The 72,089-nt window shown below is 35.5% G+C and overlaps 1 pseudogene; it reads left to right on the top strand.

Moving 5' to 3' along the window:
• The first annotated feature begins 17,481 nt into the window (after positions 1-17,481).
• Positions 17,482-57,680, top strand: LOC120176737 (annotated as a pseudogene).
• Positions 57,681-72,089: the final 14,409 nt, after the last annotated feature.

The raw sequence follows: 72,089 nt of genomic DNA on the forward strand, positions 1-72,089 counted from the left end.
TCACTAAAAATCTATCCAACACTCTAGAACTAAACACATTGAAATTAGACATCATTTCATTAGAGATCATGTCACTAAGGGAGATGTAGTTCTAGAATTTGTAGATACTTTGCATCAAATAGCTAATATTTTTACAAAACCTTTAGACAAAGAGAGATCTTGGACACTTAGGAGCGAATTAGGTTTAACTAACCTACCTTGACTTAGTGTTTAAAATGATTTTAGCACTTTTAATTAGCAAATGAAAAATGCTTATAAAAATAATATTTTTGAATGCATTATATGCTAATAGTTAGGGGGAGTTTATGATCTTTAGTGAAAATTAATAATATGTTCAAATAAAATTTAAGGGTAAATCTGAGTGATTGAACATAGATAATTTTTGAAATATGAGTTTCCAATACCACTAGAGATGATTAATTTTGCATGTTGAGTGTTTAAATACATATTTTTGACATTTTTGTGCACCAGGTATCGATACCCCCATAAATGGGTATCAATACTCCCTTGCTAGGTATCGATACATCTTCAATGTGTATCAATACCCTCTTTGAATGTGTATCGATACCCCTAGATGGGTACCGATAGCCCCTGTCGGGTTTAGGCTTTAAATCCCAAATTTCTTCATTTTGTCAAAATCTCTAAACCTAAAACACCTCGCCATTCGCCCATTCTTTCACCCATACTCTCATTTTTGCTAAAATCAATGTATTTAAGTCAGAATTCACTCATTTTTTAACTTCTAAACCTGGTACAATCATCAATATTGTGCAAACAACTCAACATTCCACTCAATCTTCAAATTTTCAAGGTAATTTTTCTAAACCACTGTTTTATTGATTTTTTGAACATAAAACTAGTTTAAGTTAGTTCTAGTTCAAAATAGGTAGCATGCATTTGTTAGATTTTATTTTAGAACTAGAATCTACAACTAATTTCATCAAAAACACAATTTTCTACAATTTTTTTTTTAAAATTTTCGAAATAAAAAATGTTTTTTTTAAATTGATGTTTTTGATTTAATTATGTTTTGAAAACTATATAATGATTTTTAACTTAAATTTTCAAAAAGTTTTCAAAATTGCCCATTAGGTTATTTTTAGAGAACCTTAAAATATTGAGAACTTATATTGAGTTTTGGGATTGATATTGTTGCATACATGTGTTTTAAATTGCAAGTATCCTTATCCCATTCTGATTTAAAATCATGTCTAAACGCCCTAGGTCATCGTCTAGTCGATCAAACTAACCACCAAACTGACCTCCTATTCCACCTCCAAATCCTAACCCAAATGAACCCGAGATGACAATTAGAAATTCTTGTTTTAACGGACCTGGCCGTCGGGAAAATCTATACACTAGGTTTGTTAATCTCTTCGAGTCTTATAACATCCGGAAGGAACGTATCCCTTCACTTCAAGCTATGATCGATATGAAATTTAAATATCTTCTTACCCTTCAATCTTGGAAGTTTGATAAACTATTTCAACTTGCACCTTTCGTTATCACCAACTCGTCCGTATTTTCTATTCCAATTAGGTTTGTGTCCAAAACGAGTCTCAAACTGCCATTGTTTATGGTTGTCTTCTTAGTAATATGTTTATCAAAGCCAAGCTTAGGGTCCAGCTTGATGTAGCCATCCATCTTAAAAACCAAATAAATATAAAATCTTTGCGTAAATCGGGATGGAGTGGGGATAAAGATCAATAGGTTTGTTCAACCCCGAAAACACCGGGTACAAGCTCTTCACGTGCTGCTCCGGCTGCTGATGATCCAGAACTTGAAGAAATTCTACGGGATAACGACGATCCCGTTAACGTAGCCAAGGATGAGCTGTTCCAACAAGAAAGTCAGATGCCTCCATATTTTCGATCGTTCATGGAGACATTTGACCTAAGGTTTACATCCATAGAATCCCACTGAACCGCTATGGGGGCTCAACAATTGGAGAATCAATGGGAGATGCGAGCTAACAACGAAGCAATGAATCACTGACTCATTGCTATGGATAAAAGACTCAATGCACTCACACTCGATATGGCTGTTCTACGAGCACATTTTCCTCCTCCCGACCCACCGATGGATGACTAAACCGTTTTTTGCTTGTTTTCTTAGTTGAATGTTGAACTTAAACATTGTTAAAACATTTTGATGTGTTGGGATAATTAAACTTGAATATATATAATGGTTATTTGGATTTAATTGTTTGATTTTGGTTGAATGATATTTAGTTATTTTAACTTAAACTAAATTTTCATGTTAGTATATGCATCATTTATGTTTTATACAAATTATGACCAATTACCATTACACAATTATGAATATTGTTTATGGACTAATGGCTAATAATTCTCTTGATTGTGATCTTAGTAGCTAAATCACTATATCTATATAAATCAATTGGCTATTTCCTTAAAAGCTTGTTTAAACGGTTTTCATAGAGTCTTTTTGATTTAACAAAAAGGGGGAAAATAAAGTAAGTGAGAGTAATTTTTCAAAATTGATTTCAAAAATGATTTTCAAAAAGAAAATCTTTAAATTACTAAAATGTTTTGTTATATTAAAAAGGGAGAGATTGTTGAAAACATTTTGGTGTTTCTATATAACAAATAAAATATTAATAAATTTTAAGATTTTATACTCGATTCAAAATTATATAATCGAATCAATTATTCGAATATCAAAAATATTACTCCAAGTTTTCAAATGTCAATTTTAATCCTTACTTAAGTGTAAAATTGTGTTTTAATCTTAAAATATTTTTGAAACAATTTTTACAAAGTATTTCGAACCTTAATCGAGCCAAAAAAAGTTTTATATAAGGAGCCAAAAACAAGTTTTATATAAGGAGCCAAAAACAAGTTTCGAATGAAATAAGGGTACCGATACATAGCCGAATGAACCGATACACTCCATGTCAAAATTAGCTCCAAGAAATATCGAATGCCATAGGTGTACCGATACCTCTGGTAGGTACCGATACACTTGGTCAAATAACGGTAGAAGTATTTGAATTTTACACTGGGTGTACCGATATCCCTTGAAGGTGTACCGATACCCCTACGCTCCTAACAACTTTTTGAAGTATAATTCACACCATAACGGCTCTATTGACTTCACCAATGATCCCCAACGTTCATAATTGATCCAAGGTGTATTTAAACAAGTTCTGAAGCCTATGATCAACAAGAATTGAGAAAGAATCAAGCGAGAAAGCATCAAACATCAAGTTTGTGAAATTCAAGCCAATTTTCATTCAATATTCATTTTGCTTTCAAGAACACATTTTGTGCTCAATTGTATTTATCTTTGAGTGTTATTTCCTTGTTCTAGAATTGTGCAAACAATCTAACTTGTGAGGTTTTTCTGTAAAGTTTGCGAATTTGTAATTTTCTCTTTGGGAGAGAGTGTTCTCAAGAATTTGGGGTATAATTCTTGAGGGAGTTGTAAGGTTACTCTTTGTCCTCAAAAGAAAGAAAAATTAGTGAATTTATTGAAAATCCTTAGTGTGGATAGCAAAGGTAGTGGACGTAGACTTTGGTGTAGAAAGTCGAACCACTCTAAATCACTGTGCAAATATTCTCAATTTTCTGCAAAAGCTTCCATCGAAAATTTTAATTGCAAATTCACCCCATCTTGGCCGATTCATCCGATCGATTAACTCAACAGAAGTCACAAGGTTCAATGCACAACACACATTTATAATGACCTCATTGAAACAATACCATAAACATTTAGATTCGGATGTCATATGCTCTTATGTGAAGCTGTTGGTGGAAAAAAATCCAAGAGTGTCCGTTTCTGTGTTAGTGGCATCCATTCGAAATACATTTGGTTATATTTCGACTTATTACAAGGCATGTATGGCTAAACATAAAGCAATGACCTTGTTGTGTGGTGATTGGGATCGGTCATATAATGAGCTACCACGTCTACTGCAAGCAATGAAAATTTTCATCCCTGGAACTATTGTTAGGTACTATACTCATCCTGCAGTCACGTTTGAGGGAGACGTTATCCCCATGAAGAGAATTTTTGGTGGCTTGTTCTGGGTGTTTAAGTCAGCTATCGAAGGGTTTAAATTTTGTAAACAAATGATTCAAGTCGATGACACTTTTTTGTATGGGCTCTACAGACACGTCTTGATGATAGCCGTTGCACAAGATGGAGACAAATATTTTCCCCATTGCCTTCACCATTTTTAAAAATGAATCGAAAAAAACTTGTAATTTTTTCTCTCCAACTTGTGTTCACATGTTCTCACTCAAGATATGTTTGCATGATTTCAGATCAGTCGCCTTAAGCACAGTTTCTTGACTCAAAAATATATGGACTCCTCTATACGCATATCCTGTCTGTTGTATACGTCATATTGCGTCGAATGCAATGGAGATGTTTAAGCAGAAAAAGAACAAAAAAGATATTATCAACATAGGTAAGTATTATATAATTTCTCATTAATTATTTCTTCTTTATTTATGTTTTTTTATTTCTCAATAACATTTAATTTACTCTTTTTATGGTATGTTTTACTCCAACCGAACTTTCATGCACAACTTGAAAATTTGAGAAGATACGGAGATGATGTGTATGAATTCGCAACTAAAATCCCTAGGGAGAGATGGTTACAAACATATGATGTTGAGGGTCGATGTTACGACCATATGACTACCAACCTTGTTGAATGTATCAACTCAGTGCTGAAAGGGACTCGACATCTCCTGATAACAAGTATTGTTAGGGAGACTTACTTTTGGTTGTGTAAAGTATGGGCAGACAAAAGTGCATAAATTGATGCCATGATCAACGATGAGAGAAATTAGGCTCCAGATTTAGAGAAGGCAATACAAAAGAATCAAACACATTCGATATCAATATTTGTCCATACTTTTACCAGACTTGATTCTGATTTCATTGTCCAAGCACTTGTTCGAAGACATTAGGGAGGTAATTCTACAACATATACTGGTAATCTAAATAGAAGATGGTGTGACTGTGGTAGATTTCAAGCTTTTAGGTTCACATGTGCTAATGTTTTTGCTGCATGTATGCACATCAATGTTGACCCATACTTATATGCTGACGACTGATATAACTTGCACATTATGTGCAACATTTACAGTTGTGAGTTCAAGTACCTCCCAAATGAAGCATACTAGCCTACATGCACAATTTCTGAGGAATGATTACCCAAACGATAGTTGATCCCACGAACTTCCTTCCTACGCTGCTCGACTCTCTATCGATGGTTGATATGCACCATAACTTTCTTGCGATGAATAATAATTGGCGGAAGCATAAGATGCCGATGTTGATAAAGATGACGATTTTGATAAATATGATGATTTTTTTTGCATATTTTGCCTTCATTATTTCCCACTCGGACCGCTCCTCTGGCGTTGTCAAGTATGATTTCCCATTTGCTTCATAATTTTGGAGCTAGGGAGAAACATTGAAATCAAAATCTTCGAGTTGTACCTCGGAACGATTAGGCAATCGTAAATGTCTATTTTTCCATTGCTCTATAAATATAGCATGCTTCCTCGGCTAATCTTCTCTATGCTTTCCACACGCATATATTTTATGCAAATCATCCATGTTAAATATGAACATTTCTATCGGTTGGTGAAACCCAAATTGTCACAAAACTCTATTATCGGCATGGATCTCAACAATTGCGAAATGGATTAATGGTGTTACAATACACCATGTCTCCGCTCCTTCAAAGAATATTGGCAGTAGACACCATTAGATATCCGACTCATAATAAGACATCCAATTAAACTGTCAAAAGTATTATGTTAGTATAATTAAAAATTATTATTACAATTTCAAAGTTAATGCAAAAATATTAAAATATACTGCATGTCTACCGGCGATATTAATCTTCATCCGAATATCTACTTTGGTTGCACCTGACAACTTTGTATCGGTTATTCGGTGTAGCCATTCAAAAAAATTACATTATTTATTGTCATTTTCAAAATATTTAAATAAATATTATAAAATATCAAAACTTTAAATATAGGAATTTACCTTGCGACGAGAGGAAACTTCGTAGGAGTGGATGTAATAGGCGTAAAAAATGGGAGATGATACCACACCCATTATCAGAGAAAAACTAAACAACCCTCTACATCCGCTTTTTTCCTCTAATCACTATGGTCACCTTGCAAAGTTCACGATACAAAAAAGCCAAAATTGTAGAATCCCAACTATATTGGAGACATACAAGAAAATCGTTCAATACCGAAAGATATTGGGTGTGCACCAAATTGCCCGATTTATCTAGTAGCAAGATCCCTCCAATCAATGTCATAAGATATGCTCGAGCTGCATATATCACCTCTTGCTCCATTGATTGTTCATCTACTCTAAATTCTCTTTCCAACCACTTCATCCGTATTCGCAACCCATCAATGACATCGGTTGGAGCCTCTGTCGTAACCGTTTTTCGGTTGTGCCCCGAAATTGGGCTTTGACTTGAAAAATGTAGATTGGAGTTGCCACCGACCACTCTAAAATGAATTTAGGTGGTTCGGACACCGTCTTACCTGATCTGCGTTTTTACCAGAAATGTGTCAGGTTCGAGAGTCGGTTACGGTCAAGGAATGATTAGCACCCTTGAACCGCCCTTTCGGTACCAATTAATTTGCCGGTAGTCTTAGTTGTGAAAAGTTAAAAAATTTAAATTACTCGATTCGAATTATTTACCTCCAATTAGTTGGAATTACTACTAAAAATATGTTAGATAAAATAAAAGTAAATATGTAAAAAAGAAAAAAGTTAGTATAATAATAAAATTAAAGAAAATAGACAAAAATATAAATGAAATTTAGTAAAAAAATGAAAATATAAAAAAACAAAAATAAATTAATAAATAATTAAATTAATCAAGAAATATGGAGGACTAAATGATAATTAAACTAAATGTAAAATAGTGGCTAAAAAGAAAAAGGGATAAATCATAAGGTAAAATTTGAAAATAAACCCAAAATACCCAACACACAAAAATAGTGACTAAAACGAAACTATTACGGAATTAAGAGATCAAAATTAGAAAAAAAAATTGCATCAGTGACCATGATGGAAATGTACAAAGTTAAGAGGGCCTTGAGAAGATTTTACCCATAATACTTGAAGGACCAATGAGAGAGTTTACCCCAAAGTTTACTTTCACGTGGGATGAGTTAGTTTCCTGCAAAAGCAATAATAACAAAAACTTTTTAATTCATTTGCATTTCATAAGCTTTCCCTGTTCCCTTTCTTATACGTTCAGCTCTCCATTGTTGCCAGTCACGACCGTCGGTCGACCAGCTACCATCTTGATTGGTCGCCGATGGACACAAAATCCAACGGGTGACTCGTATCGGTCCTCTGGGTCCAAATCCAGGATTTTTTCCTTAAAAAAAAGATTTCGTTTCCAACGAAAAGTCGAAAACCGCTTGACTTCTCTTGCTCCGATCTGTCTCCTTCCACCTTTGGATCATCAAAATTTTCAGGTATGTCATTTTCTGGTCTCTCCTCTACCTTTTCATTCTGTTTTGCATGTTTCGTCGGTGGTTACTGCTTCCATCAGATTTTATTCGAGCTACTAAGATGTATGTAAAAAAGCATGAAACAAAAGGGAATCTTTTAACTAAAAGAAAATCTTTTATTGATTTTTATGATTGAGTTACAATGACTGTGGATTTCTCTCATCATCCCCCCCAATCGTAGGATTTACAAGCTTTATTTATAGCAAAAATAAAAGCCTATTTCGTGTGGTTTTAGAGTTCTAATGAGATTAAAACTCTTTGTTTTGTCTTCGATCTTCACGTGATCCTCAAACGCCGAGAAGATCAGAGGACATTGCCACCGGAATTGGGGCTCTCTAAGAGTCGTGCGGGGTTGAATTTGTCAAGGGCTTGCTCTGTTGGGCTCTATTATTTGGGTGGACTAAAAAGTAGGTCTACAGCTGCCCCTCTTTGCCAATAGTCGTGCAACAGGGATAGGGCAAAGATTTAAAGACACACTTTCCATCTATATCGAATGTCCTCTGTCATAGAGTTGAAATCCAATGCTAAAATTGGTTTGTTAAGTTGAACTAAAATATGAAATGACTCCCTCATCATGAGGTCGAGTTGAACTGGAAATTTTCGAGCACAATATCCTTCGTCATGAAGTTGAAATCGAACTCAAAATATTAGAAAATAACTCATGGATCATCTTCTAGCCCAAGATACTTCGTCGTGAAGGTGGAACTTGTCCTGAAGACTTCGGTGTTGTAGATGACTTCTTCGTCGTGAAGTTGGGTCCATATTGAAATGGAATTGAAGCCGCAGTTCAGAATCTGAATAAGAATGTGACTTCTTATTTCCAAACTGTAGTCCACTTCGGTCTTCTTCTTGATTTAAAGACCTTGGTTTAAGAATTTGACTGGAAAGTAGTTCTTTGACTCCAACATGTGATTGACAGGCCCTCGATCTAAATGACACGGTTCAGATGATGCTTCAAGAGAAATTGTCTCGAAAGAGACATAATTCGTTTCAAGGGAAACGATCTCAAAGATATTTGTTGTTTCATGAGAAACGGTCTCAAGGAGACAAATTCTTTAAGAGAAACTGTCTCAAGGGAGACGAAATTAGTTCCAAAGAAAACATATTCAAAGATTTTATTTCAAGGGAAACTATCTCAAGAGAGATAAAATTTGTTTCAAGAGAAATTGATTCAAACATTTTGTGTTTCAAGGGAAACGTTTTCAAAATTTTATGTTTCAAGAGAAATCGTCTCAAGGGAGACAAAATTTTTTCCAAAGGAAACTATCTCAAGAGAGACAAAATTTATTTCAAGGGAAATGTTTTCAATGTTTATGTTTCAAGAGAAACTGTCTCAAGGGAGACAAAATTTATTTCAAGGGAATTGTCTCAAGAGAGACAATGGTGAGCACGATTCCCTTCGTCGTGAAGTTGAAACCGTGGGTGGCCCCTTCACCGTGAAGTTGAGCTAGGAATTGGATATCCTTCGTCGTGAAGTTGAAATCCAAGTAAGTTGTATTGTTCCAAGTCTAATATCCTCCGCCGTGAAGTTGAAATTGGCTCTAGAACTGGGAATTTGTTTGTTGACAACCAGCCGTCCCTTCGTTGTGAAGTTGAACTTGTGTTGTCTCGAGTCCAATATCCTTCACTGTGAAGTTGAAATTGGCTCTGAAACTGGGGAAATTGTTTGTTGACAACCAGTCGTCCCTTCTCTGTGATGTTGAACTTGTATTGTCTTGAGTCCAATATTCTTCGATGTGAAGTTGAAATTGGCTCTGAAACTGGGAAAATTGTTTGTTGACAACCAGCCGTCCCTTCGATGTGAAGTTGAACTTGTGTTGTCTCGAGTCCAATATCCTTCGCTGTGAAGTTGAAATTGGCTCTGAAACTGGGGAAATTGTTTGTTGACAACCAACCGTCCCTTCGCTATGAAGTTGAACTTGTATTGTCTCGAGTCCAATATCATTCGCTGTGAAGTTAAAATTGGCTCTGAAACTGGGGAAATTGTTTGTTGACAACCAGCCGTCCCTTCGCTGTGAAGTTGAACTTGTGTTGTCTCAAGTCCAATATCCTTCGTTGTGAAGTTGAAATTGACTCTGAAACTGGGGAAATTGTTTGTTGACAACCAGCCATCCCTTCGCTGTGAAGTTGAACTTATGTTGTCTCGAGTCCAATATCCTTCGCTGTGAAGTTGAAATTTGCTCTGAAACTGGGGAAATTGTTTGTTGACAACCAACCGTCCCTTCACTGTGAAGTTGAACTTGTGTTGTCTCAAGTCCAATATCCTTCGCTGTGAAGTTGAAATTGGCTCTGAAACTGGGAAGCCCCTTCATCGTGAAGTTGAGCCTCAAAATGGCACGATATCCTCCGTTGTGGAGTTGAAATCGTGGATGTGTGGGTACGATATCCTCCGTCGTGGAGTTAAAATCGCGGATGGCCTTTCGTCGTGAAGTTGAGCCTTGATTTGGATATCCTTCGTCGTGAAGTTAAAATCCAAGTATTGTATGCTACGCGTAGACACGATTCCCTTCGCCATGAAGTTTTGGCTTCAAGCTAGATATCCTTTGTCGTGAAGTTGAGCCTACTCTTGAGCAAATTGTGTCGCTTTGAGTCCAATATCCTTCGCTGTGAAGTTGAAATTTGACTCTAAAGCTGCAAAAATTATGTATGTGAAAAAAATGATAAATATGATGCTTTAAAATATATGCATAAGATGAATGTAACATGAATTGGTTATATTTTATCTCCTGAAAAAGGTATAATTTGCATTAGGATGTTGAATCCCCAACGATGCCCCAATATTCGATGTTGAATCTAAAAAGATGCCCCAAAATTTGATGTTGAATCTTCAAAGATGCCATCATTGTTCCTCATTTCTTGCTTTAACATTGATTATAAGCATGAGCTTTGTGTTTGAGAGCCACTTGTCATTACCAAGATCCACTCTAGAGATTGTCTTGTTTGAAAAAAATGTTTTTCTTTCTCTTTTATTTTCAAAGTTCTGAAAATATCAATTAAAAGAGTTTCAAAAAATGTTTAATCCAAAGTTTTGAAAATATTGCCCCTTTCACGGTTTTATAATTGAGACAAATCATAAAACTAGAGTTCATTGGATATCAAAGAATTAATTACATTGTTAATCCTTCAATAAATTTAAACTATTTGACAAGTGCCAAGATCAAAGCTATTTTTGGGAAATGGTTAAATAAGGAAAGGATAAAAAAGTCTCTGGTTATGTGTTTGGTCAAAGATTTGACATTTTTGTTTATTTGATGCTCAAAGGTTTAATGGGGTAGCTTGTATGCTCCTCTATTGGAAGTGTTCTCCGACTCCCATCTTTCATGGTCACGCTCGGATTGTGCGATGCCTTATCAAGGAATTTGTGCGATCGCCTCAGCTGCCCAATTTTTGTATTCGAGCGCCTTTTCAGGTTTTCAACTCGAATCCTCCTTTGGTTTCAAGACATCATTCAAAAATTACGTCTTGAACCCCCCTTTGTTATTTTTCTCTATCATGCATTAATTACACTGTTTTTTTGCAAATAATGATTAGTCCTGATGCGCAGGATGAAATCTGAAGATAATCTCTTCTGTTTAGAAATCCATGTATGATTAGAAGGGACTTTTAAGGCACATAACGTAGGTCATGGTTCATGGTTATGAAAGAAAGGGATAAAAGGTCCAAACAAGTGTTTAAGGGTGATTGAACCAATGATCAATTCATTCTTATGTCTTCAATCATATCTTGCTCAAATTGAATCTGCTCGTATGTGTTTCTTTTTATTTTCTTTGGATGTTACATGATCTCCGAGTGAAGTGATTTTGGAATGATTGTGCTTGATCAATCTCATAATTTGAATCTCGACGCGTTATTTGAATCGAGTGAATCTTTCTATATGCGTATTGTCTTCTTTTTCTTCACTTTTTCCTTTATTTTTGTTTCTCTTTTTTTTTCTTTTCTCTTTGTTTTTTTCTCTTTTTGTTCTGATTGAATCTTCGCACTTGGCATTTGGTTCACCTTTCGGTATCTTATCTGAATCAATGTCTTCACTCATACGAGCATATTTTCTCCACCTTGCCCCCTAGTGTGGAGGGTGATCCTTGGTTAGGGTTGAATCAGAAGAAAAATACTACAGGCTCAAAAGGGGACATAAGGGATATATATTTTCTCCTGTTGTGAAGGGATGAAGAAAGAAAGTCATTCATCATTTCATACATGGAAGTCCTCACAGAAGAGGTATCCCCAGGGGGATAGATTTTCATGATGAATTTTATTCACATGAAAACAGTGTAATTAATGCATGATAGAATTATTTCGAGTGAATTCTTCTTTCTGCTTCTTGCCCCAACATGTCTCAATGTTCAAGCTCACTGCGAGATGCCCCAAGTTGTGTCTTAGAAGAACGCTCATGTTCAAATGAACAACTCAATGCCTTGGGTTTTAATGGTATAAAAATGTCAATTTTGAGTCTAAAAAGAAAATGGTGTGACTTTATTGACTCAAAGAAAAGTATGGGTGTGTCAAAAAAAAAAGGCTTTGTTAAAAATTTCAAAGGGAGGTAATGTCAAAATTTGGTCTTTTTGGAAATGACCATGAGTTATTTTGGGTAAAGAATCAAGGTATTTTATTTTGGGGTTTGAGACAGGATAAGAAAGGTCTAACCTTGTCATGTGTCAAAAATCCATAATTCTTGAAGAATTAAAAGAATCCTTAATTCATTTAATATTCGAAGAACTAAAGATTAAGATTTGTTCAATTGCTCCACCTTAGAAAGTAGCATAAATTCAATCATTTAAAAGATTAAGCGAACATGAAAGATCAAAGACGTGTTCAAACAAAACAATCCTCTAAGTGCAAATGATATATGCAATGCCCCCTTCTTCGGCTGTCCGTGCCCCTGAACCCATCATGTTTTGGATCTCGCGCTTCAGCGCCTTATAGTTCTCAAAGAAATGTTTGGAGCATCCAATGTGGCAACTACAAACAGCTTCAACATCGTAGCCCTTAGGATATGTGGAATATTTTCTCAGATCATCTCGGCAGGCTTAGTCATACAACCAGCTGATCGGGCTCATTCGTTGTGATTTCAGTTTTTTATGATGTTATAATCTTGCTTCCATGTGGTGTCATGTGGTTAAAACCACTTCATCGAATTCTCCATGAAGAAATTTCATGTTTATGAAAATGCTTAAAAAATGAAATGTAGATGCAAAATGCAAAATGCAAAATGCAAAATGCAAAATGCAAAAATGCATGAAATGTTCGAGGCGTTGATCCAAAAACATGTCTGTTATTGTAAATAACCTTTATTGGGACAAAAGTGTTTTATCTTTTAAGAGACAATAAACATATTTAAAGGTACATCCGGACTAAATCCTCTAGAGCCGGAACAGGTTGACTAGTCATTTGCCTTCGTCTTTCACCGGTTGAATAACCTGTCGAACCGCTCTGACCTCTCTTGATGAACTGTGAAAATGTTGAGTTGTTTTTTGTACTGGTTCCCAAAAAGTGTCGAATGACTGCATCTCTGGCTTTTATCCTTTGTTGAATCGGAAATTCCATTAAAATCCTCCATCAAAGGGATTATCCGAAGTTCATTTGCTATTTTCTTGAATTGGTCGACAATGACTTGCCATCTTGTTCTCGTTGTCTTTGAATGGACTCTCGATTGTGGGCACCATGTCTTCTTGATCGAATATGACACAAAGTTGTCTTGCAGATTATCCTCATTTTCTTTCTGAGTCTTATTATTTATTACAGACTATTCATGTTTTAACAAACACGTTTTTGGTGGATCACACCTCTTTTAAATGATCCAAATGATGAAAACAAAATAAAAGAGAACAAAAAATAAAAATAGTTAGTGAGGTAAAAATAATAAAAAACAATCATGAAAATAAAAGTTCTACCCCACATGATATCTACCCCACATGCTTTAATTCTACCCGGACATGATCTCTATCCCGCATGCTAATTCCACATAAATCCTAACCGCATATTTGTCTAGTTCGCATGCTTTGAACAGAAAGTAAAACATGAAACAAAACAGCCTAGGGTTTGGAATGAGGTTTTGGGGTGGGCTCTAATTCTCCATAGCCTCTCGGTTTAGGTTCTAAAAAATGGTACCCGAGTTCGCCTTGCCGGTGCCCCCTTGGGCTTACCAAACCCTTAGTCCTAAACCCATCACAAGCTTGTGTGAACTAAGTTAAACTCGAGATGACACATTCCCTTATGCCCGCACGGTGAATAAATTGACACGAAGACATAATGTATATGAATCTCGAAGGCTACTTGCTAGGCCAGCACGGTGAATAAATTCACACGAAGGCGTCGCTTTCACCCCCACTTAAATAGGGTTCAGAGTTCGGGTATAGAGCCTTAGACGGAAAAAAGTTGAAAATCTGAAATCATTAAAAAACGTCAGTACAACTATTTATTTGAAAAATAATCAAAGATAAATAATTAGAATCGAATAAATAAATTAAAATTTAAACTTGTAATTTTCGTTAAAAAAGACAACCAGAAATTAATTTCGGCCTGACTCACTTACCTGTCCCCAGTGGAGTCGCCAAGCTATCGTAACCGTCTTTCGATTATGCCCCTGAATTGGGCTTCGACTTGAAAAATGTGGATTGGAGTCGCCACCGACCACTTTAAAACGAATTTAGGTGGGTCAGACACCGTCTTAGCTGATCTGCGTTTTTACCATAAATGTGTCGGGTTCGAGAGTCTGTTACGGTCAAGGAATGATTAGCACCCTTGAACCGCCCTTTCGGTACCAATTAATTTGCCGGTTGTCTTAGTTGTGAAAAGTTAAAAATTTAAATTTAAATTTAAATTACCCGATTCGAATTATTTACCTCCAATTGGTTGGAATTACTCCTAAAAAATATGTTAGATAAAATAAAAGTAAATATGTAAAAAGAAAAAAGTTAGTATAATAATAAATTAAAGAAATAGACAAAAATATAAACGAAATTTAGTAAAAAAATGAAAATATAAAAAAACAAAAATAAATTAATAATTAATTAAATTAATCAAGAAATATGGAGGACTAAATGATAATTAAACTAAATGTAAAATAGTGACTAAAAAGAAAAAGGGATAAATCATAAGGTAAAATTCGAAAATCAACCCAAAATACCCAACACACAAAAATAGTGACTAAACCGAAACTATTACGGAATTAAGAGATCGAAATTAGAAAAAAATTGCATCAGTGACCATGATGGAAATGTACAAAGTTCAGAGAGCCTTGAGAAGATTTTACGGATAATACTTGAAGGACCAATGGGAGAGTTTACCCCAAAGTTTACTTTCACGTGGGATGAGTTAGTTTCCTGCAAAAGCAATAATAACAAAAACTTTTTAATTCATTTGCATTTCATAAGCTTTCCTTGTTCCCTTTCTTATACGTTCAGCTCTCCATTGTTGCCAGTCACGACCGTCGGTCGACCAGTTACCATCTTGATTGGTCGTCGATGGACACCAAATCCAACGGGTGTCTCGTATCGGTCCTCTGGGTCCAAATCCAGGATTTTTTCCTTCAAAAAAAAGATTTCGTTTCCAACGAAAAGTCGAAAACCGCTTGACTTCTCTTGCTCCGATCTGTCTCCTTCCACCTTTGGATCATCAAAATTTTCAGGTATATCATTTTCTGGTCTCTCCTCTACCTTCTCATTCTGTTTTGCATGTTTCGTCAATGGTTACTGCTTCCATCAGATTTTATTCGAGCTACCAAGATGTATGTAAAAAAGCATGAAACAAAAGGGAAGCTTTTAACTAAAAGAAAATCTTTATTGATTTTGATGATTGAGTTACAATGACTGTGGATTTCTCTCATCCTCCCCCCAATCGTAGGATTTAAAGCTTTATTTATAGCAAAAATAAAAGCCTATTTCGTGTGGTTTTAGAGTTCTAATGTGATTAAAACTCTTTGTTATGTCTTCGGTCTTCACGTGATCCTCAAACGCCGAGAAGATCGAAGGACGTTGCCACCGGAATTGGGGCTCTCCAAGAGTCGTGCGGGGTTGAATCTGTCAAGGGCTTGCTCTGCTGGGCCCTATTATTTGGGTAGACTAAAAAGTGGGTCTACAGCCTCATTTCCCAGTAAATTGGAAATAACAACATCTAGCGAATAAGTGTTGCGAAACACTAATGACATACCATTAATCGGAACGCCAAGTTGATACGTGACATCTTCCAATGTTATCGTCACTTTACCATAGGGAAAATGAAACGTATGCGTTTCAGACCTTTAATGCTCAATCAATGCCGACATCACCTTAAATCCACGAAGAAACGCCGCTCCATATAATCCGGATTGTGAAAGATATATCACCATCTGCTGATGTGGCTCTTGATTCGTCATTCATCGATGACGAATGCCTCGTTCTTCTCGCTATAATTTGAAAATAAATTATTTAATATAATTACATAAATAATTATTTTTAATACTATAATTTTGTCAAAACTATAATGAAATAAAACAAATTAAATTTATTGTAGTCAACTCGGTCGACGAAATATGAACATCATCAAGACGTAACATTTCTTCTATTGAGGACATTTCAATACAAAATCTTTAACACAAAATTTTTTACTCTCAATAGAATGTTTGATTCCAAGTTTCAACATTAAAATAATATATTTTTTTTCAATGCTTTTAAAAATTAAAAAATTATTTTTTTATTGAGACTCTCACGCCGACATGACGAGTCCCTTAGGATATATTAAATATATTCGTGCAGTGGGACCTACGTGGCACAACCCATTAAAAAATATATCCCATGGAACTCGGCACACCGACATGACGAGTTCCATAGACACTTTAACATTTGCCTTAGATCCCAAAATAAAACTCCAGGTGCCCTATTGGGCTAAATAATCCATCCGCTTGGATTACTGGGCTAAAAAAACCCTAATTGTCTATTTCATTAAAAAATGTCTTAAACTCCATTAATTCAGCCTTTTTGATTTTCTTAAAATTTCACTCTAAGAAAAATTTTATAATCGATATTTCTTTAAAATAAATATACTATAAAATCTAGATCTATATTGAAATTAAATATATAACCTTTTTTTATAATATTATTATTATTTATAATTCTTAAATTAGAATTATTTTTAAGTATTTATAATATGTTTGGGCTCAATGTTGACATCGACAAATCTATATTTATTTAAAATTTAATTTTTTATAATTATTATTTTATTAATTATATCCATATTAAAATTTTGTTCATATCTACCTACATAAAAATTTTACATTATTAATATTTGTATCTACTTTTAAAAACATTTTTAGAGCAGTAAGTGAATATTGAAAAGAATGGATTCTTCCTTACTTTTTTTTTTTTGAGAAAATCCTCCTTTACAATTTGCTTACTTACGGAACTTTAGATTGGGGACACTCCCAATTCACTTGTTTTCCTTTTGCTTAAATTTGCTGTGTAGGAATGGGAAGCTTTAACTCACGTATCGAGCTTTCTTTTTTAGAGTCTATAAAATAAGAATTATATATAAAGGGAAAAAATTATTAAATGAATTCGGTTTATCACATTATTTGTGATCATAACTATTAAGATTCATTAATATTATTATTTTTTAAGATGAATATTTATCCTTTTCTACATATAAAAAAGTGAATAATTATTTTAAGTTACTTTGAGATCAATAAACTTTATTAATTGAGACTACGAATGAATTAGTCAATCGAGTTGATCACATAATTTCACTAAGTAGAAGTAATACACGTAATTCCTAAAAACAGCTCGAAAACAAAAAATATACAATAATATCTTCTTTTGCACTCAATTTGTCAAATATAGTTCTCGAAGTTTTGAACTTGTAAACAGATCAAAGGAGAATAAAAAGGGGACGACGACATTATACCCACCCCTCGTATATTTTTCCATTGCCTTTTGTTTTGATTGTAAACGATTCTTGTACCACCGGCGACAGCATGAGCTTGGTAGGGAGACGGCCCGGAAAATCTAATTCGACGGCTCACCACAACGGCAGCACTCCGACAACTTTCTCGGCGCTTCGTTTAACAGAAATGTCTTCAGTCCTCCGATTTCCTTTCTTCTCAGGTCCTCAATCTTTCCATTTTCTCTCGCATTTACAATTAGCATTTCGTGTGATGGCGTAGTTCATTATTTTTTATTTTGCTGTTTGGATAGGAGTTCGAGTTTAGTAAAGGGAAACGGATGAACAACAAGTCGCCGGAGCGGGGGACACAGACTGTTTCTTCTAGGTCGTTGAGTTTAAGGATGACCGGTGATAAATACGCGCAGTACATTGAGCTCAGCCCCGGTTGACTGGATTTGTATTCATTTGAGACTGAGCTACTTTCCGAGGTTTTAGTATTTTCTTCGATTAGATTGCCAGCTTCACTGTCGGTTTTGTTAATCCGTCACTTCACTTATACTCGTTTTAGCAAAATATAATAAATTCTGTTCGTTGATGTTTGGTTTGATCTGCTGTTAATCAAGTGGTTGAATTAAGAGTCATTTAGCTGTGCATTTTCTTTTGCATAGCGTTATTTTGACCAGGCAAACACCATTAAAGATTGTTATTGTTTGAAAATTGCTTTCCTGGATGATAGATTTATTAGTTCATTTCTCGACTTGCAGGCTTCTAACATATATGAACCGTATGGATCAACAGACAAATTCTCGAACAGGCCACGAGGAATGACTGAGAATAACCTTAAAATCCTTTCGGTAGATAAAGAAAAAGCTAATAATGTTGCAAAGATTAAAGCCGTGGTACGTTTCTTGAATGCTTCCTTCTGTTTTCTTTTTTGCATAACAGATATTAATTTGCCTAATCAAATTGATTAATCAGTTGTGCCAATAAAGTTTGGATTTTTAAGAACCTGAATGCTTAGCTGAGTGATGATCTGATCTAAACAAATTTTTTTTTTGATAAATTCAAAGTGCTTCATTACTCAAAATTTCTGTACAAATTACAATATATGCAATGATCAACCTATACTTATAAATTATACCCAAACATTACATAATTGAATATCTACATAATTAGCCTCTTTATCTCTGAAAGTCAAAATCTAACTATTTCCTTAAGAGATTCAACTATAGCTGAAACTGGTTTGAGGACACCTGCTATCTGCTATTTCTCTCTCGCCATATCATATAAATGTGTGCATTCCACACAATCTTTGAAATAGTAGTAATTAGAGCCTTCCCTTTAAATTTGTCTACTGTCCAGAACAACACACCTCTTGAAGATCAATCCTTAAGGCACAACTTGCTAACAATGTACTTCTACCATACCCTCGAACCATCTCTGGAGCTAAGAGGTGTAGGTATTAAATTGGGCCTCAATGCAGTGTAACAACTCTATTATAACTTTTTTCAAGGTCACTACGACACCGTAAATCGAATCCGCAACATAAAATGCAGTTATTTTTAAGGAAAAATCATGTCATAACGTTAGCAATAAGCGCAACCGCAATGTTACAGCAGCAGCTGAGACGTTGCAGCCACAACCGCAATTTAAAACTATGTGCAGGGGTATCCTGGTACAAAGTTCTGGGATAGAACACAAAAAATATTTTTTCTTCTTAAATTCAGAGAGAGTCTGCTTGATAAAGCTTTCTAAAAGTACTTTTAGCTAAAAAGTCCATTTTGACTGCAAAATAAATGTCAAACGAGTAAAAAATGAAAAACAAAATTGCAGTGGAATCAAACTAACCGCAAATACTAGATTTTTAATTTTTTTCATTTTCAACTTTGTGTTCGGAAACAAATTATAATTTTACCCTTACTAATGCATGAGCTCTACTCAATTATGTTTTTACATTTTATTTTAATAATTTAATACTAGCATCCTTAAAAAATTAAATTTATGATTTTTAATAATTTATTTTAATTATTTAAAAATAAATAAAATTTATGATTTATATATTAAAATATTAATAGTGAGTTATATAAAATATATTTTATTATAATTATATATTTTATTTGTATTTTTTTTATATTTTTGTTATAGTTTAAATTGATATAATTAATATATAATGATATTTTTTTGAATTTATTATAGTTTAAATTGATATGATTCATGTATAAGTGTAAATATAATTTAATTCCTATATTTTTAATTTACAACAAAATGTCTATAATAAATATTTTATTTTTTTCAAACCTACTTTTTAACAATAATCTCAAATAATTAAATTTTAAGTTGTATTTTTTGGTCAATATTTTTAAAAATTTGTTTTTACATCACTTTTGAAAGTCACTTTTCAAAAGTTATACCTAACTCACCCGAATCACGTGCATTTCATAGAATCCGAAAGAAGGGTAAATGGAAATTACCTTGATTCGTTGAACCTTCAGATGCTGCCACTCGATTTACTACTGAAATTTTAAAGATCCTCAAGAACCGAATGCAGTGACATAATAGAATTATTATTTTGGTTATTGTTGAAAATCTACAATACAATATAAAGATCGATAAGAATTTTTATTAATAAAAGGGTCTTACTAAATTAACAATCCTCAAGAATAATAATATTACTTTAGTGGGCTTAAATTCATTTTTGATTCAAATTAAAATCAACTTTGGCGTGACACTTAAAATTAAATTATATAGTTAGGTAAACCTTATCAATTATATCTCTAACAGAAACTGAGATTTCTGTCGACTCTCCGGTGACTTCAACTGACTTTCCTTCCGATTTCCTCTCTTGCCTTTCTTCTTTACTCCCCTTCAATGGACTGGAGGAAACTGTTTGGGTGTTCATCAGGGCAAGAGTTAGAGTATTTTCCCCCTAAATCGCGAAAAGGGATTCCTTCAGTTCAACCTCCTCCTAAGGTATTTGATGTTGGTATTGCTGAATGAAAACTTTCCTTGGTTGGGCAATTTCTTGGAGTTGCCCCGAATTTTTATTCTATGCAAGGAATTGTTGATAATCTTTGGAAAAAGATACTGCAAGGAGCTCATGTCAAGGTTAGTCTAGCTGGAAACAACCTTTATATTTTTTATTTCAATTCAGAATCGGCTAGAGATTGGGTTCTGGAAAACGGTCCCTAGCACATTCTAAACAAACCTTTAATCCTAAAAAAATGGGAACCAAACCTAAAAAGGCTCGATTTTCATCTATCGAGAATCCCAATCTGGGTCCATTTATATAATATACCTCTAGAACTTTTCTCAAGAGCAGGATTAAGCTACATTGCCAGTGCTATAGGAATTCCATTATCCATGGATTCAATTATTGCCTCCAAATCAAGACTCGAATTTGCAAAAATTTGCGTTGAAATTGGGGTGAACGAGGAAATCCCTAAGGTTGTGGATGTTATCCTTAGCAATGGGAAAGCAACATCAATTACTGTTGTAATACCATGGCTACCACCATGCTGTAGAAAATGCAAAATCTTCGGACATAACGAGAAAGGATACTATGAACAATCTCTTACTGCCTCAACAACTTCGCAAGTTTGGAGAAAAAAAGAGAACATAATACTACCTTACAAGCCGAAACTGCTGGTGGGATAGATTTACTTCATGAATCGGGGTTAGACGATGCAAAAGTCAAGGACGTGCAACAAAAGGAAATTGAAAAACAATTAGATCGAATGGAAACAATTTTCGATCCTAGAAGCACTGTTGCAGATAGAAATCAATTGGACATTTCTTCATCAATGCAAAGTGTTAAATTAGCTGACTAATCAAGCGCATTCAACGTTCCAACAATTGAAAAAGATCAACCCTCTACCGCACTCACCGATCCAACAATTGAAAAATATCAATCCACTACCGCACTCACCGAACCAACTGCTTCATCAACGCAAGAAGACAAAATAGCCGACCAATCAAACGCACTCACCGATTAAATTGTTGAAAAAGAGCTACCCACTATCGAACCAGCTGTCCCAACTGTGGAAATAATTGTTTCCAACCATTCAATTCAAAAACAGGGCAGAGGAAGGCCAGCTAAGTCAAAAGCAACTTTCACTGGATCCAAGAACAGTTTTGATGTCCTTAAAATAATAGACGAAAATCCTCCAATAACAGAAGATTAAGATGGGAATATTCGGTCGACATCTCTAGGTGTAGCAGGTTTGGTTAATGACCTCAAATCAAAAAAAAAAAATTCACCTAGACAATGCAAAAAGTCCAACATGTTGTGGTAATGAGAGTGCAATGGGCCATCATTCTGTATGATTATTAGCTTCTGGAATATTAGAGGATTTAACAATCCTCTAAAACAACGAAAAGTCCTGTAAAGGGCTATTCAAAATAAAGTTGACATCCTTTGTTTACTCGAGACCCGTGTCAAATTGAAGAATTCTGCGGAAATATTCAATTCCAAATTTACGGAATGGTATACCTGTTCAAATTATGAATATGCTTCAAAAGGGAGGATCTGGATCCTTTGGAAAAAAGTTTAGACATCTCCCATTGTCAAGCTACAGGTCAGTAATTACTATCAGATGCACTTTTAAGAGTGTTCCCCTCATTATTATAACTATCTATGCTAATAATGATGGTGTAACTAGAAGACAACTTTGGCAACATCTACGCGACTTGGAAACTTAATTCGGATCATTACCTTGGATATTAGGAGGAGGCCACAACGTTATATTTCATTCGAAGGAAAGTTCAGATTACGAGCTCATTGGTCCAATATTTACTACAGACATGAAAGACTTCCGAGATGTCTGTCCGCGTGTGTGAGTACTATAAAATATACGCATATAATGTGCAAGTATACACAATCGTTCAAGTAATATAATGATGAGTGAGTATCGTCTCCACAGAGATTGGGTGAAATTACAAAAGTCTAACCAAAGCTAAGCACTAATCTATTTATGTATAGTTAGTCTTTATATATACAAATGTCACGGCAAATGAAAATGTGTATGCTGATGGATGCAAATGAATGGTTTGATGGTGTAGCAGATGGAAATGCAGTGGCAATATAAGATGTTTAGTGTTGAAAATGGTGCAATGTCGAGGAAATGAAAATGGTAAATAAACAGTAAATAAACAGAAAATAAAATAAAAAGAAGATAATCCTCAAGCGACAAGCTTCCAATGGAATGAATGGTAGGGATTGATCTAAGGATGCTAAACTTATCTCTAATGCATATTTAAGCTATCTAATGTTTACTTGCTCTAGAGGGCTTTCCTAAAATGTTCTCAAAGGAACCTAACAGAATAGGATGCCAAGGCATCTGCTCTCACTCAACGATGTTGGCCAGCCTACCCTATTGATAAAGACACCCTTTTTAGTCATTGAAATCTTATCCTAGTCTCTCCCGAGATCTAAGGGATTAGGTTATAATATTCCTAGGCCGGTTCAAAGCCCCTTGAAAATACTATAACCCATTGCTTATGAGGATCTTGTCTTGCGGTTCTCTCGAATACTTACAAGTATTTTTAGCTTAAGTTTCTCCTGAATACCTAAATTTCATCTAAGAAATGGACATTTCCATGCCTCTTACAAGCCTAGATGGTGAAGCATTCATAAGCAAAGCAAATAAAGAACCAAAATAAACTTAAATATACCATTAAAATGAAGTCTAAACATCCACCAAATAAGTTAGTTCATGGTGGGGTTTGAAATATCCAAACACAAAGTCATGCAAATATTCATTCCAAAAACCCACAAATAAATATAAAAATAGTAGCAAAAAGGGATGTGAGAAGTAGTATTCGACATGCAACTGGAGGTCTCATCGGCCACCACGAACCACCTTAGCTCGCTAGCTCCTCTCGACACTTAGCTCGCCACTCCTTGGAGCTTAATCAATGGAGGAAAACCCAAGGAAGAAGAAAAGAAAAAGGAAATAAAAATCTGATTTTTTTTCTGCTCTATGCATGTGCCTCCTCTTCACGTGTTATGTATTGTCTCCCTTGAGGTGTAATATATAATAAAAATATCTAGGGGTAATGATGAGGTTGTTGAGTGCAAAATACCTCTCATACCCCTAGAATCATATGTAGTGCGTGAACCTTATCCTTCAGGTGGCAGTTGTCCCATAGCAGCTCTGGTAGGCGATTACAGTAATCATTTCACGTGCAGAGCCAGTTATCCGCATACAGCTGTATTTTTTTGTCATTTTATGCACCAGAAATGCCAAGGCATTTCAATCCGCTTCAGCAACGTGTGATGCCGCGACATTACTTCTCATGTAGTCCTTTTTTCTTGCTATTCTCTGCACACCACAGACAAACTGCACCTTTTCTTCAAGCAGCATCATTAAGAAATAAAATAGCACTACCACCACAAATGCAACTATATGCAACTACATGATCCTAAAATGCCTAAAATGAGCTTTTAAACAAACAATAACTTAAGTGAAAAAGGCCTTAAAAGTAGCCTTTTTAGAAGTTAACACACCCCTAAACTTAAGCTATTACTTGTCCTCAAGCAATGGATAACAGTTACATAAGCAAAATGTCATGGCAATGTTCGACAGTAAGACAGTAGGACAAAATTGGATTTCAACCCTTAGCAAAATAGGCTTCAACATGCTAGACTTATTAAGAATTCAAGTACTTTTCCCTAGGTCAAGATCCTTTATGGTAAAGTGTGTGCGTGATTGTATCCAATCTATACTTAGCTAACTTAGATAATTTCTATTCAAGTCCCCTAGTTTTTGTCAAGGCATTTACTTATTCATTAAGCGCATTTTCTTTACTCCTTTTTTTAAACTGCTGTTACGAAGGGAGTCAGGTTATCACACCTACTCTCCCAAACTCTAGGTGAAAGGGAGCATACCTTCAACCCCCGAACTAGTTAAGTAGAGTCATCCCGTGACTACTTTCATTCACTCATATGCACATGGCTTCCATTTATTAAAGAGAGTTCTAGGCAATGCCACGGCAAAGAGGAGTGTCCCTCTACAGCTATGCCTAAGCATTTATTCACAGTTTCATATATAAGGGAGTTGTTTTTGATTTTTCTTTTAAGCACAATACCATATTTCAATGCCAAAATTAACTAGAGTTCCTTCATAAAAATTTTCCAAATTTTCTAAGTATAGAGAACATACAAATCGTGTAAAAGTTTTTCACAAAACACCAAGTCCTAGAGTGAGTTCTATCATTCTCAACAGTCATTTACATTCAGATTCTAGCCTAACAAGATCATCATCATTGGGTATCCTCAAAACATTCTATCTAACTATCCTACCATTTACTGATGCCATGGCATAATACTATGTTAATGCTCTCATGCATATGTCCTAGCAAGAACACTACCTCCCCCAAACTTAAGGGAAGCATTGTCCTTAATGCTTAAAGAGAACTAAATATAAACTAAATTCCATGCAATGAAATGCAAACTAAATGAAAATGAATGCAAGTGAGGTACCTCAATGTTTTCGTAGTGGTGTTGCCTTGGAGGTGCTAGCAGCTCCTCATCGGGTGCGTTTGCGAAGGGGTGCTGGGCTGGACTCTGAAGAAGTAGAGTAATAATGCATAATATTCTTACGTCTAGCCATGGTCTTGGTGCGTCGACCACTACATGGTGCAGGAACGGGACTGAGTGTTTCTTCGACAGGGATAGTGGGCGGATATTCAGGGGTGTCAGAATGGTGTTGATCAGGAGTCGAGTCATCAACTGGAGGATCTTCTTCATCTTGTTCGGGCTCTGGAGATGCCTCGGCATTGAATGCCGGCAGAATTTCTTCTGGGAAGCCAGGGAAATTCCGTTGACCGTGGGGAATAATTTCTTGAAACATCGATTCCACCATAGCATCTCTATGCTTCACATACCCAAAGAAATTGCGGATATCACCGTGTAAAGCATGCAGATGAGTCTGTGTCTGCATACAGCTTCCTAGAGAGCAAGTAACTTTGCCTTGGCATTAGTTCCTGTATATTGCTCATGAACAGGGTCTTTAGACTTGGGATTTTCAAGTCCTAATAGCAGTGGAAGTCTAGCCCTAGTAATGCCCGATAATCTAGGTAAATTTTCATCAAAAGCATTTTCCTCGACCTTTTTCTTACGACACAAAGCAGTAATTAAGTCAGGAAACACTAAGCACTTGCCTTTTTACTCAAGCAGTCATGAACTTGCTGAACAATAATACGACCAATATCAATAGGACGGGATACTATTATCGAATGTAAAAACAGTAAGCGAGAAAGTGATACTGTCGTATTGTGAGAAGTAGGCATGAGTTTATGCTTAAGGAAGTGTTTCCAAAACATGGCACGCGGCTGAAGACGTTATCGGTTGACCGAGTATCTACTTGTTTGGCGCCCATTCCACTTAGTGTTTGCAAAGTATAAATCCTCAAGAATGTCATCATAAGTGTGGTTACCGGCTTCATTTTCAAACGCGGCATGCCGTCCACTACATCCTGCAAATGAAAATACCTATTAATCGCAGTGGGTGTAAAACGGATCTGCTTACCTCGGACGAAAATGGAGTGTTGGTTGGGTTTGGAAATATTTATGTAAAACTCCTTAACCAACGAGGCATTCACGGAGCCCGATGGCGCGCGAACTTCTTCCACTTGAGCGGTGTCACAATGTCCATTACATCGGGTCCAAAGCCGCCATCGGTTTCCTCGGTAAAAATGAAACCCAACTCGAAAAAGAGTTTGCGGTTCTTGAAGTTTTAGAACTGAGCCTTGGCCTCGTCATCCTCAAACTGTTGCGAAACAGAAGCATCGGTTGGAGCCGGTCTTGAACGCACCATTTTTAGTGTTGTTAAAGTAAGAAAAATGGAAAAGGAAGTATCTTTCAAAGCTTTGTGAAGTTTCGGCTATGGAGAGAAGAGTGAAGAAGATGAAGAATATGAGAGATAAAAAGTAAAAGTTAAAAATGAAATAGAAAAGTTAAGGAAGAAAGAGAAAAGAAAAAGTTAAAAATTTTAGAGGGAAAAAAGGGTGATAGGACGGTTAAGAGAGAAATTAGTGGGTGGGGAGGTTATGCGTGTATGGGGAGAAAAACTGCCAAAAGAAATGATGATGATGGGACAAAACTGTGGAGAGAGAAAAGAAATGTCAGAGATAAAATAAATTAAAAAGAAACAAAATCAAACCATATCTCTCCCATTAATGCGCTGTCATTTCCTCCATTTAGGTAACCGCTCCTTGCACGGTTTGCAGCAATGCGGTCCCTACAAATCATATCAAAAATTAATTACAAAATAAAATAAAATGAAAGAAAAGCTTAAATTTTAAATTTTATTTATGCACAAACACAAATTTAATGATGTGGCATCGAATTTTGGTTCTTCTCTTATCACGCTTCAGCATCGTGTAGACGTAACACGTCCTTGTTGTGCGGTGGTGGAACTCCATTATAGGCTTTTAGATGCTAGCCATTGACCTTGAAGATCGTCCCATTGTCTATTCTCTTGATGTCAACAAATCCATGGGGGTAAACATAATGCACCTCAAATGGCCCTGACCATCGAGATTTGAGCTTCCCAGGAAAGAGTTTGAGTATGGAGTTGTAAAACAAGACTTGTTGTCCCACAAGAAAATGTCGTGGCATCATTTTCTGATCATGCCACTTCTTGTTTTCTCCTTGTAGATCCGAGCATTTTCATATGCTTGTGCTCTAAACTCTTCCATTTCATTTTGTTCCATTAATCTTTGTTCCCCAGCTAGTTGAGCATCAAAATTCAATCGCTTGATGGCCCAATATGCCTTATGCTCGAGTTGAACCGGGAGATGACAAGCTTTACCATACACTAGCTTGAATGGTGATATTCCCAAGGGAGTTTTGAACGCTATTCTGTAACGCCCAAAGTGCTTCATCCAACTTTGGCGACCAATCCTTACGCCTTGGGTTCACCACTTTCTCTAAAATCTGCTTGATCTCTCGATTGGATATCTCTGCTTGGCCATTTGTATGCGGATAACATGCCGTGGTAATCTTGTGTCGAACACCATATCTCTTCAATGCCTTGGTAATCAACTTGTTATCAAAGTGGGTTCCTTCGTCACTAATAATAGCACGAGGTACTCCAAACCGAGTGAAGATATACTTGTGCAAAAACTTTAGTACGGTCTTGGAGTCATTCCTTGATGTCGCTATTACTTCCACCCACTTTGAAACATAATCCACAACAAGCAAGATATATAATTTTCCTTCAAAAGATAGGAATGGTCTCATGAAATCGATGCCCCACACATCAAACAACTCTATCTCTAAGATATTTTGCAGCGGCATCTCATGTCGTCTGGAGATGTTTCCAGTCTGTTGGCATCGATCACAAGCTTTGTAAAATGCTTGGGCATCTTTAAACAGAGTTGACCAGTAAAAGCCTGATATCAGGACCTTAGCAGTAGTCCTTGCTCCACCAAAATGACCTCCACTTCGGGTACAAAATATCACGCTGTTCCTCTTCGGGTACACATCGTCTAATGAGCTGATCGACACAATGCTTGAACAAATATGGATCATCCCAAAGATAGTACCTTGCATCGTGCTTGAATTTCTTTTTAGCCTGACTATCTAAATCAAAAGGCATAATTCCACTAACAAGAAAATTAACAAGGTCAGCGTACCACAGAATTGCTGCGGCATATAAAAGTTTCTCATCAGGAAATTCCTCTTGGATACCTACAGTGTCATGGCATTCAGAATTGTTCTCTAGCCTAGATAAGTGATCAACAACTTGATTTTCAGTTCCTTTTCTATCTACCACCTCTAAGTCAAATTCTTGCAAAAGTAAGATCCACCTAATAAGTCTAGGCTTGGCATCCTTTTTGTTCACTAAGTATTTTATAGCCGAATGATCAGTGTGAACAATAACTCTTGTGCCTATTAGGTAAGGTCTAAATTTATCAAAAGCAAATACCACAGCAAGCAATTCTTTCTTAGTGGTGGTGTAGTTTAATTGTGCTTCATTTAAAGTGCTGCTAGAGTAATAAATAACATGAAAAATTTTACCTCGGCGTTGCCCCAAAACAGCTCCTACGGCATAATCGCTTGCATCACACATCATCTCAAATGTGATGTCTAATCGGGAGGAACTACAATGGGTGCAGAGATCAGTTGTCTTTTCAGCTCAGTAAATGCGCCAAGGCATAACTCGTCAAACACAAAGGGTTGATTTTGTTGAAGCAATGTGCACAAGGGCTTAGAAATCTTGGAGAAGTCTTTGATAAACCTTCTATAGAATCCAACATGTCCAAGAAAACTTCTTATCCCCTTACCGAAATTGGTGGTGGCAGCTTTTCAATCACTTCAATCTTCGCCTTGTATACCTCAATACCCTTGTGTGAAATTTTGTGGCCTAATACAATGCTTCAGTCACCATTAAGTGACATTTCTCCCAATTTAAGACCAACTTAGCCTCTTCACATCTTTTGAGAAATTTTGCTAGATTGCCGAGGCATCGTTCAAAATTGTCCCCACAAACAGAAAAGTCGTCCATGAAGATCTCTGGAAAATCCTCAACCATGTCTAAAAATATAGCTTGCATACAGTGCTGAAATATTGTCGGGGCATTACAGTGTCCAAAAGGCATCCTCCTAAAGGCAAAAGTGCCATAGACACAAGTGAATGTAGTCTTTTCTTGGTCCTCTGGTGCGATGGAAATTTGATTGTACCCCGAGTACCAATCCAAAAAGCAATAGAATGCTTTGCCGGCCAATCGATCTAACATTTGGTCGATGAAAGGTAGAGGAAAATGGTCATTCTTTGTAGCTTTGTTGAGCTTTCTATAGTCCATGCATATCCTCCATCCGATAATAGTGCGAGTGGGTAATAGCTCATTATCCTCATTAGTAACCACAGTCGTGCCTCCTTTCTTCGGAACACACTAGACAGGGCTCACCCATGAGCTATTGGAGATAGGGTAAATCACTCCAGCATCAAGTCATTTCAGAATTTCTTTCATCACCACTTGCTTCATAACAAGGTTGAGTCTTCTTTGTGGTTTGATTGAATTGCCGTGGCAATCTTCAAGCAGAATCTTGTGCATGCAGATCGTGGGACTAATGCCTTTCAAGTCGGCCATAGTCCAACCAATTTCTTTCTTATGCTGCATCAAAACACTTAACAAACTTTGCTCTTAATTAGAAGTAAGGTTAGCAAAAATAATCACCGGTAAAGTCTCATTTCTACCTAAGTAAACATATTTAAGATGCCCTGACAAAGTCTTAAGCTCTAAAGTAGGTGCATGCAATAATGAAGGCTTAGGAGGAATAAATTCATCAAAATTCAGAGGTTCAAAATTTAAACCTGATCTAACTTGTAGTAAGCTAGACTGCTCCTCCAAAATTGAAAAGTTGTCGGACTCCACTAAGCTTTCATCATCCACCAAATATTCATTTTCTGGTAAATTGTTCTGGAAAAGATGTTCAGTTTCTTCTTCAATCATTGATTTCACTTTAGAAATGCCTTGGCATTTTTCATTGTCATCAACATATTTGAGCGTTCGAAATACATTGACAGTCAGACAATGATCAACCACTCTCATGGTGAGTTCACCTTTTTCACAGTCTATCAATATACGTCCAGTGGCTAGGAAAGGTCTTCCCAGAATAATCGGTGCCTTGGCATCAACTTCGTAATCCAGAATTAAGAAGTTGACTGGAAACACAAACTTATCCACCCTCATTATGACATCCTCGACTCTCCCTTCAGGTTTAACATGAGATATATGGCAAGTTATAAAATAACCGAGGTGGGTCTTGCATCTCCTATGCCAAGCTTCAATATTATAGATTTTGGCATTAAGTTGACACTTGAGCCAAGATCACACAGTGCCTTTCCAACGAAATTAGCTCCAGTCGAACAAGGAATAATAAAGCTACCCGGATCATTTTGCTTTGGCGGTAACTTACTCAATGAGGAACAAAATTCTGTTGCCATGGCAATAGTCTCTACTTTCCTCTTCTTGGTACAGATTTCCTTCAGAAACTTGGCATACATCGACATCTGTTCAATAGCTTACAAGAGAGGTACATTGATATGGAGTTGATCAAGAATATCCACGAACTTCTTGAATTGAACTTCATCATTATACTTCTTCAATCTTTACGGAAAGGGTGGTGGAGGTCTATCTTCCTTGACCGCAGTAGTAGGAATTGCTTTTGCCTTGGCATCAGAATTTGGTGCCTTAGTAGAATCCTCCTCCTTGTCATTCTCAGAAATGCTATCATCATGTAATTCAGCTTCATCACTTTCAGTAGTGGGAGTAGATTCATCATGTTGTGCCCCACTAGCTTTAACTTGTTGATTGATTTGTGTTCCACTCCTAAGAGTTAACACATTGCAATGCTCATTTCCATGCCCTTTAGTGACTTCAGTATCACTTGGCAAACGTCCTTGCTGACGCTCTTGCAATGTCGTAGCAATCTGACCAACTTGACCTTCCAAAGCTCTCAAAGACGAGCTATAGCTTTGAAGTAAGGCGCCTTGACTATGTAGTAAAGCTCATTGATTCTTAATTGAAGTAGAATGATTTTGCAGTATTGTCTTTGTAGTAGATATGACTCTTGAATCGTAGCTTCCAAGGAACTCATGCTTGCTGAAGTTGAAGCTCATTTGTTAGTATTATGCCATGACATAGAATTCTGGTAACTTTGAGGCTCATTGTGATTCTGCTGCCGAGTAGGTTGATTAGCATTATGGGATCTTTGATTTCCCCATGAGAAATTAGGGTGCTGACGCCATCCATCATTATAAGTGTTTGAGTAAGGATTGTTGTTGCCTCGATTGTAATTGCCTACAAAGTTGATGGACTCGTGATTGCACGGGCATTCGCTCTCATAATGATTGCCTTGGCATAACAAACATGCCAAGCTAGTTTCTTTCACTTCCTTCACCTCAGTAGAGCGTTGTAAGTTTTTCAGCATATTGGTGATAGTTGAGAGTTGAGCGGACACCGAATCCTTGGTATCTAACTCAAATGCTCCAGGTGCTCTCCTCCCACTCCCAAGTCTTGAGGAAGGAAACTAATAATCATTGTTAGCAATTCTGTCCAAGATAGAAAACGCCTCAGTAGGTGATTTATCCAGCAATGTCCCATTTGCCGAGGCATTTAGTAACATCCTCGTGGGTGCATTGACTCCATTATAGAACATGACTACTTGAGTCCAATCATGAAAACCATGATTTGAACACTTTCGAAGCAAACTCTTGTAACGATCCCAACACTCATACATGGATTTGTCGTCGCCCTGGCGACAATATGATATTTCATTCCTTAGCTGCGTATTCATGTTTGGTGGGTTGTACCTTAATAAGAAACTCTTGCAAAGATCAGTCCATGATTTCATCGAACCTGCTGGTACACCACTCAACCAAGCCCTTGCTCGGTCACGCAATGAATACGGAAATAGCTTTAATTTTAGAAAATCCTCATGCACTCTTCTTGGCAAAAAGAATCACAAACTTCCAAAACATGGCGAAAAGAATCACAAACTTCCAGAAAATTTCGAATGTGCTGCCTGGCATCTTTATTTGGCATACCCCCAAAATGCCAATAGAATTCAATATGTTGAACATGACTGGTTTCAGCTCAAAATGTGTAGCTTGAATTTCGGGTGCCACAATCCAGGATTCAGATCATCCAGGATCGGATTTAAGTGATCACAAGTAACGCGCGACCTAACAGCAGGATCAACATTGTCTAATGCCGCGCATTCTGATTTCCATCATCCTGACCAATGCCTTGGTTTCCAATCTGATACATGTTTCCTCTAGCATGTTGAGCACGTCTCCTTTGTCTAAAGAGTCTTTCAATCTCAGGTTCTATCGGTTCCAAAGGCTCTTCAGAATTTCTTCCAGGCATACACTAAATAAACCTGAAAAATAAAACAAAAATATGAAGTAAACTAAAAAAATAAAAATACAAAACAAAATAAAATGCTCTGGCAAAACTAAATAACTTCAGGCTGCTAATCCCCGGCAACGGCACCAAAAACTTGTCCGCGTGTGTGAGTACTATAAAATATACGCAGATAATGTGCAAGTATACACAATCGTTTAAGTAATATAATGATGAGTGAGTATCGTCTCCACAGGGATTGGGTGAAATTACAAAAGTCTAACTAAAGCTAAGCACTAATCTATCTATGTATATTTAGTCTTTATATATACAAATGTCACGGCAAATGAAAATGGGTATGCTGATGGATGCAGATGAATGGTTTGATGGTGTAGCAGATGGAAATGCATTGGTAACATAAGATGTTTAGTGTTAAAAATGGTGCAATGTCGAGGCAATGAAAATGGTAAATAAACAGTAAATAAACAACAAATAAAATAAAAAGAAGATAATCCTCACGCGACAAGCTTCCAATGGAATGAATGGTAGGGATTGATCTAAGGATGCTAAACTTATCTCTCAGGCATATTTAAGCTATCTAATCTTTACTTGCTCGACAGGGCTTTCCTAAAATGTTCTCAAAGGAACCTAACAAAATAGGATGCCAAGGCATCTGCTCTCACTCAATGATGTTGGCCAGCCTACCCTATTGATAAAGACACCCTTTTTAGTCGTTAAAATCCTATCCTAGTCTCTCCCGAGATCTAAAGGATTAGGTTATAATATTCCTAGGCCGGTTCAAAGCCCCTTGAAAATACTATAACCCATTGCTTATGAGGAGCTTATCTAGTGGTTCTCTCGAATACTTAAAACTATTTTAGCTTAAGTTTCTCTCGAATACCTAAACTTCATCTAAGAAATGGACATTTTCATGCCTCTTACAAGCCTAGATGGTGAAACATTCATAAGCAAAGCAAATAAAGAACCAAAATAAACTTAAATATACCATTAAAATAAAGTCTAAACATCCACCAAATAAGTTAGTTCATGGTGGGGTTCGAAATATCCAAACACAAAGTCATGCAAATATTCGTTCCAACAACCCACAAATAAATATAAAAATAGTAGCAAAAAGGGAAGTGAGAAGTGGTCTTCGAAGCGCCACCGAAGGTCTCCTCGGCCACTATGAACCACCTTAGCTTGCTAGTTCCTCTCGGCACTTAGCTCACTACTCCTTGGAGCTTAATCAATGGAGGAAAACCCAAGGAAGAAGAAAAGGAAAAGGAAATAAAAATCTGATTTTTTTTTGCTCTATGCGTGTGCCTCCTCTTCACGTGTTGTGTATTGTCTCCCTTGAGGTGTAATATATAATAAAAATATCTAGGGGTAATGATGAGGTTTTTGGGTGAAAAATACACCTCATACCCCTAGAATCACATGTAGTGCGTGAACCTTATCCTCCAGGTGGCAGTGGTCCCATAGTAGCTCTGGCAGGCGGTTACATCAATCATTTCACGTGTAGAGCCAGCTGTCCTCGTACAACTGTATCTTTTTGTCATTTTCTGTGCCAAAAATGCCAAGTCATTTCAATCTGCTTTAGCAACGTGTGATGTCGTGGCATTACTTCCCATCTAGTCCTTTTTACTTGCTATTACCTGAACACCACAGCCAAACTGCACCTTTCCTTCAAGCAACATCATTAAGAAATAAAATAGCACTACAACCACAAATGCAACTATATGTAACTACATGATCCTAAAATGCCTAAAATGAGCTTTTAAACAAACAATAACTTAAGTGAAAAAACCCTTAAAAGTAGCCATTTTAGGAAGTTAACAATGTCACTCATGATCTTCATCTCTAAGACCACCATTTCTTTGGTCATTCCTTCATATGGAGCAACAAGCAACAACAATCTTTTCTTGCAAAGAATCTTGATAGGGTGCTTATCAATCCCACATGGGTAAATACTTTCCGTAACTCATTTATGGAATTTCTTGCACCTGGCGCGTCTGATCATTGTATGGCTCTGGTTTGGATCAACAGGGAGGCTCAAGCTAATCGACCTAAACCATTCAAATTTTTCAACTTCTGGAATCTTCATCCTAATTTCTTAAATGAAGTTGGACAATCATGTCAACCACCTATTCAAGAAAATCTGATGAAGGTTCTTTTCCTCAAGCTTAAACATCTAAAACCATGCCTCAAGACCCTAAACAAAGAATATTACAGTGATATTTCTACTCGAGTACGTCAAAAGAAAAGCGGACTTGAACAACTTCAACTATCTACTCTACAAGGAGAGGACACTATCGAAAAAGAGTTGAAACTACAAAATGAGCTTTTATCTTTTGAAGAAGCAGAGGGCATATACTTGAAACAAAAGGCCAAAGTGAAATGGTTAAAAGAAGGAGATAAATGCATAAAATTCTTTCATTCTATTATCTCAGGTAAAAACAAAAGAGACACCATCCGAATTCTTGTTAATGACCAAGGTAAAAGGCTTGAATCTTTTGATGAAATGGCTTCCGAAGTGATTGATTTTTACTCAAGCCTTTTAGGTACATCGGACTCCGGGGTTAAAAATTGTGCGCCTAATCTTTTGAAGGATTTGATGCAATTTAATTTTCCTTAAGATGTTTCTTCTAACCTTGTAAAGGAAGTCACCGATGAAGAGATCCAAGAAGTAATTTTCAACCAAGGAAATGACAAAGAACCTGGTCCTGATGGATTCACACGATACTTTTTCAAAAAATCCTGGTCAGTGGTTGGTAAAGACGTTGTAAATGCCATTAAATACTTCTTTCAATAGGCTTTCATCCTTTCAGCTTTCAATGCTATAACCGTTGCTTTGATTCCAAAAGTACCTAATCCCAATAAGGTTAGGGACTTCTGGCCAATTTCATGTTGATATGTTATTTAGAAGATAATTACAAAGATCTTAGTCAAAAGGTTGAGTACACTACTTCCAGGGATAATATCTCACAACTAATCAGCTTTTATAAAAGGAAGAAATATTGTTAACAACACCCTCCTTGCTCAAGAACTGGTGAGAGGTTATGGAAGGAAAGTTATCTCTCCTAGATGTGCCTTGAAAGTTAACTTACAAAAGGCTTTTGACACTCTACACTGGGTTTTCATTTCTGATATGCTTAAGGCTTTACAACTTCCTAATACTTTTATTGGTTGAATTGAAACCCGCTTTAAAGAAACAAGATACTCCATCTCTTTCAATGGAAGCTTGATTGGCTTCTTCAGGGGTGCAAGGGGAATAAGAAAAGGTGATCCTCTATCCCCTATCTTATTTGTTCTTGCAATAAATGTGCTCTATAGAATCCTAAACATGGCTGCTATTAAAGGTACTGATACAACTACCACTGGAGCCAGATTCAGTTGGCAGAAAATATGCCTAGCGAAATCTGAAGGAGGACTCGGATTAAAAGATATTAAAACATGGAACAAAGCATGTATGATACAACTCATCAGGAACATCCTTGCGGGAGAGGGATCATTGTGGGTAGCTTGGATACAAAACTACGTTATTAAAGGTGCAGACTTTCTGTTAGTGGATGATATAGCAAATTCCAGCTGGTGTATCAGGCGCTTACTTAAACTAAGAGCTGATGTAATCCCTGTTTTATCTACAAGAGCTACGAAGACAAAAGATTTCTGGAAAGAACTACGGGTAAAAGGAGATAAAGTCTCATAGAAGAAATTTATATGGTTTCCTCTACACGTCCCTAAGCATAGCATGATAACATGGATAACACTACTGGATAGACTCCCAACTAGGGAGAGGCTCCGAAGAATGAGAATCATTACCGATGATTCCTGTATAATCTGCAATGAAGCTACGAAGACTAGGGACCACCTGTTTAGTGAATTCTCTATGGTAGTTTCCTTATGAAAGGCTATAATGAATCTCTCCGGCTTAAGCACCCCTACTTTACCTTGGATGAGCATGATAGACTGGGCCAATGGTGCTTGGAAAGGTAAGTCCCTCCTCACTACTATCCTGAAACTTGCTTGGTGCGCTTTAATGTATTTCCTATGGGAGGAAAGAAATAGAAGATTGTACAGAGGAAGCACAAGAAGTGAGAACGAAATTCTGAGTTCAATTAAGGAGATTATATGTATTCAATTAAGAGGAAGAATATAAATAGACTAGATAGTCTCAATACTTATCTTTGTAATAGTTGGGGTGTAGATCATTAAAATTTTGTTGTAAGTAGGTTGTTCATTATCCCACTGATGGGATTTTTTATGTAGCAGAATTCTGCACCTTGGGTAATAAAATTAAAATTATCCAAAAAATAAATAAATCTTAATCTCATGCTACTAGTTCAAAACTATTTTAATAACCTAATTAAAATAACTTATTTTAAACATATGAATAGAAAATTTTCTTATCTCTCTTGTTAATGTAACTAGGTGTGAGCGTTCGATCGAGTCAAGTAGAGTAAAAAAAATTTGAATTATTCGAGTTGACGAGTCTTATTTTATAAATCAAACTTTATTAGAAAATTTTTCAAGTCAAATTATTCGAGTTTCTGTTTAAATTTAATTATAAATATTTATAATATTATTATACTATTTGATTCCAATTTAATCAGTTTTCTATAACCGTATACAATACATATACATTTCTTCACGTTTTTTCATATGTGATATATATCATACATAGTTGAGGGACTTTACTTAAACTTGAAAAATCAATTCACTAATTACTAAACATTTTGAGTTATTCAAGTTATTATTTGAGTTCTATTTTGTAACTCGACTTGAATTTGAAAATTTTTAAGTTGATTTATAAAATTACGAGTTTAACTTTCTAAACCAAGTCAAATCGAAAAGATTGATTTTTTAAGTCGAGTTTTGTTTACCCCTAAATGTAACTTAATGTACTACTTTGGTTGAATCTACATTAAGATTACAAATACTTCGACAACAAGTGTTCCTTTTTATAAATCAGGGGTAAGTAGAAGACTATCTATATTCAAAGACTCTCAATCATTTGACAATGAACACTCATATCTCTAACATTTACAGTGTTCGAACCCGAGACCTCAAGGGATAATAAGTGTTTAAATATAGATAACTTATAAACTTAAAATTGTTTGTCGGAGATCTTTGTTATCTTTAATTATTCACCTCAATATATATGAGTATTAGAGTCATCTCGAATATTTTTGAGACCCTATACGAAAACTCAAAAATAGGCTTTTATAGAACAAGAGTGTATTATAGTACTTTTAACAATTAATTTAATATTATATTAAAAAAATCATAGAAAAATGATTTTGATTGTTTTGTTAAGAAAAAAAGTTGAATGTGGGTATGATGTGGATCATGGTTTTGAATATTAAATAAAAAATAATAATAATATATTATTTTACCTCTAGATTGATATTTAAGAAGACTAAGAATTAAAGAATATTTGATAAATTGAAGAATACAATTTGAAAAAAAAGAAAAGAAATATGATTAAATTTAATTAGAAACTAAATGAATTAATGAGAGAAATGGAGAATAGGATTGAAAATTGAAAATTGAAAATATTATGACATTGAAAAAATTAGGGGCCTCAATTATAAAGGTAGAAAGTGAAAATAAAAAATTAGGGGCCTCAATTATAAAGGTAAAAAGTGATATCAAAAAAATTAGGGACCTCAATTATAAAGGTAGAAAGTGAGATTAAGAAAATTAGGGGCCTCAATTATAAAGATAGAGAGTGAGATTAAGAAAATTAGGGCCTCAATTATAAAGGTAAAAAGTGATTGAAAAAAATTAGGGACTTGTAGAAAATAGTTAGCCTTGAGCAATCGTTCAGGATACTTCCCTATTAGCTGACTCTGATGAGTATCTCATATTTATGATATCATCAAGACATTACATACATATAGCATTACATACATTTATATATTATATGTGTTACAATTATATTGATTTTAATGTCATTTGTAAGTAATAAGTATCTACATGGTGTCTTCTTGGACCATCATCTTGTGCATAGACTCCTAACTTCTTCATCAACATGGTCGGAATGCACTTCAAAACTACTTGCATTTTCTTGTACTATTACAATAAAATTCATTACAACTAAGGAAATAAAGTTACAATAAAAATGATACATAAATCGTATTTAAAATTATATTCCTTATAAAATAATAAAAATTTAACCATTTAATCACATTAACCTAAAAGGTCATACTATGCATTATGCAATAGGTAATACTTTATGTAAGAATATAATATTATCATGCAATACATATAAACTGCATAGAAATGTGTTATTATAGACATGTTTAAGCTAATTAAATTTACAAGTCACTCCGTAAGGCTAGATCTTTCGCAGAGTTTTTACGGCATAAGGTTGAAGCCCTCTTTTTCTCCATGTATATTTCATATATATACTCTTATTAGGATTAGAAGGGATTTTTAATGAGGCCCACGTTATTTAAAAAAAATATTTCATACATATACAAGTCCACTAAATTTAGTTTTAAACCATTTTTAAACTATTATATATTTAAAAATCATTTTAAATAATAATAATTTATATTCTAACCCTTATCAAGTAAGGAATTCATATCAAACTAAAATCCTTATTAACATCATTAAAAGATTTTATTTATTACCTTCTAACTCAGTAAGGCAATAAAAATATGTTATCATTTAGATTTTAGAGTACGATTATAAATTCTTTAAATTAAATTTGAATCCAAATAATGACTAATTATTACTTATAATTTAAAATAATATCATTTTAAATTACTATAAATGGTGATAAATCATATTCATTCTTGTTCGTTCTTGATGTGTGGTTATGTAGGTTCAATTAACGTGGATAATAGGCCTACATCACATTTGATCGTAAATATTATAAGTGTCATCTAGCAAGACATTATGAATACTCAAGTTAAATGAAGTACTCATGATTCATCATAACCTTAATACAACTCATGATATAATTTATTTGTCGCACAATATCTTTATAGAATATAAGACAAGAAAAAAATCATTCTTATATTGTTATATCTTTAATTTCTTGAAAACAAATTAGTTTGACTAAACAAATGATATTGATCTTCATCAATTCATTTGAGAATGATCATGTATTTTTCAGTCTCAATTGTCTAGAGGTCCGGAGATATCTCTCTTACAATAAGAGTGAAAATTTTTATTTTAATCACTCATATCTCACTATGTGATTTTTATTATGCTTAAGCATAATTTTTATAATTATCCGGTTAAAGACAACGCTTCATTATATCAAAATATAATATTTCTCATGTTGAGAACCATAGTGATTTTTGGTCTAAAGATATAAAGGCACAACTGTTAGAGATTAACTTATGGTTTTGATCTATATATTAATCTCAAAGCGGATCGATTCAATATCTATTCTCAACTAATACATATTAATTTGATTTATATCTTATATATACTTATCTTTTAAATTTCAATCAAACTTAGTATATTATTATTTCCAAAATAATAATCGATTTTTCAAGACCTTTAGAAAAATTAATAATATTATTTAAGGACGTTATTAAATAATAAATACTCAAATAATTATAATAATAAATTTAATAACCAAAATACTATGTATGTATAATAAGCTTAGGGAATGATTACTAACAAGAGGATGTTATAAAAAATATTATGCCTTTGAATGAATGCAAACCAGTTACTTGCTATGAGCTTTGGCAGCTAAGGCAAGTGCTTTGTCATTCTAGCAACAACAATTAGTGACGGGCTTGTAGATGCCTGACCAACAATAAAATGAAGGAAAAAATTTCATGCAACTAGGATTAGGCTTTTTGGGAACTAAAGCAACTAGGTTGAATTGAAAGTTGGAAGCATTCTATTATTCTAAAAAAATGGCATTTCTACAACAATATGCCAAGTTGTTTTGAGAAATGAGAAGAAAAACCATAAGGGCTTGGTGCTTTTCCCCCATCTTGAGAAGACATTGCAATATTGCATCCTTGGTTTATTGCACATCAATACATCTGTTTAGATCCACTCGATCTTAAGAAGAAAGACTACACCAGTAACATCTCCATAACAGTCATTATCAGATGTGAAGACACTAGTTTTTATTTCATTTGTTTTATTTATTATTATTATTTTGTTTTAATATTATTATTATATTATATTATTATTATTAAATAAATTATTATTATTATTACAAACAGGCCAAGTCCGACCCAACCCAGACGAGCCCAGTTACAAGAGACCAAACCCAGATGGCCCAACAGTAACCCTAAACCCATCTAAGGTTTATATCATCACCAGCAGCCGCCTCCACCTCAGCCGTTGGATCTGTTTTGATCCAACGGTCCACAACTTTCCAGATAAAACCCTAGGGTATCATAACCCTAGGGCCACGTCCCAGCCGCCGCCATTGCTTCTAGAGAGCCACGTCCCAGTCGCCGCCAGATGGTCCAATATCTGCTGCCGACGCTTGCTGCCTCACCGAGCTTTCCAGAAGAGCCAGTCGCCCCACACGTCGCAACTATTGGGGTGAGTCACCACATAGCTCGGTGACTCACCGAAAGCCTCCTAAGGGACCGGTCCGACGAAAGCCTCGGTGGTGGCTATAAAAGCCACCACACCTGCAAAATAAGAGTAGAACCGGAGAAAAACAGAAACAAGAGCAAGAACTACACCAACGATCCCAGACAACTACGTAAGAAAAGCAACGAGAACACATCAAGCATCAACAATCGAAAATAAAAACAGAGAAGAGAAGAACTTACCCTCGAGATACCAAACGTCGCCGGAAACAACCAAAACCCGAAGGTACTTTCGTAGATTTGCTCCGATTGGGAGATTTTTAGGGAAAAAGAACACCGAAATTAGTTTTAGATCGTCCCGATCTATATTTTGGCGTATTTTAGAATTTTCCGGCCACCGTTAACGGTGGCTGGCAGTGGTGGTCGGAGCCCGGCAGCGGTGGCTGACCGGGACTGTCTTCTCTCGTTTTAGAGAGAAGCCAAAGACAAATTCTGGCTCTCTCATTTTTGAGAGAGAAGAGGGAATGAAGAAATGAGAGAGCTGGCCCGAAGGGCTAGCTGTTTCGGGTATTTAAATACCCTCTCCCAAACGACGCCGTTTTGGGGAGGGTATTTCTGTAATTTCATAAAGGGTAAACCCCGTCCGCATGCTCCAAGTTTGTATACATTGCAATTTAGTCACTGAAAGCAATTTTTGATTATTTTAATTTAGTCTTCTAATTTTATTTTATTTTAATTTAGTCCTTATCAATATATATATATATTTTGGAAAATATCAAATTTAGTCCCTCATAGTTTATTAATTATTATTTTAATCCCGTATTATGAATTATGGTTAAATTACACTTTTAATGCCCATCTTTTATATATTTCGAATTAGTACTCTAGTTTTATAATTTTACATTTTAATCATTAAAATTTCATTTTTGATTATTTTTTTAATATTTTATATTTTAATACTATATTTTTAATTCCTTTTATTTTAATTATTATTTGCAATATTATTTTATTATTATTCTTATTATTTATATAAATAAATATATATATATAAATAATATTTTTTATTCGTTAAAATCTTATATTTCATAAATTACTTTTAATAATCATATTTTAATATATATTTTTTTTTTCAATATTAAGAAAGGGCAGTCTTAAAACAACTGGATGTCCATTTTCTGATATTTTTAAATAAATAAATATCTTATTTTATAAATTATATATTAATTGTTTTAATTATTTATTTATTTTTTAATATCAAAGAAAAGAGCTGTCTTAAGGCACCTAGAAGTCCTTTTCTGATATTTCTAAATAAATAAATATTTTATTTATAAATATATAAATTAATATTTTCCATAATTATAATTTTGAAATAATAGGATTATAAATTAAATATATTTTGAATTTTTAAATTTTTAATAATAGAGACAATTTATAATTAAAAAGTACCAATTTTGGGCGTTGTAGGGGTGCTAATCCTTCCCTAAACGTAACCGACCACGAATCCCTTTTTATTTCTAAAAAGAATGAATTTTTGGTTAAAACGCATATCAATTTATCTTTTAACTGATGTTTTCTTAAAAACTCTTTTAAAAGATAATTGTTTTAGGTATTCGACCTACCTGACCCAAAAGGCCGATGGCGACTCCCAAATTATTTTAAACCATTTATTCACATCACTTTTCCCGCCAAGTAAAAAATTCGTGCCCGGACGAAAACCGGTTGCGACTCCATTGGGGACCTGGTCAAACTTTTAAAATCAATTATAAATTGTCTCTTAAAAATTCATATATTTAATTTATAATTCTTTCTTTTCAAATTTTTTATACTTATTATTTTTATAGTATTTATATTAATATTTCATTTTTCTTGCAAGTATTTTATTTCATTATTTATTTTTCTGTCAGAGGTTTGAACATTTCTCCTCACACACAACACTTGCATTGCATAATATAAAGCTCTATAAGTGAGTTTGTCACTTTTAAGTGGGAGTGAAAGCGACGTATTTGTGAGAATTTATTCTCCGTGTCAGACCTAGCAAGTAACTTTCGGGGTTCATATGCTCTATGTCTTCGTGAGAATTTATTCTCCGTGTCAGGTATAGAGAAATGTGTCCCCTTGAATTGAACTCGATCCACTTAAGTCTGTAATGGACTAGGATTGAGGGTTGATAACCCAAGGGGGCATCAACAAGGACAGTTCGAGTACCTTTACTCCTAGAACTGAAAACCTGCATATAATAAACCCTATAAACTCTCTCGATCTGAAACCATGTCGAAATTTTGTCAGTAGGTATACACAAAGGAGAAATAAGTTTGAGCTTTTAATTTATTTTTCCTTTTCTTTTTCCTGAATAAATGCATGCGAACTAGAAATCATGCGGTTAGGTTAAATTTTCCAAACAAAGCATGGAACTAGAAAGCATGAGGTTAAGATTTATACCTTGATAAATAGAATTTTTCTTTCCATTAATTGGTACTAATTATTCTATTTTTGTTTTCTTATTTTTCCATGCATGTTACATTGCTCTAATCTGTTCATATTGATTTCTTTTGTTTGCATTGCATGATCATGGCATAACCAAAAGGTGTTTACTGGAAAGACTGTTCATCATATTGGAAAGAAATCGTAAATGGACAAAAAGTTTTATGATCAAACAAAATATGATGCGGCCAAAGAAAGACATCCTGAGGAAACTCCGAGGATAGAAGCAAGCAAAGCACACAGAGATCCTGTTATATTAATACCAAAAGTATTACACAAAGATCCTACCAGATTGATACCAAAAGCAGTCTATGGTAAGAGCATCAGTCATGGCATTCAGATTAGTGGAGGTTTTTATGAAGCTCAAGCATGTTATTTGAAGGACTTGAACGACCAAAACAAGAAATTGAGCACAGAAATGAAAACAATGCATGAAGATTTTCAGAAGATCACTCAAGCCTTTCAAAATGCTGGCATAGGAAACACCCCAGAAGAGTGGATCACAAGGGTCACTAAGCTGAAAAAGAACTACAACATATATGAAGATCTTGTTCAAGAACTTCTTGGAAAGAAAGGTTCTCTTACAAGGGAATATGAGCAACTCCGAGAAGTGACACAGAAGATGAAGGAGAATGTCATGGAAGAAGTTGCAGTCCAGACAAGCAATATGTCCCTTAAGATGATAGACTAATTTGGCTTTGGAAAAGTTAGGAATGAAATATATCCCTATATGTAAAGTTTTGTTTGATGTAACGAAACTTTTGCGTTCAATGAAATCTGTTCTAAGATGATCACTCTTGAGTAACACCTTTTCATACATGCATTTATATTTTGCATTTGTACATTTTTACGTTTGTATTTACATTTACATTTTTAAACTTACATCATGCATTAAAACATATTTAATTAAATAATAATGTTTATTTATTTTCAATATCAAAGAAAAAGGGCAGTCTTAATATAACTGGATGTCATATTCTGGTATTTTAAATAATTTACATTTTTACATTTGGCATCTTTGCATTTGTATTTTTATGTTTACTTTTGTATTGCACAATTTGTATTCTTATTATTACATTCACATATTTACATTTGCATTTGGCATCTTTGCATTTTTTATGTCATAATACATTAAAACATTCATTCATTAAAATAAGGATTTCAAACGAAGTGATCTTGGTTTTTCCTTGAAGCAAGAACGCTCAGCACGACACAAGAAAAATGTCTAAAGAAACTGAAGATAGGCTAGCCAAATTTGAGATAGAGCATAAAGAAATACAAGAGGAATTGAGGAGCAAGTTGGCACAAATTGAAGCTAATATTACAAGTTCTCATATCGATCTATTGAACAATATGAAAGAAATGATTGAGAAGCACCAGACCGCTGGAAAGAGTCTTGTTGAAAACCCCATAAATTCTTTGGGTGTTACACCTGTTCATATTCCTGAGTTCACCTCTGTACCCCAGGAAATTCAATCACCGATTTACTTCGCTGTTAAGAACTCACCATATCAAGCTGGAGCATCGTTCCCCACTGATTGTCCTACTACTTCTGAGTTGAAGCCTGATGAATTTTGTATTAGTAATGAGGTCCTTGACCTAAACAAATCAGTTGAGAAGGAAAAATTCACTCAACGACTGGAAAATATAGAAGAGGTGATAAAATCTATAGAGACAGTTGAGTCATTTTATGGGTTTGATGCCAAAGAACTAAGTTTGGTCCCTGGCCTGGTTATTCCACCAAAGTTCAAGGTTCCAGATTTTGAGAAGTATAATGGGACCACATGCCCTTCATATCATATCACTATGTATTGTCGTCGTATGACTGGCTATGTAGAGAATGAAAAGTTGTTGATCCACTATTTCCAAGACAGTTTATCTGGGTCTACATTCAGATGGTATAATCAGCTAAAACGTACTTAAATACGTTCTTGAAGGGATTTAGCTCAAGCTTTTTTGGGCCAATACAAGCACATGACTGATATGGCCCCTGATCGAACAATGTTGCAAAGCATGAATATGAAGTGCAATGAAAGCTTTCGATAATATTCACAACGATGGAAAGATGTTGCTTCTCAAGTACATCCACCATTGACTGAAAAAGAGTTCACTACTTTGTTCATCAGCACATTAAAATTTCCTTATGTTAATCACATGATAGGGGTTGTCCCTAATAATTTCTGACATCATCATAAGTGGAGAAATCATCGAAATGACTATCAAGAATGGCAAGATAAGAGGCTCTGACAATACTAAAGTTAAGAAAGAACTGGGATTAATACAGTGAGGTCTTATTCAGTTAAACATGGTGCCAAACCTTATAGAGTGATCAAGAAGAAAAAGAATGTGCAGGGATTTCAATTTCCTCCCTTCCACTGTTCGAGTGAAAAATTGCATCCAAAAATGCTCTCAGCCAGATCAATTACTCCACAACTTGATCAATCACAGTGGCCTCCAAATGAGAATTGGACCTATAAGGAAGTTCCTTGGATAAATCAGACTGGAATTCCAAATTGTTCAGCTAAGGTTCCTGGTAACCTTAAGGGAAATTTCCAAGACCCTTTAGAGCAAGCAATTCAAAAATGCAAGATAAAAGAAGGGGTTAAGGTTCAATGTTCAGAAACCGTTGTTGCAACAAAACTAATGTAACCAAATCCTACGAAGAATATCGGGCACAAGAAAATGGGAAAAGAAATCAAAAGGCTCCCATGGATGTAATTCGAGATTGGCCTATAGGTCTAAGAAAGAATGAGGCAGATATAACCCAAAAGACACCTCAGATACATGTATCAGATTTTTTGAAAACCAGTAAGGCAAAGGACAACTTAAGAAATCTGGTTAATATTACCCCAGTTATAGATGAAATGAGCATTCAGAACCCCCTGATAACATGAGAGCATTCATTCGTTCAGAACGATCAAAGAAAGTGATAGCCTCGCGAGCGAGAAAAACTCTGAAGGTGTTTCAAGAATCTATCTCAGACCTGTACCCTCATTTGGTTAAAGGTCAATACATCACACCAAGATTGGTGAAGGTGTCACCAAAGCCTTATGCCCATTGCTATGATCAAAATAGCTTCTGTAATTTTCACTTGGGAGTATCTGGACATTCAACAGGGAATTGTTGGTCACTGTTAAAGGAAATAGAGACGCTCGTCGACAAGGGAGTCTTGACACAAGAAATGATCAAGAAATGGAGGGTAAATAAGGATGAGAATCCTGATCCTATTACATACCCAACATTAGAGAAGTAATAAAGCATGATAGATAAATAAGTGGAAGTGTTACCTACCACTGTAGTACTTTTCTATTTTCAGCATCTTGTTTGAACTTGTTTTTTGTTCCTTTTTCCGTCTTTTGTGCAATAAATAAATTTGTGTTGCTTATTAAGGTTATGAGCATTGAGTCAATTTTGCAATCTTGCAGTTCTTTGATTATCAATTGGATTAAAAAATTCTTCATGATTAGAGTTATAATCTTTGACAGAATATCAGGATTGAAAACCAGAAAAATAAGGACCATTGACCTTTCCTCAGAATAAATACACCCAAACACTATCCTATTACAAATATGAGATAGCCTACTCCTATTGAAAGGAATTACAAAAAGGCTTGGTATTTGTATATAGGAGCGTACAACATGGGGCATCATTGGTGTATTACATTACAAAACCAACTAGAATATTTTTCTATTGATGACGTTCAATGATGAACGTAATCTGCACAAATAGGTAAATCTAGTTTAAGTCAGTTGCTTGAGAATTGAATTCTAACAAAGAGATTTTCTGAATTCCACCAAAACACCTAGACTATAACAGGTTCTTCTTAACAAGCTTAAGAAATTGGATTTGAACACCCATGTTATATTATTATACAATAAAGCTTGAGTTGTCCCTCTAGAGCAATTGGTCAATCGCCCTGGCTTTATCGATAATATTCAGCCAACCCATTTTATTATTATATATAATAAAGTTATCCCTCTAAAGTAATCGGTTAATAGCCCCGGCTTTATGGATAAGTTTCAATTAACCTGATAAAGGTGATTATATTATTATATACAATAAAGTTGAATTCAGCTAGCCAAAGTGGCAAATGTGTTAACAAATGGACTAAGGGAGTTACGAAACACCTGTTATAGTCAACTTCACACAAGCACTCAGAAATTTCATTTTTAGACCGATATTTTTGTACTACTTTGATTAGATGAGTCTAAATGAAAGATTCCAGAGAATTGAAATAGAAGGATTCTAAAAGGTCTAGTGATTGGCAATCCTAGTTGCGTCATTTTGTACGCATCCGGTTAAAATACCAAGTCCTCAAAGTGAGACATCTGACAAAGTTCACAAAGAGCGAGAGATGAGTGACATCTTAAATAGATGTAACCATAGAAAATAGGAAGGCCATCCTGAAACCAAACCAAATTTTGATACTTGTCAAAGAATTATAATTCTCAAACATTACATAGTTGTTGATTCTTTTGATATTCTTTGAATTCATGCTTATGATTTGATTTTATTGTGAACCTGAGAAGGGCATTACTTTTCAAAATTCTTTCATTCTTCAATAAAGAAAGGAGAATTTTTTTTTAAACATGACAGTCTCAAATGAGGAAGGTCCTTGAAGCAACTGTTGCTTATTCTACCTCTGTTGTAGAAAAAGAATGAACGAGGCCAGAATAATGAAGCACTTCACATTTTTGAAGGCAAGTGGTCCAAGAAGCCAGAAAGTCTGGAGAATTGAACTTGTGACACTCTCCTATGACATTATTAGTAGCTCATCAAGAAAGATTATCGTTTATCTCATGCTGAGGGCGATAAGCATCACCAAACAGATTATTTTCCCCAACCATCAATTCATGTTCTCTAGAAGATTACATCATAGAGCCATGAACAAGTCACTACCTGCACTCTGGTTATACCGTGATGCTGGCTCAAGTCTTAATACAGCATTGCTGCCTTTTCCATGCTGATCAATTTCCTTGACAAGATTATATCTATTATGTCCTTCATAAGACTGCTGAATTTGAATTTGAGGACTTATGGCACAGAATAAGACATTGGAACAGAATCTACCCTTATAGGCCTTTTATATAGGATAACATTGGTTACAGGATTCCAAAAGTTGAAGATAACCAGTTTTACCATCAACTAAACCTTTCCATGGTTAAGGAAGAGTGGGATATGGCAGTGTGTATTTTGGAGTAGCAAAAGAGACAGTCACTGTAGCAGTCATTGCAAGAAAATGCACCAATAAAAATCCTCGAGTCCATCTTGATGGTGTTTAGTGCTTCCATTAAGGTTATTACACGGGATGCCTCTGACAACAAGGTCGAGTCATTAAATCTACTCATCAATTGCTCCAACCGATCATCATTCAGTTCTTGCACATCTGTTTTCAAAAGTATGCCAAGACAGTAAAAAGTATCCCAGAGAAAAGAGACAGGACATTGATACCACCATGGAACATGTCTCTATACAGATCCTCGTGTATGGTTTTTAGGGAAACCTAGAAGCATTTCCACCTCATCAGGTTTAAATGGAACAATTTTATTCCTTCCAACCCATACCAGATTCCATTTTCAGCACTCATAAAGAACATACTTCTGGACACTCGAAGGTGGCTCATCGTCATAAGCTTCAAGAGCCTTACAGATCCTTTCTGTCAATTTGGCTCTTCCTGTACATATTTGTAAACAGTTCAACTTTGTTCTTGGATCCCAGGAAGGTCACCAGTTTGTTGTCAATGGAAAAGCATCATGTATAGTGCGGGGAGAAAACAAGATAAGAGGAAATCTGTTCTCAATTGGTAGATTATGAATATAGCCCCTTTTCAGTGTAGTAGCATGAAAATGCTTCGAATCTACAAATTCTAGCTCTACATCGAATAAGTACTGTGATATTCCAGTCCAAACATTAACTGGAGCAAGTGCCACGTTCTCATAGTAGAAATAAGGAGACCCAATAGCATCTTCTGGAAGTGTTCTTTGAGTTATCTGATCTGGTTCGGTAGGAACCCCAGAACCAATCATTGGAATTGAAAGATGAACTGCATGATCGTCTTCATTAAGAAGCTTCTTTTCAAGCTTCCTCTGCTTCTTCCTTTTCAAAAATCATAGCCCAAGTTTTGTCTTTTCTTGTAATTGGGGTCATTGCATAATGGCTTCCTATCTTCTCCTGAAAGAAGTGCGTCAGCAGCCTTAGCCATTTGAGAAGCACATATAAAATCTGTCAACTCTACAATTGATGAATTCAGAATCTGTCAACTCTGCAATTGATGAATCTAGACCACATCTCTCCATAGTTATTGAAGCCTCAGCCTCTTAGAATCCCATTTTTGTCAAGAATAACAGTTTATTCTCCTCATCAGAATCAGAATTCAGGATTTCCTCGGTATCAGAAAGAACTATCAATATCTGTGAAATCATCTTGAAAGATCGCTTCATAATCAGATGAGTTGTTATCAGAATCAACATGTTGCATGGGTGCAGATTTTTCAAAAGCATGTACCACTGTATATGTAATCTTGCTATTGCATCAGATTACTGTTCACATAAATTGGTTTCTCTCCCATAGAAAAGTATATTTCAGAGATGGCTTTCACTGAAAGATGATAAGCCACTGTGTCAGCCTGGAACATATTACCAAGTTATTTTTACTACTCTGTCTGATTAAATCCCTCTAGATACAGAAAATGGTCACATCATTCAGAAGACACATATCTCAGATGTTTCTGTCAGAATGATTGAGTACTTCTTAAGTTTGTGACAACATGAAGAGAATTCTTCCAGTTACCTGACAACACTGCTGTTTAGTGACACCAGAATGAGAGTATTCAAGATAAACAGATTTGGAGCACGAATAAAGCCATAAGTATCCACCACAGTGCATTGTCAAAATTGGACCTCGTGGGGATCATGATATTCTAGTCAAACATACATTGAGAGTGAATCAGAAGCAGAATATTGAGGCATCTCGAAAGCCCAATTCAGACAGATCTAGAGGGATATCTTGAGGGCCCATTTCAACCAGAAATAAAATATTGGGGCATTTTGAAGGCTCACAGCAATATGAATATTTGGGCATTTTGAAGGCTCATCTCAACAAGAAATAATGTGAATACACTTTTAACATCTGTATCAGCAAATGTTGGGGCATTTTGAAGGCTCAGATTAACAAGAAGCAAATGTATGATGTATCCTGAATGTGAATACCCTTTTCAATCAGAATCAGGAATATTGATGTATCCTGAATGTTTATATCAGCAAAATGCTGGGGCATGCTGAAAGCCTTTTTCAATCAGAATGAAGAATGTTGATGTCTTTTGAACGTTCGTATCAGCAATTGTTGGGGCATGCTGAAGGCCCACATCATCATGTGTCAAGATCATTGACTTGAACAAATATTTCCAATGAGACAGAAATGTATGAAGAATGAAAATGGTGAAACAATGACAGTGAAGTTGACTATACATAATTGCTTCGTTCATCAGGCAGTTACATTATGATCATGTTGTTGAACAAATATCTACTCAGCAAGTATGTTTTCAAATACCCAATCTTCTTAACCGTGTTTCACATGACATCGTGTTCTTTGTTAAGCTACATCACAGTTGCATGAATAAAGATGGTCCCCAGGTAGACTACTCGATCCAGGGTTCAGTTCCTCAAGATCTCAGCTTTGAATTTTGCATTTTGTGTGTCGGTGATAATTGAAAATATTTCTTTGAGATTCCTGTCAGTTAGTTTCAACCATACTGTTGAGGTTACGAAGCTGTTTTTCACATCAGTTTTGTTTACTTGATGACATTGAAGAGAGAAACTCATGTATATTGCTCTTTCCCGTAGTTATTGAGGTTATCATGCCAGCCAGGAGGAATTGAGTTTTCATCTATTTTGGGTTTTATCATGTGCGTTTCATCCCCAGCAGTAAGAATTCCACGGATATCTTTCTATGCATATATCCTATAGCTGAAGTGTTTTTACTTTCTACCATGCTCATTACAGAAGAAAATGTGATCAGTATTACACTTGCCCTTGCCCGAGATGATATCGAAATCAATTAGTGTCTCCTATTCAATTCGACACCAGCACATTTGGCGAATTTGACCAACTTTTTGGTCATACCAGTATTTCACTTGTATTCCCATTGAGTTTTGTTCTCAAGTGGTCTTATGACATCATACAAAAACTTTGAACACCATGCAAAGAGCTTCAATGATTGAGAAATCTTGGCAGAAGCCATAAAAAAGGATAAATGTGTTGTCAAATGCTTTACGAATATCTGAGCTGAAACCACATGAGGAGATGAATGTATTGTCAAATGTTTTACGAACCATTGATTATGGTGATGAACCAATGTTGCAATCATATGGTTTCCATTTATTGATACAAGATGAAGATTTCTTTCCACAGAAGGAGAACTGAAATTTTAAATAAGAAACTAGTGGTACCAACTAAGGTTGAATTACAGGTTGTTGTTAAGCATCTCGACATGATATGGTCCAAGTTGCCTTATTCGAGATCTGATTTAAATGTGGGGACATGAAAGGAATTGAATAAATCTTCCTTATGATATGTTTCAAGAGTTAAGTTAGAACAGACTCTACTCTCCTAATTAATCCCTGCTGAGTCAGGCATATCTACATCTACACTCTTCAAAGATGATAGATTCCCTTTTTAAAAGATGACAAATTCTCTTTTCAAAGATGAAAGCTTTATCGGATTTCTGCACAACTCCAAGCAAAGAAAGTTGGTTTTATCCAAGACAAAATGGGGCATCAGGGTCATAATTTTGACTACGATAAGAGTTCCACAAATGAAACAATTCTTCTGAGACTTTCATGAAGCAAAGAAGACATAAAGATACAAGTTGATCAGATGGTTCTTCAGAAATGCAAGCTTGATAGCATAAGTTGCTACACTGATATCCAGAGGTTACCATGGCAATAAATGATGAAGTGGAGGAAAACCGAGTTCACCATTTTGAAGTCAAATGAAGATTGCATCCACATTCATGCATCATATTTAGACATTTGCAAAATAGGAGCATTTTCATTCATTTTATCCATGTTGAATATTTGACAGGAATTTCAAAGATTTTAGCAAAGTTCAAATCCATCATTCAATGGATCAACATTTCTAGAAGAGTTCATAATGAGAAGAACTCATCTGAAGAAGGAAGAAGAAGTTCATAATAAGAAGAACTTGTTCAACTTTTCACTTGAATTTATCATTCGATGGATCAGTATTACCAGGTCGAGTTCATAATGAGAAGAACTCATCTGAAGAAGGAAGAAGAAGTTCATAATGAGAAGAACTTGTTCAACTTTTCGCTTGAATTCATCATTCGATGGATCACATTGCCAGGTCGAGTTCATAATGAGAAGAACTCATCTGAAGAAGGAAGAAGAAGTTCATAATGAGAAGAACTTGTTCAACTTTTCGCTTGAATTCATCATTCGATGGATCAGCATTGTCAGGTCGAGTTCATAATGAGAAGAACTCATCTGAAGAAAGAAGAAGAAGTTCATAATGAGAAGAACTTGTTTAACTTTTCGCTTGAATTTATCATTCGATGGACCAGCATTGCCAGGGCGAGTTCATAATAAGAAGAACTCATCTGAAGAAGGAAGAAGAAGTTCATAATGATAAGAACTTGTTCAACTTTTCGCTTGAATTTATCATTCGATAGACCAGCATTGCCAGGGGGAGTTCATAATAAGAAGAACTCATCTGAAGAAAGAAGAAGAAATTCATAATGAGAAGAACTTGTTGCTCGAATTCATCACTCGATGGATCAACTTTTCCAGAGAGAGTTCATAATGAGAAGAATTCATCTGAAGAGGAAGAGGAAGTTCATAATTAGAAGAACTTGTTCAATCTTTTGCATGATTCTATCACAGAAGGAGATAGATCAGCATCAACATTTCCAGATTACATCACAAAAGAGACAAATTATCATCCCCAGTGGAAAAGTTCATAATGAGACGAACTAATCCCAAAGAAGATTTTGTTCAACATTACCATCTTAATCAAGTGAAGTCAAATGAAAAAAAAACTTATTGTCCTTTAGTCTTTGTCCTATTCTCGTTAACACAAGAATGAACAAAGAGGGGCAGCTGAAGACACTAGTTTTTTATTTCATTTGTTTTATTTATTATTATTATTTTGTTTTAATATTAATATTATTATATTATATTATTATTATTAAATAAATAATAATTATTATTACAAACAGGCCAAGTCTGACCCAACCCAGACGAGCCCAGTTACAAGAGACCAAACCCAGATGGCCCAACAGTAACCCTAAACCCATCTAGGGTTTGTATCATCACCAGCAGCCGCCTCCACCTCAGCCGTTGGATCTGTTTTGATCCAACGGTCCACAACTTTCCAGATAAAACCCTAGGGTATCATAACCCTAGGGCCATGTCCCAGCCGCCGCCATTGCTTCTAGAGAGCCACGTCCCAGCCGCCGCCAGATGGTCCAATATCTGCTGCCGACGCTTGCTGCCTCACCGAGCTTTCCAGAAGAGCCAGCCGCCCCACACGTCACAATTATTGGGGTGAGTCACCACATAGCTCAGTGACTCACCGAAAGCCTCCTAAGGGACTGGTCTGACGAAAGCTTCGGTGGTAGCTATAAAAGCCACCACACCTGCAAAATAAGAGAAGAACCGGAGAAAAACATAAACAAGAGCAAGAACTACACCAACGATCCCAGACAACTACGTAAGAAAAGCAACGAGAACACATCAAGCATCAACAATCGAAAATAAAAACAGAGAAGAGAAGAACTTACCCTCGAGATACCAAACGTCGCCGGAAACAACCAAAACCCGAAGGTACTTTCGTAGATTTACTCCAATTGGGAGATTTTTAGGGAAAAAGAACACCGGAATCAGTTTTAGATCGTCCTGATCTATATTTTGGTGTATTTTAGAATTTTCCGGCCACCGTTAACGGTGGCTGGCAGTGGTGGTCGGAGCCCGGAAGCGGTGGCTGACCGGGACTGTCTTCTCTCGTTTTAGAGAGAAGCCAGAGACAAATTCTGGCTCTCTCATTTTTGAGAGAGAAGAGGGAATGAAGAAATGAGAAAGCTGGCCCGAAGGGCCAGCCGTTTCGGGTATTTAAATACCCTCTCCCAAACGACGCCGTTTTGGGGAGGGTATTTCTGTAATTTATAAAGGGTAAACCCCGTCCGCAGTGCTCCAAGTTTGTATACCTTGCAATTTAGTCACTGAAAGTAATTTTTGATTATTTTAATTTAGTCTTCTAATTTTATTTTATTTTAATTTAGTCCTTATCAGCATATATATATATTTAGGAAAATATCAAATTTAGTCCCTCATAGTTTATTAATTATTATTTTAATCCCGTATTATGAATTATGGTTAAATTACACTTTTAATGCCCATCTTTTATATATTTTGAATTTGTACTCTAGTTTTATAATTTTACATTTTAATCATTAAAATTTCATTTTTGATTATTTTTTTTAATATTTTATATTTTAATACTATATTTTTAATTCCTTTTATTTTAATTATTATTTGCAATATTATTTATTATTATTCTTATTATTATATAAATAAATATATATAATAAATAATATTGTTTATTCGTTAAATCTTATATTTCATAAATTACTTTTAATAATCATATTTTAATATATATTTATTTATTTTTCAATATTAAGAAAGGACAGTCTTAAAACAACTGGATGTCAATTTTCTGATATTTTTAAATAAATAAATATATTATTTTATAAATTATATATTAATTGTTTTAATTATTTATTTATTTTTTAATATCAAAGAAAAGAGCTGTCTTAAGGCACCTAGAATTCCTTTTTTGATATTTCTAAATAAATAAATATTTTATTTATAAATATATAAATTAATATTTTCCATAATTATAATTTTGAAATAATAGGATTATAAATTAAATATATTTTGAATTTTTAAATTTTTAATAATAGAGACAATTTATAATTAAAAAGTACCATTTTGGGCGTTGTAGGGGTGCTAATCCTTCCCTAAACGTAACCGACCACGAATCCCTTTTTATTTTTAAAAAGAATGAATTTTTGGTTAAAACGCAGATCAATTTATCTTTTAACTGATGTTTTCTTAAAAACTCTTTTAAAAGATAATTTTTTTAGGTATTCGACCTACCTGACCCAAAAGGCCGATGACGACTCCCAAATTATTTTAAACCATTTATTCACATCACTTTTCCCGCCAAGTAAAAAATTCGTGCCCGGACGAAAACCGATTGCGACAAGATGCATATTAAACCATGCTACCGAGCCCTACAAGATATGATATAGATAACGAAAATCATAACCTGAAACTAATGCCAAGAGAGAATGGAAAAAGGAAATGTACTATCTTCCTTGATTTTGTTTTGTTGTTAAATTGCTAATAATAACTACCGATGCAGGTGCGCAAGAGACCGTTGAACAAAAAGGAAATGGCAAAGAAAGAAGAAGATATCATTACTATACAGTCAAATTCCAATGCACTCATGGTTCATGAAAAAAAACTGAAGGTGAGTAGTTGGCAGGGTTTCCTCTTTTTCCTGCAGATGTATGTTTGGTGCACTCGCTAACTTTCTCCTAAGTCCTAACCCATCAGTCTTGTCACGCTATAGCATTTTCAAGAGATTAACTTGTTTAAAATCATAAACAAAGTTAATTGCTCTTTGCTTTGATTTTCATGGAAACTCCATATCGACTTATTATTTGAAAGCCTCTGCAACTCATCACTTTAGATCTCTCAGGGTTAACTATTAGAGCTAGAAGCAGTTTCTTTCAAGTGAGATCTAATTATTTGTAACCTGCAGGTTGACCTGACAGAATATGTTGAGAAGCATGAATTTCTTTTCGATGCCGTGCTAAATGAATATGTTGGCAATGAGGAAGTGAGTATATACAAGACTCACACAAGTTCTGATGCGCCATTTAGCTAATTTCATTTTGTATTGCTCTAGGTGTATTCCGAGACTGTGGAGCCAATAGTCCCACTAATTTTCAATCGAACAAAAGCGACTTGTTTTGCATACGGGCAAACAGGTAAGTAGCTTTCGTAAATTTCAAAGTAATGTTCACGCAAATGAATTTTAGTTGACAATTTTTTTGGGTACAGGAAGTGAAAGACATATACTATGCAGTCACTGCCTCTAAAGCATCTCAAGATATTGAGATTAATGCACATTCATACCGGAACCAAGGCTTTCAACTCTGTCAGTTTCTTTGAAATATATGGGGGGAAAGTCTTTGATCTGCTTAATGATCGGAAGCAAGTTACATTTATATAAGTAGTCCTATAGTTCATAATTCCCCGATTACGGATTCGGATTCTACTTTCTGCAGAAAGCTTTTCGTGAGAGAAGATGGTAAACAGCAAGTATGTATTGTGGGTTTGCAAGAGTACCAGGTATTAGATGCTGAAACGATCCAAGAGTTGATTGAGAGAAGAAATGCGACCCGAAGCACTGGCACTACTGGAGCAAACGAAGAATCCTCGAGGTCTCATGCATTCTTCAGCTTGTCATCAAGAGATCAGCTGATGGCAGTGAAAAGAAGCCTGCTAGACTTGTAGGGAAGCTTTCTTTTATAGACCTTGCTGGAAGTGAGCGTGGTGCAGATACAACTGACAATGACAAACAGACAAGGTATAGAACATTTTGCATCATACAATCAAGCTAATAGATAACCAAATCGTTTTTATTTGAATATAATCCAATTGTGTTTCTGCAGAATGGAAGGTGCTGAAATTAACAAAAGTTTACTTGCTTTAAAAGAATGCATCTGAGCTCTTGACAATGACCAGGGCCACATTCCTTTCAGAGGAAGTAAGCTGACTTAAGTTCTTAGAGATTCATTTGTCGGTGACTCGTGTACTGTAATGATATCTTGTATTTCACCAAGGTCAGGGTCATGTGAACACACCCTGAATACACTCCGATAGGTATGCGGTTCGATATCTAAAATCGAATTTTAGAAGTGACTAGCGCATTTGTTTGAATAACGCTGCGGCCATACTTGAGTTCCAGGATGAAGAGCCTATCAAAAGGGAACAACTCAAAGAAGGATACGGTATCTTCGTCTTCGAATCTTAGGGAGTCAACTGCATTGCCCTCGGCTTCATCTTTAGCAACCGATACCTTTGAGGACACTATAACTGTTGTTCCTCCTGAAAAGAACAGACATGTGTGGTCAGACCGGATCGAAAGAGATGCATCTCCTTTTAAAGTGGAAAGAGTTCCAAGTGGAAGAGCAGAAGGAAATTTGGCTGTAGTTTACTCCGAGGAGAATCGGGTAGATCCTTCAATGTTGGACGATAAATATTCAAATTCAGAAGATGATCTCAATGCCCTGATGACTGATAAGACTGGAGTCTTGTTTCTTCCCACAGTTTTGGATGGTTCAAGTTAAGCAACTTGTGATTTCTTTTTTTATACATACACAAATATACATACAGGTATTTACGCTGTGTAAAATATGTAAAATTTCTACGACAGAAACACCTTGTTTTGTGTTTTCAAGCTTGTCCTGATACAGCATTACATTCGAATTCACCTTCTGTCTGAAAAGGGGAAAAAATATGGTTAGTCATGAATTTCTGGTTTTGCATTGTATTTCACTGTGTGTTGCTCATACTGACGTTCATGTTCATATATGAAAAAGAAGGTACGACTTTTCTTTTTTTAAATAGAAGATATGGTTTTTTTTAATAATGACAACTGTATTTTATTAATAAAAATATAGAATATATATTTACCGGTGAAGAAGAGAAATTTTATTCAAGGTTACTTTTAATAGAAACACTACAATAAACTACATATAAGAGATGTGCTAAAGTCCTAATTAAGTTGAGTGTCTTAGTTAACTTTATCTTATCTACAAAATAGGCTAGAGTTAGTGATAAACAGAATACTAATATTTACAAGATAATCCAAACCTTATCGAGAGACGTTGCATAACCTTTGAAAGTGCCTTGGTTAGGATGTCTGTTAGCTGATTTTGGAAGAGACATAACTTAGTTTTACTATACCACCATTCACCTGCTTGAAAATAAATTGTCTGTCAATCTCACATATTTCGTTTTGTCGTGATGAACTGGATTCTTAACAATGCTTATGATTGACTTGTTGTCGCTTTGAAGTTCAAAATAATTGATATCGTACTCCAACTCAATTAAAAGTATTTGTAACCAAACACCATCACAGATCCGATTTTCATCGCACAAAATTCTTCAGCAATACTTTTGGAAACTGTAGATTGTTTCTTGCCCCTCCAAGTCACCAAATTTCCCCAAACGAGAAAACAATAACCCGTAATCGATCTCCTGTTAGTTAGTTCTTCCCAACTAGAATTTGAAAAAATATATTTAATGTCCTATACATGTTTTCTAAAAATTACCTTATGTCCTATGTCTTTCAAATACCTCAAAATTTAATACAATCTTTTAGTTGTTCTTTTCTAGATCACTGTAACACCCTGAATATTGGTTTAGTAGTTTTGTGTCAACCTAGTAATTTATTTAATAAACGTATTATAACATGAGGGTCCTTGGGTTCGAATTTGAGTTCAATCGTTTAAGAAATTAGCCTTGTAAAAGATAAAAAGGATATTTTAATCTTAAGATGAATATAGAAAGACCTAGAGTGTAATTTTACCATTGAAGGGAAACATGGCTGATTTGGGAGGATTTCTAGCTGATTTCACATGGGTTGGGGGAGCTTTGAGACCATTTTTCTCTTTCTCTTCCCAAAACTTCTCCTTCTTCATTCCCTATTTTTATCATTCATTCTTATATTCAAGCTAAAGGAATGAGAAATCTTGCACCTTTCTTCATATCCTTCTTCAATCCAAAATCTAGAGGTAAGATCTTAATCTAGGGTTCTTAAGCTTCATGAAAACTCACATCTTCTCCAGTATTGGTTTTGAGCTTCATGAAGGTTCTAAGGATGATTTAAGCTTCAAGAGCTTCTCCAATATTTTCATTCGATTTTCTTATGTTATAATTGTTATTTAACAACTAGTGTGTCATCCTTTTATCTAGAGGTAAGATTCTTAATCTAGGGTTCTTAAGCTTCATGAAAACCTCATCATCTTCTCCAGTAGTGGTTTTGAGCTTCATGAAGGTTCTAAGGATGATTTAAGCTTCAAGAGCTTCCTCCAATATTTTCATTCGATTTTCTTATGTTATAATTGTTATTTAACAACTAGTGTTGTCATTCCTTTTCATTTTGGAATCAATTTGTGGCTTTTAGTTAGTAGAAGAATGGTACAAAACCCCCTAAAGGTAAGGAGTTGTCAAGTTCAGTTTTTACAGGACCTAGAAAGGTATTTGAGTAGCTAGGAGTTGAGGTAACACATTATAACTCGTACTTACTACTTGTATGCCATTTAAATGATTGTTCTTGCTTATATGGGGAAGGAATAACATATGGGGTTTGGGTTCGTGATTTGTTGTTATGGACGTTTTGGATGTTATTCTAGTGTACAAATGATGTATAATGATCCCTTACAACTTCAACAAGTTTTCATAATCAACTTAGACCTTAGAATAAGTGTTTGGGATTCGGGAGTATTTCCCGAGTAAAATAGTATTGTTCTGAGCGATAATATTGATAATATATGAACAATATCGATAATATTCATGTTCTAGGTGAAAACAAACTTTTCTTAGGCCTCAATATCTTGGAATATTGGTATCGATATCGGCCCCTTGGTATCGATATTCAGGGTTGTAGTATCGATACCAGAAGCTCGGTATCGAGACCAGAAGCTCGATATCAAGACCTAATGACTGGTCTCCATATTGAAGATTGAGTATCCATACTGAATGTTGGATATCAATACCCAAAGTGGTTTAGTGACTTCATGATGTCAAATAAACTTAAGAGTGAGGAATTTAATATCGATTAAGATCAGTCATCTAGCTTAAGTGTGAGACATCACTAAAATGTCCTTGGGGCTAAAATTACCAATTTACCCTTATGGGCCTCAATGAATGAAATAAACTATATGAGTTACTTATGCATAACGAGAGAGTATCAATCGTACCTCTAATTCAAGGTTAAATCAAGGGAAAATACAAAGAGAATGGCTAGAGTGTCGCCACTAATTATCTAATCTTAGTCAAACATCAGGCTAATAGATAACCCTACAAGTAAACAGTAGTAACACGATTCTAGTTTCTCCATGCCACATATAGCTCTTTGTAGCCCTTTTGATATGGATGATTGGTTAGTTGGGCTCATGAAAGTATCCTAGAATAAATTCATGCTGAAATTCATATTTTATGTTTGTAAGCATGAAAGATGACACCTTTTGACCCTTAGACCTCAAATAATACTTTAATAAGATTTTATAGTCTTAGGGGAGTGAATGGGTGAGATTAGATGCATTTCGTTCCTAAAATAGGGCAGTTAGGGCCGTTTGAACAGTATCGATATTGTTCTTCGTATAGAGTAAAAATAAGACAATTTTTAGGGTGAGTATTGATACCCCTTCAAAGAGTATCATTACTCGGGGTCCGGTTTCGATACTCAAGGGGGTGGTTTCGATACCCAGATTTCAGTGTACAAAATTGGTATCGATACTCATGGGAGTATCGATACCTAGGATAGAGTATCTATATTCCCGATAGGAGTATCGATACTGAGGCAATTTTCAAAGCATCAAAGTTATTTTTGGTATCGATACTCAGGGGTCATTATCAATACTTAAGGGTCAGTATCGATACTGCTGATATTGTATCGATACCAACGCTGATTTTTGGGTAATTTGATTTATTTGGTTTGAGGGTTTGGACTTGGGTGTTTTGAGTTCACATAAGCTTCAAGTATTTAATACAAGTGAAAACAATCAAGTTAACTAAATTCTCACCTAGAAATCAAGCAAATTAAGATGACATAAAATTACATTCATATGATGCTCAGGAAACAGTCAGGACATCCGAGTTATTCTAGCATTATGATGATCATCCTCTGTTTGTGAAATATTCAAATATTGTCTGACATGGTACACATCTGATGCACGTAAAATTACGGATCGTACCAGTTCGCATCCGATGGACGTAAAATTTTATATCGTACCTTATGCTCGAATAGGTTCGGGTTGTGACAATCCAATGAATGTAACATTTCGGTCCTTACCCCAACCCCTCTATTATCGAGATAGACTAAGGGCTCTAAATTTTGATACGCGTAAAATTTTGGTTCTTACCCCGAAGCTATCATGTACTAAGTAGTCTGGTATATGGTCGGAGGAGTTGCCCGAGATGCACGTAAAATTCCTTCGACCACATTACTAGACCTATCTTATGTTTATTGATATACTTTTGCATTTCCAGATAAGCTAGGGATGTTGTCCCAAGATGCACGTAAAATTCCTCCTACCACACCACTAGACTTACCTTAGTATGTTTTTAGTGTATTTGTATGCGCATGATTTCGTTTGTTTGCATGATCACTTAATGAATGCATGTAGTATGATAGAGGTATTGTATGGTGTGAGGCTTGCAAGCTCGGTGTTTGAAATGTGTTTTCGTTTGTAGGTTTCAAGTTTCGTGGAGTATGATGGGACAATGACATCATCGAAAGAGTCTCAACAGAGTACCATAGTATAGTGATGATAACCTAGTGGGCATGTAGAGGTCATGATTTGAAATGAGTCAGTTTGTAACATTTTAATTATTTATTTTATATATCGAGCTTTATATACATAAGTGAGATTAAGTTTTCTCCTTTGAACATGTCTGGAAAAATCAGAGTGTGCAGCGAGATTATACCCCAGCCTTTCCATTAGAAGTTGATATTCTCTTAGGACTTTGTTTTTGTGAATCATATTCTGCTAACCAAGCCATTGTGGGAAAAAAATTAAATGTTATTCCTTTAAGTCAATGACCTATGAAAAGCAAAGTTTATAAAACTTTTATGTTTTCAAAAGAACTCTTTTGTTCGATTCTTATAGACCGTAGGTCCTTAATTATATGTTAGAGGAGTATCCTTATGATAGATGCTCAACAAGCTTTTCGAATTATATTCTTTATTATGATCATGTCATTTCGTCGGTTAATTATATCAATGGAGTTTTTTATGTGTAAAATCTAAATCTAGAGCCATCAAGTAAACCATTTCATTAATGAAATAAGTAGAACTCTCATCAGTTTTGAAGATTCTCTACTTGTGATATTTTAGTAGTATCTATATGCAGACGAACTGTAACACCCTAATCTGATCCGACTGAAGTCCAATGGATTAGAATGACACACAGAACCACCTAAGTGGCCAACCATTTTTTTAAAACATTTTATCAAAAGCACAATAATATTATCCAAATACCATACATTGACAAAAATATAAGTAATTTCAATACGGGGGAGCTCCTAACAAAAGTCTCCAAAATATGTCAATAAAAAAATACAGAGTTTATGACTCAAATAAAATAAGGGTTTATGACAGTACATGCCCACTAAAACACTTGAGACGTACTCTGAAGAAGTCGAGTATACAGATTCGAGTTTGGTGAATAGCTCCTTACTAGCACATAAAGACTTGCGCACGGAAGCACATTCCATATGCTGAGCTCACAAGCTTAGTGCCACATAAATAACTCTACTATACTACACGATTTCAACATATAAGCATGATACAATATGATCACGATCAATTACAAACACTTAAGTAAACAAGTAAGTATCATGGTGTAGTTCGAGGTCATTTAGCTTTGCGGAACTCACACCTCTATTTACTTATTACAACACTTAAGGAAGACCTGGATCACATAGCATCAATGTTTCCCTAAACATCGAGTTAACTCCAGGTCACAAAGCATCGATACTTTACCCAGCAAGTCTACTCTTCTAGAGTACTCGAGACGTGTCCGGGTCATATAGCATCGGCACACATTCGACTAGCATTAGAGTGACCAAGCACTAATTTGGATTTATCCGAATAATCCATACTTAATGGCACTAACATCATTAAATAACTCGGGTGTCCTCGTCATTTTCCCCAGCATCAAAACAAAGGCATAAGTCTTATAGAATCTTACCTCATTAGGACCTTATGTTATCATACAATGTTTGAGGTTACAACTGTAATTATGCAAAAGTATGCCCCTTTTAGGAACCCAACCTATCTTCCCCAAATCAGCTTGCAAACTGCCTTGATTATCGATACCAAAATTACACTCAATGTTTATAAAATACCTTGGTATCGATACCTATGGGGGAGTATCAATACTACCCCATTGGTATCGATACTCCTTGAGTATCGATACCAAAATAGCACATTGAAATCCAAAATAGAACCTCGGGTATCGATACTCACCCCTAAGTATTGATACTACACAAAAAATATCGATACTCCCTGTTGAGTATCGATACCTTCCTCACATTCATTCAAATTTTAGCCTCCCACGAAGAACAATATCGGTATTGTTCTTACAATATCGATACCATCAGCCTTGAACCTCTATTTTCTCTCGTGAAAACACTTCCCAAGACACCCCTAACATCCCTTTTTGGTGCTTAAGACTTATTTAGCATGTAAGGAACATAAAAGGTCATCACTTTGAGCATAAATAACAATAATTTCCATTTTCAATGCTTTAAACCCCACACAAGTGTACAAAAAGGCTCACACTCAAACATGCATCAAACTATACATAATTATCTACAAGTAGTAGAAAAATGTTATAAATGTGTTACCTTGCACTTAGAAGTTGTAAGAACAACCCATAGTTCAATCTAGCACCTCCTTCATTTACCTTGAATTTTAGAGCTAGAACAATAATACAAGGAAGTCATTAACTCTCTTAAAGGCTTAGAAATGTTATAAGTAAGGTTCTTAAGGTTTAGAAACATTTTAGAGCTTTCCCAAATCTCTATAACTCAAAAACCTCATAAAACCCAACCTTGGCCACCATGGCCAAACTCCAAGGTTGTGAGCTTAAATTAAAGCTCTTGACAAGATGATTTCAACTCTTACATCTATGATTTAAGAGTGGAAGTGTTGAACAACAAGTTTTCACCATTATTTTAAGCCCAAGAGGAAAGATGAGAGAGTTTGAATGGGATAAAGAGGACAAGAATGGAAGATGAAGACAAAGCAGAATAAAAAAGAGGAATGAGAGCTCTGTATGTTAACATCACCCTTTTTTAATGATATCAGTATTTGAAACCATTTAGGGGTAATTTTCACTTCTAGTTTCTTTCCCGTGGTGCTCAAATCAAAAACACCCTTTTTAAGCCTTGTTGGCCTCAAGACCAAACCAAAACTATCTACATATTAGCCCAACACCCTTGATTGATTTACTTGGCCTATTTAAAGCTCACTCGGGTTTACTTGAAACTACTAACCCATAAATTAGGGCATAACAAATCTCCTATCCTTTAAAGAAATTTCGTATTCAAAATTTACCTAAGTTGAAAAGATGCAAAAACTGGAGTTGCATGGCTTGTTCTGTCTCCCACGTTACTTCTTCAACACCATGGTTCCTCCACAAAACTTTTACCAAAAGAATTCGTTTTCTCCTCAATTCCTTGATCTTCAAATTCATGATTCTTATTGATTCTTTTTTGTAGGTCATATCTTGACTTACTTCAATTTCCTCTAAGAATAATCCAAACGATACATTCTGAGCATCAACACATGGAAAACATTATGGGTACACTCTATCTCTGACGGTAAGGCTAATTGGTAGGCTACAGGTCCGACCCTCTCAAGAATGTCGTAAGGTCCAAAGAAATATGGAGTCAATTTCTCTTTCATCCAAACGAAGCTCTCTCTTCCGCGGTGACAACTTTAGGAAGACCTTGTCACAAACTTGAACTCTATGTCCTTGCACTCCAGATCCACAAACGATATTTACCAATAAAAAACTTTTCTCAGTCGATCTTAAGTCAGTTGAACCTTTTCTTCTACCTCATGAATCAAATCATGACCATTTAGTTTCATATCACTGAGTTTTGTCTAACACAAAGGAGTCCTACATTTTTTTCTCATATAAGGCCTCATAGGGAACCATTTGAATACTTGATTGGTAGCTATTTGTAGGAAAATTCCAACGAAAGATGATCCTCGCAGCTACCATCAAGGTCTATCATGTAACACTAGAGCATATCCTCTAAGATATGAATCACACACTCTGACTGATCATCGATCTGAGGTGGAAGGCAATACTAAAATGTAGTCAGGTTCCTAAATCCTCATAAAGTGCCTTCCAGAACCTTAATGTAAAACATGGATCTCAGTCGAAGATGATCGGCGTTGGTACTCATATAGTCTCACTATCTCCTAGATGTACAACCTGGCCAATCTCTCTAGGGTGAAGTCAATCCGAAAATGGTAGGAAGTGAGCGTACTTGTTCAATCTGTCGATCTACTAAATAGCATCGTGTTTCCTTTGCGTCATAGGCAACTTAATCAGAAAATCCATGGTTACACTATCCCACTTTCACTGTGGAATTTGAATGGTTTGGAGTAACCCTGATGGAACTTGATGTTCCATATTCATGTTGACACATCCAACATCTGGATACGAACTCGGATATTTCCCTTTTCATACCCGGTCACCAATATAATTGACAAAGGTCTTGGTACATTTGTTTCCTCCTGGATGGACTGAAAATGGACTATTGTTTCCTCCAAGGATCTTGGCTCGTAACTTATTAATTGACGGAACACACAACCGTCCCTGATAGTACAACACGTCGTCATTCTTTATTTCAAAACCCGACACCTCACCTCGACAAGTTTGTTTAACCTTGGTCATCAAATAGGTGTTGTTCATTTAAAGTTCCTTGACTTCCTTAACTAACTTGGGCTCACTTACAACTCTACTAATAATCCTCCATCGGAGGTCAAACTCAAACGTGCAAGCAAAGCTCAAAGATTAGAAACCATATTGGCTTAGAGCATCGACTACTACATTCATTTACTCTGATGATAGTCAATCACACAATCATAATCCTTGAGCAATTTTATCTAACGTTTTTGTCTCAAGTTTAATTTTTTTCGCGAGGGTTAGTATTTCAAACTCTTGTGGTCAGTGAAGTAACACTTCTCCCCAAAAAGATAGTGCATTCAAGGCAAAAACCACCGCTTCCCATCTAAATCATTAGTAGGGTAGTTATCTTCATACGGTTTGAGCTATCGAGACGCATATGCAACCAATTTCCCTTTTACATCAATACACAACCTAACCTGTTTAGTCACAATATGTAATCCTTGTCTGATTCTAGTTGCGTCAACACCGATGCTTGAGTCAAAATCTCTTTTAGCCTTTAAAAACTCTGTTGACGCTTGTTGTCCCAAATAAAGTCTCTCCTTTTTGTAGCAACTCTTCATCAGAGCGACAATTACAACAAGTCCAAGAAAACTGCGCACCTCAGTTACATTCTTCAGTGGCTCCTACTCGACTAAAACTCAGATCTTTATGAATCTACTCCTACCCTCAGCGGCCACTACATGACCCAGAAAGAACACTTCTGACAGGCAAAACTCACACTTCCTGAACTTAGCATACAACTGGCGCTCTTTCAAAGTTTGTAAAATGATATGAAGGTGGTAGTCGTGTTTTTCTCGGAACGTGAGTACACCAAGATGCCATCGATGAAACACTACTATGAACTGATCTAAATACTATTGGAAAATCCTATTCATCAAATCATGAATGCTTCTGGGGTATTAGTGAGACCGAACGACATCAATAAAATTTGTAGTGTCCATACGGAGTTTAAACGCCTTCTTTTCTATATCGGTCTCTTTAACTTTAAACTGATAGTTCTCAACCTCAAATTGATCTTGGATAACACTCTATATCCCTGAACTAATCAAACAAATCTTCAATCTTAAAAACGGATATCAATTCTTCACAATTGCTTATTTAGTTGGTAGTAGTCGATGCACAACCTCATTAACCCATCTTTATTTTTCAAAAATAACACAGGTGCTCCCCACAGTGATAAATAGGATGGATGAATCCTTGCTTTAGAAGTTCATGAATCTAGGCCTTAAGTTCAACTCTGTCGGCGCCATGTAATAGGGAGCAATGGACACCGGAGCTGAACTGACATAACCTCAATGCCAAACTCTAATTATCCGGTGGTATCTTGACAACTACTCCAGAAAGACATTAAAAAGGTCTCCAGTATACGGATCTCCTCAAGAACCGGACTAGGGATACGTGTGTTGATAACATGAGTTAGAAATGCCTCACATCCCACGCTTATTAACTGTGGGCTTCCAAGGTCGAAACAACTCTCGAGACACAACTAAGATCCTTGTTTTGCATTACGACTTTGGTACTATTGGATTTATGTAGTTTGAGCTACTTCGCTTTTGAGCTACTTCGCTTTACACCTTAGACTAGCATCATGCTCGAATAGCCAATCTATCCCAAGGATAAAGTTGAAGGTTTGATCTTCAATCTCTACGGAACATCTACGGTGGGTGGTATCCACCAACACATCAAACCTCAAAGGGCTTGATACCCGAACCTTGACCTCTAAGTCCTTTGCTAGAATACCCCTCTCTCGGATAAGGTCAAACATATATAGAATGGGTTAACCGGGATCTATCAATGTAGGACTGACATGCCAAAAACTATAAATATACCTAAGATGACGTTGGTAGGCTTTCAGTCTCCTAATCTATAACGGTGTAATGGTGGGAAGAAACTCTAGCCTCAAGTCGGCTACTGATCTGGTAGTACCTCGACTCTACTGCCGAAGTGTACTACCTTCTCCCTGATACGATTCTTGACCTCTCTTTGTAGACTGAGTCAAACTCTGAGTAGGCAGTGCAACACTCTGCCTTGGGACAGTATCTGACAAGATGCTCAAGGGATCCATACCCATAGTAAGCTCGAGAAACCCTATGTCACTCCCCTGAATGCCTCCACCGTACTGTCTACAAGACGAGAGCTGCATGGTCCGATTCAATTTACCAGTACTCGCCACGGGTGCTAAAGTCAAGGGTATACTACGGTTCCTGATCCGTGCCCACTGCTGAAGCATATCTCGACCTCTATGACTGGAAAGAGGAAGGTCTCCCGACCCTTAGGAGTCTATAACCCTCTTGGTAGAAGTCTGGGATAGTCCAATAGTGTCATGTGCTCGACGTTCTGGCTCAGAAACCACTCGATAAAATAGCTCTTCCCTAGAATCCACTCAACTACCTTGTCCTGATCTCGCCTATACACTTTACCTAAACTCAGATAGGAAAAGGTCTAATGTCGGATGTTTGAACTTCAGTGCCAACTCCACTGTATTTCATCGGTAAATTGCATCACCCTTCAACAGGGCGGTGATGCACTCAAGGTTACCCTCAAAGGTAAGATGAAATTATCGTTGGGTGCGAAGAGTCTCGCGGAGAAATTGGTCGGTGGCTACAAGATCGTCTTCATCGAACTCTAAAAAGTCGGTGGTCTTGTAACGATAGAGTTTCTCGATGGAGGACTCATAAGGAGCTACTGTGGGTGAAGCAGGTGGTGCGGGTGCTGCAAGTGCCCTAGGGATAGCCCTAAATATATGCCTTAGTACCTGCGTGAGGTCACAAAAAAATGTCACCTCGCCTATCCGGACCTCCTCTGGGATGCCTTAGTCATCAAAGTCAGGGATAATTTCATCTTACCTTCCTGACTATGGGTGGGTTCGTTAGCCATAACCTATGATTTTCAAGAAGAGAAATGAGTCAACATCACCATTTCTAGACATTTTAAGTACGCTTGATACTTTAGAGGCATGTACTCCATGACCACTTAACAACTCTAACTTGTGGATCCTAGAAATGGCCACCCCTGATGCTCACATACCACTAAATGTAACACCCTAATTTGATCCGATCGAAGTTCGATGGATTAGAATGCCACAGGGAACCCACCTAAATGGCCACCCATTTTTTTGAAAACATTTTATCAAAAGCACAATAATATTATCCAAATACCATATGCTGACAAAATATAAGTAATTTAAAGAGCTCCCGAAAAAAAGTCTCCAAAATACGTCAATAAACAAAATACAAAGTTTACAACTCATATAGAAATAAGGGTCTATGATAGTACATGCCCAGTAACACACTCGAAACGTACTCTAAAGAAGTCGAGTCTTGAAATCTAAGTATGGTAAAGAGCTCCTCAACTAGCACCTAAAGACCTGTACTCAAAAATATATTCCACATGCTAAGCTCATAAGCATAGTACCACATAATAACTACTATACTACATGCATTCAAAATATAAACATGACAATATGGTTGTGCAATTTCAAACACCTAAGTAAACAAGTAAGTATCATGGTGTAGTTCGGGGTCATTTACCCTCTTGGAACTTACACCCCTTTTTACTTACTACAACACTTAAAGAAGAACTGGATCACATATCATCAATGTCTCCCTAAACATCGGGTTAAGTCCGAGTCACAAAGCATCGATACTTTACCAAGCTAGTATATTTCTCTAGAAGGACGTGTCCAGGTCATATAACATCGACACACATCCAACTAGCATTAGAATGCCCAAGAATTAATTTAGATTTATCCTGATAATCTTTACAAGATTGTATTAACATCATTAAGTAACTCGAGTGTCCTCGTCATTTTTCCAAGAATGAAACAAAGGCATAAGTCTTATGGAATCTTACCTCATTAAGACCTTATGTTATCACATAATGCTTAAGGTTTTAATTGCAATCTTATGGAAGAGTATACCTCCTTTTTGGAACCCACATGTCTTCCCCAAATTAGCTAACAAACTGTCCAAAATTTCACGTGGGTATCAATACTAAATATGTAAAATGTTTGTATCATATATACTCAGATTTATTCAAAACATAGCCTTTGTAGTTATTGTCTACCGTCACACGACCACCCAATTAAATGAATTATTACTATAATGTCCACATTACACACATATACTTGTCGTTCATATTTTAATTCAAACTAATATAAATTTTCATTTATAAATCATTCAATTTAAATCAAACTTTGCATATAAGAGTTTATTGTAATACGATAATTAAACTTTTATTTTCATTTATCTATCATGTCCCTTTCATTGCATTGTTCCTCTTTCCAATATTATTCCTTTCATTATATTGTATCTTTTACTGCACTATATATTTTACTATATTGTATCTTTTAGTTTCATTTCTTAGCCTAATGTATAATCATGGGAATACATGGTACATGAGTCAGAAAACGAGTGTTCTGCACAGTATGCAGTATAACTTCTAGATCAGTATTGCACATTTATTACTCTGTATGCACCATAGGTTCCTTATGCAACATAAACACTGCCTGTAACATAGCACTTTTAGTGTTGAAAGAAGTATAGGTACTGTTGAACATAATATCACTATACTGAATCTGAATCAGATATGGTATCTCACAACGTCAAAACATCGTGAAACCCATAATGCACATATAGTGTCAGAACTCACATAAAGTTCTAGATAATGCACATATAGTGCATGACAGATGTACACGAATGTACAAAAATAGATACATAATCACTCCAGCTCACGTACCAATGACTCGCAAGTCTTATACACTGGCTTTTATTTAAATCTTATATCATTTTTCATATATAAAAATATTCACAGAAAAATTAAAATTTTCATATACTGCTTCATCATATATTACATTTAATGAACATAATAAATTTATATTCGTATAAATATTTAAAATATCATTAATGTATATTCAATATTAATTCTTCCACCAAATCGATTAGTTAATTTAGTTCTATCAAATTAACCATCTAATCCCTTAAATAATTATTTCTCACAACAATTCACTTAACTTGTCAACATTACACATTTAGCTACGATAAGTTTTCTTTTAAATATCCTAACATTTCAAAAATATTCAAAATAGTTCTTTAATATTCAATTAAATCCATATCTCATCATATTTAACCACTTTCACATTATTTTCAATCTAATGCATTATCTTTACATAATTATCATTTCACATCTAATTTTCCCTAACTATATAACTTTCTAAAGTCCAATTTAACCTTTCAAGTTTATCTAAGGGAGTATCGATACCAAATTCCTTATACCCCTATGGGGTATCAATACTACCCCTTCGGTATCGATACCTCTTGAGTATCGGTACCAAATAACACATTAAAATCCAAAATGGAACCCTAGTATCGACACTTGCCCTAAGTATCGATACCACACGAACAATATCAATACTCCCTGCTGAGTATCGATACCCTCCTCACATTCATTCAAATTTTAGCCTCCCACGAAGAAAATACTGGTACCCTCAGCCCTGAACCTTTATTTTCTCTTGTGAAAACACTTCCAAAATGCTCCCAAGGTACTCACAATGTCCCCTTTTGGTGTTTAAGACTTTGTAGCATGTAAGGAACATAAAGATAATCACTTTGAGCATAAATAACAACAATTTCCGTTTTCAATGATTTAAACCCCCACTCATGCGCAAAAAAAGGCTCATACCCAACGGGCATCAAACTATACATACTGATTTACAACCAGTAGGGAAAGTTAGAATGTGTTACCTTGCACTTCAGAGTTGTAAGAACAACCCCAGGTTTAACTTAGCACCTTATTCATTTTTTTTTACCCTTAGAGCTTTTACCCACTTCTCTCACTAGAACAATAATACAAGGTCATTAACTCTATTAAAGGCTTAGAAACGTTAGAAGTAAGGTTTTGAAAGGTTTTAAAACTTTCCCAAAGCTCTAGAACTCAAAATCCTCATAAAACCCAACCTTTGCCACCATGGCCAAACTTCAAGGTTGTGAGCTTAAATTGAAGCTCTTGAGAAGACGATTTCAACTCTTCCTTTACATTTTA

This window comes from Hibiscus syriacus, unplaced genomic scaffold, assembly GCF_006381635.1.
Source record: "Hibiscus syriacus cultivar Baekdansim isolate YM2019G1 unplaced genomic scaffold, ASM638163v2 tig00112253_pilon, whole genome shotgun sequence".
Taxonomy (NCBI): Eukaryota; Viridiplantae; Streptophyta; class Magnoliopsida; order Malvales; family Malvaceae; genus Hibiscus; species Hibiscus syriacus.